The sequence below is a fragment of the Leucoraja erinacea genome, chromosome 36 (assembly GCF_028641065.1).
Source record: "Leucoraja erinacea ecotype New England chromosome 36, Leri_hhj_1, whole genome shotgun sequence".
Taxonomy (NCBI): domain Eukaryota; kingdom Metazoa; phylum Chordata; class Chondrichthyes; order Rajiformes; family Rajidae; genus Leucoraja; species Leucoraja erinaceus.
The window spans coordinates 4857705-4922704 of NC_073412.1; the positions used below are offsets into that span (position 1 = coordinate 4857705).

The window sequence follows — 65000 nt, forward strand, 5'->3', positions numbered from 1 at the left end:
GAAGCGCTGCGGAATCCCCTGGGCCCCTAGCGGGTCAGGGAAATGGCATTCTCTAATTGAAAGGTTGGCAGGGAAAATCATGATTACACAAGATATGAATCGCAATCAAACGCGGGCGCGGCAAGACTTCTGCGTTCAATCGAGCTGAAATAACAGCAATTCATGTAGGGGCACACCCTAGCTGGGTCGATAGAGCTGAATATTACACGGATGGTGCGGCTCGCTGCTTCGCGGTTACACACTCATGAGAGGCCGATATAGTTCCCCCGGTCCCCGAGATAACAGATACACACAAAGACATGCTCCGCCGAAGACAAACATGATCCTGCACACAAAACCACGCACTTGCACAGAGACCACATCAGTACCTGCGCATATATAACAGCACACCACACACTCACAAGCACAGCCCACACACACTCACCCTGACAACAAACACATACTGTCCATTGAATCCCTGAACACACACAAACGCAGAAAAACATACATTCATAGAAAACATAGAAAAGAATCAGTTTCAGCTGTAGAGGCCCCAATCGGGTCCCTTTCGAGCCAGCACCGCCATCTTTAATATCATGGATGATCATTTGTAAATCATCAGTCATACCCCGTTCCTGCTTTTTCCCCCATATATCCCGTGATTCATTTAACCCTAACAGTCTAAATCTAACTCACTCTAAATCTAAACTCACTCTAAATCTACTCACTCTAAATCTCAACTCACTCTAAATCTAACTCACTCTAATCTAACTCACTCTAATCTAACCTCACTCTAAATCTAAACTCTACTCGAAATCACTCATAACTCCTCTAAATCGTACCTCACTCTAACATCTAATACTCTCTCTAAATCTATAATCCACTCTAACTCCGCGCACCGGGGCGGTCTAGTCTGTCTGAAGCGGAGAACTCACCGCGTACATCTAACTAACACCAAAAGCCAGTGGCATGGTAATCCCGCTGCCGTTGGTCCAGAGCCACTGCCACAAGGATTCAACAACTCTACACTCTCAGGTGAAAATGTTTTTCCCCTCATCTCAGTCCTACAATTATTGAATAAAGGGAGGCCCAATAGGGTCTCTTGGTAAGAGCGCAGGGGAAGTGGAGTTAGTGGGAGGGATAGATCCAGCCCACTGGATTGACCATGGCGGTTACGTGAGAACCTTGAAGGGGCCGACTCTTTCCGAATGGCCAAAATGGGCTGTCCCACTGTACGAGGTAATTTCAGAGCTCTCCTCCCGCGTTAAAAAATAATCAAACTCGTGTGTAAGTACGTTAGAATGTCGCCGGCGGCGGGACGTCTATTAGCGGCTCGCAACGCTAACGGCAGGTACTCGGGAAACGCGGGAAGACTCGTGAAGATTTTTCAACATGTTGAAAAACGTCCACGAGAGCCCCGAGTACCCACGTGCGGCCATTACCGTAAATCTCCGAGTTCGAATCCCGATGAAACTCGGGAGAACTCTTGAATTAACTCGGACAGTGGGACAGCCCCTTAATTCTGCTCCCGTCACACGAACTTATGGCAGAAGAGGCATGAGAGCAAAATAGCGGGATAACGAACAGCATAAGATCTGGCTGCATGGAACACACAACAACATGAATGAATGGTGGAGTAGACTTGATGGGCCGAATGGCCTAAATCTGCTGCTTGAACTCATGAGCCTGTGAACTGATCACCACAACCGAGCAGCAAGTGGTGCTCCCCTCTGCAGTGTTTCAATTCCACAGTTGGGGCTGTGCTATGCCTTGTGCGGCCATTTGGAGGAGCTAGTAGACTTCTGTTGCATGAAACAATGCAGCCATGGGAGCTCGCTGCACCGTCACTCAGTCACTGCCGTTCGGACGAGACACCACACCCTCCCTGTGACTGCAGGTCCCGTCCCCTCACTGTGGGACGCTCGTTAACATGTGCCCATATCGACCCAATGTAAATGCAAATGCCATCATAATGGGCACACTTTGCCCTGTTACAGTCAACAGACAATAGGTGCAGGAGTAGGCCATTCGGCCCTTCGAGCCAGCACCGCCTTTCAATATGATCATGGCTGATCATCCCCAATCAGTACCCCATTCCTGCCTTCTCCCTTGACTCCGCTATCTTTAACAGCCCGATCTAGCTCTCTCTTGAAAGTATCCAGAGAACCTGCCTCCACCGCCCTCTGAGGCAGAGAATTCCACAGTCACCACTCTCTGTGAGAAAAAGTGTTTCCTCATCTCCGTTCTAAATGGCTTACCCCTTATTCTGAAACGCCCCGTGTGTGGCCCCTGGTTCTGGACTCCCCCAACATCGGGAACGTGTTTCCTGCCTCTAGCGTGTCCAAACCCTTCGATGATCGCCTTCAGATTTTCATGTGTTGGAACGAACTGCAGATCCTGGTTTACATCGAAGGTAGTAGACATAAAACGCTGGGCTAACTCGGCAGGACAGGCGGCAACTCTGGAGGGAATGAATGGGCGACATTTCGGGTCGAGACCCTTTTTCAGACCTTCTTTTGTTTTGCAGAAGGGTCTCGACCCGAAACGGCGCCCATTCTGTCTCTCCGGAGATGCTGCCTTTAGATATTCGTGGTTGATGAGGAATAGGGTGCAGCAGAAGAGAGGTTGTGTCACTGGACTGGTGGTACAGGGAGCAGGACTAAAGGTGTACAACAGAAGATCAAGCCTCGTCACAGAAGCTGGCAAAGGCACAATGAAAAGCTTGTGTCAGTACGATAGTTTTGTTTTAGAGATACAGCGTTGAAACAGGCCCTTCGGCCCACCGAGTCCGCACCTACCGCATTCACCCGTATACTAGCTCTCCCCTACGCACCAAGGACAATATATGGAGGTCAATTAACCGAGGAACCTGGACGTTTTGGAATGTAGGAGGTAACCTGAGCACCTGGAGTAAACCCACGAGGTCACAGGGAGAACGTACAAGCTCCCACAATGAAACCGGATGAGAGCCAGGCCTCTGGTGCTGTAAGGTGGTTCTACCATCACACCACTGGGTCACCCTTTACATGTTGACCATGAAATAAAACATATTTCACCATTTCAAAGGAAAATGGAAGTGGTGAGTGCAAGGAACGAGCTGCCGGAGGAGGTAGTTGAGTTGGCTGCATGAGACTCGGACGCAAGGAACTACAGGTGCTGCTTTACCAAGAAGGACACAAATTGTTGGAATAACTGGGTGGGTCAAGCAGTATCTGTGGAGAACATGGATAAGTTGACGTTTTGGGTCGGGACTCTCCTTCAGACTGAAACATCATCCATCACCTTTACAGGTGAGGCAGAGGTTCACCTGCACCTCCTCCAACCTCATCTACTGTATCCGCTGGTCATAGAAGCATAGACATAGAAAGTAGTTGCAGGTGTAGGCCATTCGGCCCTTCGAGCCAACACCGCCATTCAATATGATCACGGCTGATCATCCAGAATCAGTAACCCGGTTCCTGCTTTTTCCCCATATCCCTTGATTCCGTTAGCCCCAAGAGCTATATCTAACTCTCTCTTGAATGCAGGTACGGAATGCTACATATCAGCAAGACCAAGTGGAGGCTCGGCGATCGTTTTGCCGAACACCTCCGCTCAGTCCGCCTAAATCTACCTGATCTCCCGGTTGCTAAACACTTTAACTCCCCCTCCCCATTCCCACATTGACCTTTCTGTCCTGGGCCTCCTCCACTGTCAGAGTGAGGCCCAGCGCAAATTGGAGGAACAGCACCTCATATTTCATTCGGGCAGCTTAGTTTAGTTTAGAGATACAGCGTGGAAACAGGCCCTTCGGCCCAGCGAGTCTGTGCCAACCACGATCACCCCGTACACAAGCACTATCCTACACACTAGGGGCAATTTGCAATTTTACCAAAACCAATCACAACAACTAACTGCCCCCTTATCTAGTACTAGTTACACCTACTAAACCTCTGGTAGATTAGTTAAACACAATTTTCTTTTCAGAAATGCATGTTAACTCTGCACAGTTCACTGTGTTGGAAGGGACAGCAGATGCCTGTTTAATAACAATAATAATAATATATTTTATTTGTATAGTGCTTTTCAAGGACTCAATGTCACTTTACATGGTGACTCAAGAACAAAACACAATGGAGCAGTGAGATGCAAAGGGGAGGGGGACGTGGGGGTAAGGGTATGCAGAGGTGAAGAGATGGGTCTTGAGGCGGGACTGGAAGATGGTGAGGGACTCAGAAGTTCGGATCAATTGTGGGAGGGAGTTCCAGAGCCTGGGAGCTGCCCTGGAGAAGGCTCTGTCCCCAAATGTGCAGAGGTTAGATTTCAGAATGGAGAGGAGACCGGCTGAAATGGATCTGAGGGACCGTGAGGGTTGGTAGGGGGAGAGGAGGTCAGTGAGATAAGGGGGGGGCAGATAGTGGAGGGCTTTGTAGGTGAGGACCAGGATTTTGTAGATGATCCGGTGGGAGATGGGAAGCCAGTGAAGTTGTTTGAGGACTGGAGTGATGTGATGCCAGGATTTGGTGTGGGTGATGAGTTGGGGCGGCTGCGTTCTGGACCAGTTGGAGTCGGTTGATGTTGAACAAAGTGCTGGAGGAACTCGGCGGGACCGGCAGCATCTCTGGATGACGTTTCGGGTCGAGACCCTGCATCTGAAACATCACCCGTTCCTTCTCTCCAAAGATGCTGCCTGTCCGGCTGAATTGCTCCAGCGTTTTGTGCCTCTCTGCACAAGGCGATGACCATTTTCTAACTTTCTCAGTGATGGATTCTAACACTTTCCATTCTTCTAACATCAGGCTATTCCCTGGCTTCTACCAGAGAGACCATTGATGGACATAGAAACAGAAACATAGAAATTAGGTGCAGGAGTAGGCCATTCGGCCCTTCGAGCCTGCACCGCCATTCAATATGATCATGGCTGATCATCCAACTCAGTATCCCGTACCTGCCTTCTCTCCATACCCCCTGATCCCCTTAGCCACAAGGGCCACATCTAACTCCCTCTTAAATATAGCCAATGAACTGGCCCTCAACTACCCTCTGTGGCAGAGAGTTCCAGAGATTCACCACTCTCTGTGTGAAAAAAGTTCTTCTCATCTCGGTTTTAAAGGATTTCCCCTTTATCCTTAAGCTGTGACCCCTTGTCCTGGACTTCCCCAAACATCGGGAACAATCTTCCTGCATCTAGCCTGTCCAACCCCTTAAGAATTTTGTAAGTTTCTATAAGATCCCCTCTCACGGACTTCGGCAGGTTGATGGCAGTGAATCCAGTCCCTAAATGGCCCTTATTTCCCATCCACGCAGGGATTGTGTGCAAGGTGATTTTAAGAGCACGTGCTCTAAACCCACCGAAAAGGCCATAAGCAACACCACGGGAGAATATCCGGCTTCAAACAAAACTAGACAGGACAACCTTGTCCCTGGTGATTATCTCAAAATGAATTATGAGTTGATGATCTAATCAAGGCGCTCAAATGACAGCATAAATCATCAAAGGCAGTCTCCTTTGGTTTACCAATATCATCATAACTCTGAGATTGGATTAGGACATTAAATTCACTTAAGGCTCTCCGTCCTCGTTACATTATGCGCGGGCTCTTTGTTCCCGATGTCCGAGCAGTCCATCAGTTAGTCTCAGCTGCCACGCATGAAGAGGAGGTGATGCGATGCGATGCTCGGTCTGCATTCAATTATCTGGTATCAGGAGTGAAGATCAGTCGGGTGAGCACAAGAGCACAGATGGAGGTCTGGGTCTTTGGTGGAGATACGCTCTCGCTCGGACCCGGGACCGCCGGCGCGGTGGGAACGTCACGGGGGCTGGAAATTACGAGAAGTGCAAGCAGTGGAAAACTGAAATTAAAAAATGGGAAAGACAGGTCTCTGGGAAGAGGAGAAGAGTAATGCCCCTGTCCCACTTAGGAGACCTAAACAGCAACCTCTGGTGACTTTGCCCACCACCCAAAAAAAAATCCAGGTCGAGGTGACCTGCAACCTCCTACCACCTCCCACACACATGTTGAAAACCTTCCTCAACTGTGAAGAAAACCGGGTTCGACGAGGCCTGCAAGTAACAAATGATCGATTTTTAAAACGGCAACCTATTTTTAGTCGAGGCCGGTGATGAAAAAATAGCAGCAACCTAGATGAAGCCTCGACCCACGCGGAAACCACTTTCAACCATTAGGGAGAGTGCCCAAAACCTCCTGAGACCTCATGGAAACCTTGGGTGGCGGGCAAGGTCTCCAGAGGTTGCTGTACAGGTCTCCTAAGTGGGACAGGGGCTTTAATGGAGTCGAGGTACGTTGAAATGGTTTCAGTGAGGCTGGAATAATAAAATTAAGCTGTCAGCTTGTCATAAAACTGCGTGAATTGCCGAGAACACAGACATCAGAGCAGGAAATGAGGTACATGATATTATCACACATCATTGCCATATCAACGTCTCTCTCCACCTGTACAACAGGCAGCTGCTTATGTACACAACTGCAACACTGAGCTAATGAACGGAAGACTAAATGTCCCTCGGGAATGTATCCCGCAGGTTGTATACATTGGAGGATGGATTTACATCGACACTACCCCTCTGCGATTTGAAAGCCTTTGAGCTTAGAGGCAGGAAACATGTTCCCGGTGTTTAAGAAGGAACTGCAGATGCTGGAGAATCGAAGGTTACACAAAAAAGCTGGAGAAACTCAGCGGGTGCAGCAGCATCTATGGAGCGAAGGAGATAGGCAACGTTTCGGGCCGAAACCCTTCTTCCCGGTGTTGGGGAAGTCCAGGACCAGGGGCCACACACAGTTTAAGAATAAGGGGTAAGCCATTTAGAACGGAGACGAGGAAACACTTTTTCTCACACAGAGAGCGGTTAGTCTGCGGAATTCTCTGCCTCAGAGGGCGGTGGAGGCAGGTTCTCTGGATGCTTCCAAGAGCAAGCTAGATAGGGCTCTTAAAAATAGCGGAGTCAGGGGATATGGGGAGAAGGCAGGAACGGGGGTACACAAAAATGCTGGAGAAACTCAACGGGTGCAGCAGCATCTATGGAGCGAAGGAGATAGGCAACGTTTCGGGCCGAAACGCTTCTTCAGAACAGGGTACTGATTGGGGATGATCAGCCATGATCACATTGAATGGCGGTGCTGGCTCGATGGGCCAAATGGCCTACTCCTGCACCTATTTTCTATTAAGCTCTTTACAATCTTATGGGTCGCAAAACCTCGGAGTAGTTCGGAGTACACAAGTAACTGCAGGTGCTGGTTTGCAGAAAACAGCACAGAGTGCTGGAGTAACACATAGGGGGCCTGACGGCATCACCAGAGAACGGGGAAAGATGACGTTTCGGGACGGGACCCTTCTTCAGTTGAGCAGCACAGTGGCACAGCGGTAGAGTTGCTGCCTTACAGCACTAGCGACCCAGGTTCGATCCCGACTACGGGCGCTGTCTGTGCGGAGTTTGCACGTTCTCCCCGTGACCTGCGTGGGTTTTCTCCGAGATCTTCGGTTTCCTCCAACACTCCATAGACCCACAGGGTTGTGGGTTATTTGGCTTGGTGTAAATGTAAATTGTCCCTAGTGTGTGTAGGATAGTATTAATGTGCGGGATCATGGACTCGGTGGGCCGAAGGGCCTGTTTCCGCGCTGTATCTCTTGAACTAAACCAAAATGATGTCCTGAACAACCTTTTTCTGATATTTGTACAACATACAATATATACGTATATGAGCAGGGAGGTTCTACTGCAGTTGTACAGGGTCTTGGTGAGACCACACCTGGAGTATTGCGTACAGTTTTGGTCTCCAAATCTGAGGAAAGACATTATTGCCATAGAGGGAGTACAGAGAAGGTTCACCAGACTGATTCCTGGGATGTCAGGTCTTTCATATGAAGAAAGACTGGATAGACTCGACTTGTTCTCGCTAGAATTTAGGAGATTGAGAGGGGATCTTATAGAAACTTACAAAATTCTTAAGCAGTTGGACAGGCTAGATGCAGGAAGATTGCTCCCGATGTTGGGGAAGTCCAGGACAAAGGGGTCACAGCTTAAGGATAAGGGGGAAATCCTTTAAAACCGAGATGAGAAGAACTTTTTTCACACAGAGAGTGGTGAATCTCTGGAACTCTCTGCCACAGAGGGTAGTCGAGGCCACAGTTAATTGGCTATATTTAAGAGAGAGTTAGATGTGGCCCTTGTGGCCAAGGGGATCAGAGGGTATGGAGAGAAGGCAGGTACAGGATACTGAGCTAGATGCAGGAAGATTGCTCTGAGTCTGAAGAAGGGTTTTCGACCCGAAACGTTGCCTATTTCCTTCGCTCCATAGATGCTGCTGCACCCGCTGAGTTTCTCCAGCTTTTTTGTGTAACCTACGGGATAGTGAGTTGGATGATCAGCCATGATCATATTGAATGGCGGTGCAGGCTCGAAGGGCCGAATGGCCTACTCCTGCACCTAATTTCTATGTTTCTATGTTTCTATACAACAAAAAAATATATATAGAACATTATATATGTACAACTAATAGATCAAATTATAGGTTAATGGAATATCCTGTCAATTTTGCTTAATATCCCATGTGTTATCTCCAGCCTTTTATGCTGTTCACCAACCACTCTAAGAGGGTTAAATGAGCATAGTGCTCTATTAAAGAACCCCCTAAGTGCATGTTCAGCTATTAATTCCCATGATTGGCAATCAAATTAAGTTTACATTGATATTAATGAATTGAACTAATTAAACCAATTCTCTGGGACAGAATAGAGATAAATCTTGTACCTCGTTTACTCTGAGAGAACGGGGTGGGTAAGGGTTCGACATTTGCAGAGAGAGTGTCTCTTTCCCTCACAGTGTCAGCTGCCTGGAGCTGCCCGCTGTAACAGGAGGAGGTTTCAAATGGTCACAGTCGGGTTGTTTCACTTAGTTTAGTGATACAGTGGGGGGAAAAAGACCCTTTGGCCCACCGAGTCCGCATCGACCAGCGATCCCAGCACATTAACACCATCCTACACACCCTAGGGACAGTTTTACACTTACACCAAGCCAATTAACCTACAAACCTGCACGTCTATGGCGTGTGGGAGGAAACCGAAGATCTCGGACGAAAACCCACGCAGGTCACGGGGAGAACGTGCAAACTCCGTGCAGGCAGCACCCGTAATCGGGATCGAACCCTGGAATTCTCTGCCACAGAATGTAGTTGAGGCCACAGTTCATTGGCTATATTTAAGAGGGAGTTAGATGTGGCCCTTGTGGCTAAAGGGATCAGGGGGTATGGAGAGAAGGCAGGGATGGGATACTGAGTTGGATGATCAGCCATGATCATATTGAATGGCGGTGCAGGCTGGAAGGGCCGAATGGCCTACTCCTGCACCTATTTTCTATGTTTCTATGAACCCTTGTCTCTGGCGCTGAAGGCACTAAGGCAGCATCTCCTCCGCTGTGCCATCGTGCCACACTCTGAGTTTAAATCTATGCCATTTAATTCTTGAATCACCTACCTTGTGAATGACAAGGTACCTGTATTCAACCTATCTGTGCCCCTCTTGATTCTATACACCTCCATAAAATCATCGAAGAGAGAGAGAAAATGCTGGAGTAACTCAGCGGGACAGGCAGCATCTCTGGATAGAAGGAATGGGTGATGTTTCGGGTCGAGACCCTTCTTCAGACTGCAGCATTTTGTGACTATCTTTGGTGTAAACCCGCATAGACACATAGAAAATAGGTGCAGGAGTAGGCCATTCGGCCCTTCGAGCCAGCACTGCCATTCAATATGATCATAGAAACATAGAAAATAGGTGCAGGAGTAGGCCATTCGGCCCTTCGAGCCGGCACTGCCATTCAATATGATCATAGAAACATAGAAAACAGGTGCAGGAGGAGGCCATTCGGCCCATCAAGCCAGCACTGCCATTCAATATGATCATAGAAACATAGAAAACAGGTGCAGGAGGAGGCCATTCGGCCCTTCAAGCCTGCACCGCCATTCAATATGATCATGGCTGATCATCCAACTCAGTATCCCAAACCTGCCTTCTCTCCATACCCCCTGATCCCTTTAGCCACAAGGGCCACAACCAACTCCCTCTTAAATATAGCCAATGAACTGTGGCCTCAACTACCTTCTGTGGCAGAGAAGTCCACAGATTCACCACTCTCTGTGTGAAAAATGATCATGGCCGATCATTCAGAATCAGTACCCAGTTTCTGCTTCCTCCCCATATCCCTTGGTTCCGTTAGCCGTAAGACCTGTACATAACTCTCTCTGCATCTGCAGTTCCTCCGTAAAGCCATCCCTCAGCATGTTACATTCCATAGAATAAAATCCTAGCTCATTCAACCTCACCCTATGTCAGTCCCTTGAATAGTGGAAGTATCTTGTGAGCTTTTTTCTGCACTCTCTCCAGCTCAATGCTATCTTCCCTACAGAGGGGATGACCTTGCGCAGGCACACTCACCTGGCCTTCGTGGTGAACGACTTCATTGTTTCCAACGTTGTCCTCAGTCACGGCCACCCTGCAGAACAAGAAAGAGATTCAAATCTCGGAACTGCTTTGAGTCAAGTCTGTAGCAACCCCTTCTTTCCAATGGCAACACGATCAAGGACAGGTGCGGCCAAGGTTCGCCAGCGTTCCCACTCGCAAATAAGGGACAAAAAGTCAAAATTCGTTGACCGACTCGGCCGTGGCTGGGTGGGTGAATGATGAGTTGGCCCCGGGTGCTGGTCTGCACACACATAGTCCAGCCGGCGGGACAGCTGAGGAGTTCTGGACATCGCGCGCTAAGTCCGGCGCCCCGTCCAACTCATAATAATAATAATAATAATAATTTTATTTATAGAGCACTTTAAAAACAAACATAGCTGCAACAAAGTGCTGTACATCACTAATCATTGACAAAAAAAGTTAATACATACCAAAAATAACAATCAAAAGAAATAGTAGGAAAAGACATGTAAAATAAAGAAACATCAAAAACACCACAAACAGAAGCAAAGCCTCAGGCATGGTCAAAAGCCAGGGAGTACAAATGTGTTTTAACACTGGATTTGTTGATCGGCCGTGAGAAGGAGTAATTAGTGGTGGTGGTGTGGGCGTAATAGCGAAGGTCCGAAGATCGGACAGCTGGCAGGGCTGCCGAACGACCGACGGGGCCACGGGCGAGACGCTGCTGCTGCTGGTGCTGCACTCCATGGGCTGCACTACTTCGACCCGACAGTCCCCTCGACCCGAGTAGCAGCGGTCAAATACGGGACAAGGGCGGTCCTGTACGGGACAAACCAGTTTAGCCCAATATACGGGATGTCCCGGCTAATACGGAACAGTTGGCAACCCTGGATGAAGCAGATCCCACCACCGGGTGGAAGGAACTCAGAGAGAGGAACAGGAGCCTGGATTATACCGATGAAGGCATCTCCCAATATGGCCAACATATGATGCAATACACTGGAAGATTCTCCACCAAACCTTGTAGGTGATCAGACTACAAAGATGGAGTTTTTTTTAATCACAGTGGTCAAATAACCTACAAACCTGCACGTCTTTGGGATGTCGGAAGAAACCGGGGCACCTGGAGGAAACCCACGCGGTCACAGGGAGAACATGCAAACTCCACATAGACAGCACCCGTGGTCAGGATCGAACCCGGGTCTACCAGCTGCACCACCATGCCGCCATGGACCCGCGCGCACTGGACATGCGTTGGACAACCCTGCCGTTGCACATCAGACAGGCCCCCTCATTGTCCATCTTCAAATCCAGTGTTAAAACACATTTGTACTCCCTGGCTTTTGACCATGCCTGAGGCTTTGCTTCTGTTTGTGGTGTTTTTGATGTTTCTTTATTTTACATGTCTTTTCCTACTATTTCTTTTGATTGTTATTTTTGGTGTGTATTAACTTTTTTGTCAATGACTAGTGATGTACAGCATTTTGTTGCAGCTATGTTTGCTTTTAAAGTGCTCTATAAATACAATTATTATTATTATTATTATTAAAACCCCACCTTTTCGGAGAGAACAAAACAGGGTCTTGGGTCTGAAGTGGTTCAGGAGCTCTGACTGGTGACTGGTGGCTCCTCGTTGCCATCTTCGGACTTTCCTTTGGACTTGTGGCACGGAAGAGGTAGTCATATTCTGGGAGTACTTGTGCCAGCGCATCATAAGGCGGAAAATTCACTCTCTCCTTCAGAAGCTGGAAAAGAAACGGGAAAGTCGGTCAGACAAAATGAAGCATTTACCTCTGAAAAGTAATCGGTATAGTGGACATGAAATACTCGATTGTTATAAAACCCCTTTAGTTTCCTTACAGTATGTCTTACCATCGGGAGGGATATGGACCAAACGCAGGCCGGTGGGACTAGTGTGACAGAAACATAGTTGGAGTAGGCCATTCGGCCCTTCACCACCATTCAATATGATCATGGCTGATCATCCAGAATCAGTACCCCGTTCCTGCTTGTTCCCCATATCGCTTGATCCTGTTAATCCGAAGACCTATATCTAATGCCCCTGTCCCACATAGGAATCCTGATCGGAAACCTCTGGAGACTCTGCGCCCCACCCAAGGTTTCCGTGCGGTTCCCGGAGGTTTTTGTCAGTCTCCCTACCTGCTTCCACTACATGCAACCTCCGGCAACCAACCTGCAACCTCCGGGAACCGCACGGAAACCTTGGGTGGGGCGCAAAGTCTCCAGAGGTTTCTGTTCAGGTTTCCTAAGTAGGAAAGGGGCGTAACTCTATCTTGAATACAATACCTTTACAGGTTATTCATAATGAAGGACTATAATGGAACATGGAGTTGCTAATCATGAATGGTTTAGAAAACATAGAAACATAGAAAATAGGCGCAGGAGGAGGCCATTCGGCCCTTCGAGCCAGCACCGCCATTCATTGTGATCATGGCTGATCGTCCCCTTATCAATAACCCGCGCCTGCCTTCTCCCCATATCCCTAGACTCCACTAGCCCCCTAGAGCTCTATCTAACTCTCTCTTAAATCCATCCAGTGACTTGGCCTCCACTGCCCTCTGTGGCAGGGAATTCCACAAACTCACAACTCAAAAGTTTTTTTCTCACCTCAGTCTTAGATGACCTAAGTTATTCTGGATAAGTTATCTCCAAGTTCACTGAAACATTTTGCAAGGCAATGGATATCCGAGCCGAAGAGGACACAGTCCATGTGGACCCATATACTCACATTCGCTGTGTGGGGTCGGTAGTAAGCAGCCATTTGGCGCCTTATGAGTCAAAACCAGCTTGCTCCTAAAGCTAAACGTCCAACGCCAGCCAGCTGGTCACAAAGCCCGTCCCTCTCACGAAATGCACAGCAAACAACCGGCTTGTATTCTCTTGTCTATTCGTCTGAAAGGTTGCCAAGTTGCTTTCACGTGGTTACTGCTGCGATCAACAACTGTGTTCCCAATAGCAACAGTCGGCATTCTGGAGTTGCCTACACAAAGCCGAGAGTCCACTAACCCAACCGCATCTCAAGGCCTCTATGCTTTGGGAAATGTTGGTGTCGGAAAATCGATGGCAAATTGACTCCTCAGTGCACCGGGCTGCCTTGCCCAGCCGTGCTGTACCAGGCAGTCCGCTGCTCTCCAGAGCACTGGGCTGCCTTCCATGCTTGTGGCGATCATCTCACCCCACAACAATGCCTTTATTCTCTTCACCTCAGTCAGTCACTACAACACAACCTCTGCTTAGCAACGCCTGATGCAACAGCAGTGGAGCAGAGCTCAATACAGGACTACAGTTAACTAGGGCCTTTACAAAAGTCCAGAGAGTCAAGTGTTTTATTATCATATGTCCCAGGTAGAACAATTAAATCCTTACTTGCAGCAGCACAACAGAATATGTAAACTGTTACAATATGGTAAATGAGTTGTGTGTGTGTGTGTGTGTGTGTGTGTGTGTGTGTGTGTGTGTGTGTGTGTGTGTGTGTGTGTGTGTGTGTGTGTGTGTGTGTGTGTGTGTGTGTGTGTGTGTGTGTGAGTGTGTGTGTGTGTGTGTGTGTGTGTGTGTGTGTGTGTGTGTGTGTGTGTGTGTGTGTATGTGCGTGGTGTGTGTGTGGGAGTGTGTGTGTGTGTGTGTGTGTGTGTGTGTGTGTGTGTGTGTGTGTGTGTGTGTGTGTGTGTGTGTGTGTGTGTGTGAGTGTGAGTGTGTGAGTGTGTGTGTGTGTGTGTGTGTGTGTGTGTGTGTGTGTGTGTGTGTGTGTGTGGGTGTGTGTGTGGGAGTGTGTGTGTGTGGGGTGAGTGTGTGTGTGTGTGTGGTGTGTGTGGGAGAGTGTGGGAGTGTGTGTGTGTGTGTGTGTGTGTGTGTGTGTGTGTGTGTGTGTGTGTGTGTGTGAGGTGTGAGTGAGTGTGAGTGTGAGTGTGTGTGTGTGTGTGTGTGTGTGTGTGTGTGTGTGTGTGTGTGTGTGTGTGTGTGTGTGTGTGTGTGTGGGGGAGTGTGAGTGTGTGTGTGAGTGTGAGTGTGTGTGTGTGTGTGTGTGTGTGTGTGGGAGTGTGAGTGTGTGTGTGTGTGTGTGTGTGCGTGGTGTGTGTGTGTGTGCGCGTGTGTGTAGGTCTTTATTCTTTGGAGCGCAGAAGGTTAAGGGGGGACTTAATAGAGGTCTTTTAAAATGATGAGAGGGATAGACAGAGTTGACGTGGATAAGCTTTTTCCATTGAGAGTAGGGAAGATTCAAACAAGAGCACATGACTTGAGAATTAAGGGACAAACGTTTAGGGGTAGCATGAGGGGGAACTTCTTTACTCAGAGAGTGGTGGCTGTGTGGAATGAGCTTCCAGAGGAAGCGGTGGAGGCAGGTTCGGTTTTATCATTTAAAAATAAATTGGATAGGTATATGGATGGGAAAGGAATGGAGGGTTATGGTCTGAGCGCAGGTAGATGGGACTAGGGGAAAATAAGTGTTCGGCACGGACTTGAAGGGCCGAGATGGCCTGTTTCCGTGCTGTAATTGTTATATGGTTATATAGTGTGTGTGTGTGTGTGTTTGTGAGTACGTATATACAGAATACACAGTGTTTAAATATGTGTTTTTCTTAAATATGTGTATATATTCCTTGTTTGTGAATACTTGGCCAATAAACTTACTTACTTACTTTACTTACATATATATATATATATATATACCCGTCTCTTCACCTCTGCCTATCCTTAGCCCCACGTCCCCCTCCCTTTTCATCTGTGCTTGAATTGCCTCATATTGTGTTTTGAATTGAATTCTGTCTTTAATTTGTGTACTAGTCATGTCTCTACTATTTATTTCATTCCGCTTACATGTTTTTCCTCTACTTGCTAAATTTTTGTAAGGTGTCCTTGAGACTCTTGAAAGGCGCCCATAAATAAAATTTATTATTATTATTATTATTATTATATATATATATACACACACACACACAGGCACACATACGTACGTATACACACACACAACAACTATAACAGTGCAATAATAACAATAATAGTCTATGTAGTTAATGGGAACAAACATTCACCATGGGAACAAACTTTCCACTGGCATCTCGTTTGATGAGGGCGCCACGCTCCACACACCAGCAGGAATTTTAAAAGCTAATGAATGTTTAATTCAACAACGGACAATTAATGTCAATAGAAGCAAAAGGAGACATTGTTCTTACTGGACGCTTGAGTGAGTAATGCTATGCTCTTGTTGGTCCGACTTGCAGGTGGAATAAGACTGTAAGGTTACATTTTTAGTTTAGAGATACAGCGCGGAAACAGGCCCTCCGGCCCATCGAGTCCGTACTGACCAGCAGTCCCCACACACTAATGCTATCCCACACACAAGATTCAAGATTCAAGAGAGTTTGTTGTCATGTGTCCCAGATAGGACAATGTAATTCTTGCTTTGCTTCAGCACAACAGAATATAGTAGGCATGAATAAATAAATACAGAACAGATCAGTGTGTCCATATACCATTGAATATATATACACACACACATAAATAAACAGGTAAAGTGCAATGGGCTATTCATGATCAGAGTTTTGTTTGAGGTGAGTTTAATAGCCTGATGGCTGTGGGGAAGTAGCTATTCCTGAACCTGGACGTTGCAGTCTTCAGGCTCCTGTACCTTCTACCTGAAGGTAGCGGGGAGATGAGTGAGTGGCCAGGATGGTGTGGGTCCTTGATGATGCTGCCAGCCTTTTTGAGGCACTAGGGACAGTGTGGATCGCTGGTCAGTGCGGACTCGGTGGGCCTGTTTCCATGCTGTATCTCTAAACTACACTAGCCATGATCATATTGAATGGCGGTGCTGGCTTGAAGCGCCGAATGGCCTACGCCTTCGCTTATTTTCTATGTTTCTAAATGAAACTAAACAAAGTTAACAGATCACTTCTAAAAGCACCCGTTGTGACTGCCAGATGTAAAGGTGCAATAAAACATTAAGTAAGTTATTTGTTTCCAACATTGAGAGGTGTAACCCTTGCTTCTCCTCTCTCTCCATCACTCCCCCACTCTAGTCATCGTACTAGTTTCACTGTCGTCCTGCTGGGCTTCACTGTCCCTATAACTCATTATCACCTGGCCCACGGCCAACAATGGACCATTGTGGGCTCCACCTTGATTATCCTTGCTTTTTTGCATATCTTTCATCCATGTGTCCAATGTCCCATGTATATATCTCTCATTTCCCTTTCTCCCGACTCTCAATTTGCGCTGGGCCTCACTCTGACAATGGAGGGTCAAGATGAACTAATCTCATCTGCCTGCGCCTGATCCATATCCATTTATCCCCATTGTGTTGTGCTGTTCGGAGCCATTCACTGCATGGAAAGATTTTTCCTCCATTGTACAAAGCTTCTCACTGTATCCCAGACCACTTGATACTAATAACCCAGCACCAATAATAGACACAAAATGCTGGAGTAACTCAGGCAGTATCTCTGGAGAGAAGGAATGGATGATGTTTCAGGTCGAGACCCTTATTACCAATAGCTCTTTTGCCCCAGATGTGCCCCATGTGCCCCTGACTCCTTGATCCACTCACTAATGGAAATGGGCCCCCTCTGTGTATCCTGTCTCAACCTGTCATGGTTGTAATTAAAATAATCTCATCAGGTTTTTACAAAAGTGTGGAAAACATTATTGCTCATTGCTACAGGGAGCAAAGTTCAGAAGTGGGTGAAACATTAAGACCAGGGTCTGGACTTGAACTCACGACCTTCCACGTCAAAGGTGAAAGTGCTGACAACAAGGCTACATCACGGAGCGCTGCCCTGGTGGACTGAGTTGCATGTATCATTCCTGCAGCCTGGAGCTGGGGAAAGACAGATCAATCTTGCTTGTGACATAGAAACATAGAAAATAGGTGCAGGAGGATCCATTTGGCCCGGCACCGCCATTCGTCGCGATCATGGCTGATCGTCCCCTATCAATAACCCGTGCCTGCCTTCTCCCCATATCCCTTGACTCCACTATCCCCTAGAGCTCTATCTAAATCTCTCTTAAATCCATCCAGTGACTTGGCCTCCACTGCCCTCTGTGGCAGGGAATTCCACAAATTCACAACTCTCTGGGTGAAAAGGTTTTTTCTCACCTCAGTGTAGGTCGGAACTGCAGATGCTGGTTCAAACAAAAGACACAAAATGCTGAAGTAACTCATATTTTGCTTGGGCAGCTTACAATGACCATTGATGACTCTAATTTCAAATAATCCCTGCATTCCCCCTCTCTCCATCCCTCCACGTACCCAAGTTGCACCAGCTTCTCGTTCTCACCTAGCAAACAGCAAACAACGGCCTGTTTCTTTTTCTTTTTTGCATATCTTTCATTCATTTGTTCTATATCTCTCTACATTACTGTCTATGTCTCTCGTTTTCCTTTCCTGAAGAAGGGTGTCGACCCAGAAACGTCACCCATTCCTTCTCTCCAGAGATGCTGCCTGTCCCGCTGAGTTACTCCAGCATTCTGTGCCTACATCAGGTCAACCCTGCTGATGATATCATACTGATACTGGTTTCTCTTTCCTGAGAAAGGCATCTGCTACCTCCAGTCACTCAGCTATACTCGCAAGCATCACAAAAAAACCCAGTACACCTGCTTCATACATATGTTCATTCTCAAAGCTGCCCGCTTTCTAAATCGGGAAGAAACTAGATTCATTTTGTTTTGCTTTTAATCTTAAACAGGCCCTTCGGCCCAACTTGCCCACACCGGTCACCATGTCCCAGCTACACTAGTCCCACCTGCTAACATTTGCTCCATATTCCTCCTGTCCTATCCATGTACCTGTCTAACAGTTTCGTAAATGTTGGGATAGTCCCAGCCTCAACTACCTCCTCTGGCAGCTTGTTCCATGCACCCACCACCCTTTGTGTGAAAGATTCCAATTCAATCTTTTCCCTTTCACCTTAAACCTCTGGTCCAAACCTATGTCCTCTGGTCCTCGATTCACCTACTCTGGGCAAGAGACTCTGTCCATTCCTTTTGAATGCCATCGACGATTTGTATTGAGAATTCCCAGCTGGGATGAGGTCTCGGAAACGCAGGGACACCGATGGCCTGCAGTTCTATCATGGAAATGAAGGGTTGGGATATTGAAGGACAAGATGGAGAGGGAGAGAAGGAGAGAGGAGGAGAGGGGGAAAGGGAGGGAGGGAGGGGAGAGAGAGGGGGAGGGGGGGGAGGGGAGGGAGGGGGACAGGGAGAGGGAGGGGGGAGGGGGAGAGAGGGGGGAGGAGGGAGGGAGAGGGAGAGACAGAGGAGGGAGAGAGAGAGGGAGGGAGGGAGAGAGGAGGGGGAGAGATGGGGGGAGTGGGGGGGAGGGGGGGGAGAGGGAGAGGGGGGAGAGGGGGGAGAGGGAGAGGGAGAGAGAGAGGTAGAGGTAGAGGGAGAGGGGGAGGGAGAGGTAGAGGGTGAGGGTGGAGGGGAGAGGAGAGGGGGAGGAGGGGAGGGAGGGAGGGAGAAGGGGAGATGGGGGAGAGGAGAGGGGGGAGAAAGGGGAGAAAGGGGGGGAGAAAGGGGAGGAGAAAGGGGGGAGAAAGGGGGGGGGGGAGAAAGGAGGGGGAGGGGGGAGGGGGGGGAAGAGAGGGGGAGGGAGAGGGAGAGGGAGAGAGGGAGAGGGAGAGGGAGAGAGGGGGAGATAGATAGATAGATAGATAGATAGATAGATAGATAGATAGATAGATAGATAGATAGATAGATAGATAGATAGATAGATAGATAGATAGATAGATAGATAGCTAGATAGATAGATAGATAGATAGATAGATAGATAGATAGATAGATAGATAGATATAATACAATGGAAGTGTTTGGGACCATAAGGCTGCATGACCTATTGGTGGAACATATGTTAGCCCAGCAGGTTAGCCTGAACATAGACTATTCTTAACCCTGAAGGTATATCAGGTAGGATGAAGCATTGTTGGGTAAAGAGAGTCTTGTGTTTATATGGGGCCTTGTACATCCCCTGCAGGTGTCGATCATAATTGTATTAAGTGTACAAGTGGGTCATGCATAGGAAGGGACTGCAGGCACTGGTTTAAACCGAAGATAGACACAGAGAGCTGGAGTAACTCAGCGGGTGAGACAGCATGTGCGGGGAGATGGAATGGGTGACGTTTCGGGTCGAGACCCACCCTCAGTGTGTCATGCATTCGTACATGCGCCAGAGATGGGCGTCACGGTGGCACAGCGGTAGAGTTGCTGCCTTATAGCACTTGCAGCGCCTGAGGCGAGACCCGGGTTCGATCCCAACTACGGGCGCTGTCTATACGGAGTTTGTACGTTCTTCCCGTGGGTTTTCTCCGAGATCTTTGGTTTCCTCCCGCACTCCAAAGACGTACAGGTTTGTTGGTTAATTGGCTTGGTGTAAATGTGAATTGTCCCTGGCGTGTGTGGGATAGTATTAATGTGCGGGGATCGCTGGTCAGAGCGGACTCGGTCGGCCTGTTTCCGCGCTGTATCTCTAAACTAAACGAAACAAAACATACAATGGAAGATTGCGGGAGGCTCTGTGCCCTTGGCAGACAGGCAGCGAATTGTGGGTAAATCCCCTCCATACCGCTGACATAGTTTAATTAAGATCCAGCTTTGACCAGACGGTTCTCTTTGGGGAGTCTCGTGATTGTATTAGGATGAATCACCACATCGATGTTTCCTGGAGACTTGAAGGACACAAATTCATTTAAAAGGACTTTATTATATTTAAGCTTAATTTAAACTTATGAACATTTCAATGCAGACCGATTTGCTGCAATTGCCATGAACCCGTGTAGTAATATTTGTCATTCATAAAACCCTTCTGAAATAAGCTGAAAGATTACAAGTGACAGACTGCGTATTAACGAAAATTGGCAGGAACCACGTTCCCACATTTCCTCACAAGCTTTTATTAAATGTCAGGCAAGGTTTCAAATCACCAGAAGACATTGAATAAAATAACACCCTGCAAATACTGTTTCAATACAAGGAACTCAAACATTGATTTGCGACATTAGTCTGAAGAAGGGTCTCGGCCCGAAACGTCGCCTATTTCCTTCGCTCCGTAGATGCTGCCTCACCCGCTGAGTTTCTCCAGCATTTTTTGTCTACCTTTGATTTGACTGGGATCGCTCACCCTGGTTGAAAACGTATATGTTACTTTATTGTGAAGGTAGACAAAAATGCTGGAGAAACTCAGCGGGTGAGGCAGCATCTATGGAGCGAAGGAATAGGGTGATTTCACGAAAGGTCACTGGAGCGTAGATCCGCACCCACGTGACCGAAAATCTGAAGTGGAGTACATGCTATACATCCGGTACATGTTAGTGAATGGGAAAACACGCACTTTCACACCCGTTAAAAACATCGAAAACGGCCAGTTTTTGAGCTGCAATTTACTGTGCCAGTCGGGGTGACCGTGAGGCACAGCTACCTACATTTACAGTCCAAAAGAAAGATAGAAACTAAGGTAAATTCAAGAGGGAGCTGAAGGTGCAAATCCAGCGGAAGTGAACAGCGGACATTTGCCGTGGTGATTTAAAGATCCAAAATATCGGGAATTATCGCGTTTGCTCGCTGCATTTCATCACAAGTATGGCATTATTTACTTTTTTTCATCTTTATTCATTTGTTATATGAAAAGTTTTAAAAGTGAAAAATCCTTCAGTAAAATTGCAAAATCGCCCATGGTTCTCAGGTGGGTTTTAACATGCAAAATGAAAACGCTTCTGTAGCTACATTTACCATTTAAATAATCGTAAACTATCAATGCGTTTTGAAATAAATTTGAAATCACCCTATAGGTGACGTTTCGGGTCGAGACCCTTCTACAGACTTTATTGTGACTTTATTTTTTCATTCATTTCTGATAATTTTAAGATGTATATCCCTCTTAATATTTTGAGTTTCATTAGTGCCTTCCCACACAGTGGGAAACTTTGGTTCTGCTGTGTGGGGATGTTTTGTGTTGAATTCTATGGTGTGTTGAGTCCTGTTTATTTATATTGTATGGCTGTATGGGAATTCATTTCACTGTGCCATCTGGCACACGTGACAATTAAATTTATCTTGTATCTTGTATCTTGTATTATTTAGGCAAAATGTATGTAAAGAACAGTTTTCAGCTTTTGAACTGGAGAATACTATTTATTTTAAATAATTCAAAGGTCTTTGGTAGCCGTGGGTTGTCTAAAGACTGTCAGGGCATTTAGAGTTTAGAGTTCCAGCATGGAAACAGTCCCTGTGGCCCACTGAGTCTGCACTGATCATTGAGCACCTGTATAATAGTTCTATGTTATCCCACTTTTGCACCTTACACATAGGAACAGTTTTACAGAAGCCAATTAGCCTACAAACCTGCGGATCTTTGGAATGTGGTTGAAACCCTCGGTACAAGAACTGTTCCAGAGCCGCTGTCTGAAGAAAGCAGAGAATTGCCAAGGACAAACTGCACCCCCTCCACACACACCTGGATCTCCTGCCATCAGGCAAGAGATATCGAAGCATCAAAGCCCGGACTACGAGGCTGCTAAACAGCTTCCTACCACAGGCTGTGAGGCTGCTAAACAGTCACTCTGCACCCACAGTCACTTGACTTGACTCTGCGGCTGGCACGGCCACTTTAATAACTGGCACTGGCCACTCAAATCAGCGGCCCCGGACATTTTTTATGATTGGTTTATTGTATTTTAACATTGTGTTTTACCTGCTTTTAACTATTTATACTGTTCCATCAGGGACTGGATTGTTTTTAGTGTTATTATGTGTGAAGTGTTTAAATTTCATGTGTGATGCTCCGCTATTCACTGGGAAACGTCTTTTCATTTTGCACTGTACAACTGTTGCTTGCAAGATGACAATAAAGGTTGATTGATTGATTGATTGATTGAAAATCCGGAGCATCCGGAAAGGGCGGAACGGTGGTGCAGCAGTAGAGTTGCTGCCTCACAGCACCAGAGACCCGGGTTCGATCCTGACAACTGGTGCAGGTACAGGTGCTTGTACGTTCTCCCCGCGACCTGCGTGGGGTTTCTCCGAGATCTTCGCTGTCCTCCCGCACTCCAAAGACGTGCAGGTTTGTAGGTTGATTGTCTTGGTGTAAATGTAAATTGCCCCTGGTGTGTGAAGAGTGGCATCAATGTGCGGGGTTTGCCGGGCAGACTCCGTGGGCTGTTCCCGTGCTGTATCTCCATAACTAAACTAAATCCCACATGGTCACAGGGAGAAAATATAAACTGCACACAGACATCAGCCGAGATCAGGATCGAACCTGGGTCCCTGGTGCAGTGAGGCAGGAGCTCTCTACAGCTGAGCCACCTTGCCGCAGTCTGGCGTCCAGCATTGCAACGTGACCTCTCGGGTGCGGAGATCAGTTCGGTGGGGCCTCTATATCCACAAGAGTGTTGTGCGGTAAAGACAAGCGCTGTCTGGGGCAGATCAAGGCAGTATGTAAGGGCCACCATGATCGTAAAGCGGATATCTAACCCCAAAATGTTCTGGCTAAGATTTAAGGGGGACCAGTGAGGCAAGAGATGTTGGTCAGGAGGGCAGCACAGTGGCACAGCAGTATAGTTGCTGCCTCACAGCGCCAGTGACCCGGGTTCGATCCTGACTACAGATGCTGCCGGTGTGGAGTTTGCCCGTTCTCCCTGTGACCACGTGGGTTTTCTCCAGGTGCTTCGGTTTCCTCCCACATTCCAAACACGTGTAGGCTGATTGGCTTCTGTAAAGTTTCCCCCCCCCCCCCCCCCCGTGCATAGGATGGCAAAGTGGGATAGCATAGAACTAGTGTACGGTTGATCGATGGTCGGGGTGGAGTCGATGGGCCGAAGGGCCTGCTCCCACACCGTATTTTAAACCCTGGTCTCAGCTGCTGTCCGTGTGGAGTCCGGCTAAATGGAAATTAGCTGGAGAACTCTGCGGCATTCCAATCGAGAGTTCATCGGGCTGTAAGGAATTGGAGTTTGCAAATTGTGTGCATGATCTAACAGTTCTGTAGACCACAGGGGCAGCGTAGGGCTTGCAACTGGACATCCACTTCCATTAGCAATTAAAACCGACGCTGTTCTCGGAAGGAACACAAAAACAAACAACAATCATCTAGAGAAAAAAAAATGAAAGTATAATCTCTCTCCGACAGCAAAGACAAAGTGAAGTCCATCCCCTCTCTCTCATCAGCTGCTAGTCGCTCACAACATGGGGTGGCTTTGAAAGGGATCGAACAGGCTGTGCTTTCAGTCATTTCAGATAAACATTCCTGTACAGGTATCTCTTCCAATCATAAAGGGGGAAAAGATATCCCCCTTTAAAAAATATTTAAAGGGGGATATCCTTTAAAACTGAGATGAGGATAACGTTTTTCACACACATAGTGGTGAATCTCTGGAACTCTGCCACAGAGGGTAGTTGAGGCCACAGTTCATTGGCTATATTTAAGAGGGAGTTAGATGTGGCCCTTGTGGCTAAGGGGATCAGAGGGTATGGAGAGAAGGCAGGTACGGGGATACTGAGTTGGATGATCAGCCATGATCATATTGAATGGCAGTGCAGGCTCGAAGGGCCGAATGGCCTCTACTCCTGCACCTAATTTCTATGTTTCTATGTTTCTATAAATATCGTTCGGACGGCAAGGTCTGAATGACAATAAAGGCTACTTTGACTTTGACTTTGACTTTGGAGTGGAAAGAGGCCCTTTGGCCCACTGAGTCCATGCCGACCATCCATAACCATTCATGTTAATCCTGTGTTATCCCACTTTCGTATCCACTCCGTGTACACCGGGCTCCATGTCTTTGGGAACGTGGCACCCAGACAGGAAACTTGTTCAAGTTTCAAGGGCTGTAGAGTCTCCAGTGTTTTTTTGCTCTAGTGTACAGTGAGTTTCATAACATCTTAAAATGCCTCAAAATCAATGAAGAGTTATTTGAAGTGCAGTCATAGGGGCAATGTCCAAAATTTCAATCACCATATTTCACGTTGACCGAGTGATTTGAGGCCTCTCTGCAAGATGTGATACGACCTTACGTAATATCATGTGAAATATCCCCAAAAGATTGGATAATTCAAATCCCCCTGTGAATAGATCTTATCGTTAAGTCAAACAACGTTGTATCATTAATATCTAAATTGGTGCTATTATGCTCTTATCTTAAGGAAACAGAAAGAGAGAAACATTGACTAAGCCCTATAAAACCTGCTAAATAATATGTAATTCTGATGTACTCTTTGTTAATCGGGGTCTCGTGAATTTTCAATTGAACATCTGTATCAGTGAGGAACAGCTGGGCTCCAGGCAGTTCACCAACAAACCTCAATGGATATTAGTTGCTGATCCCATTCTACAATTGTGCAGAGTCTTTTTCAACCAAGATTACCCGTTCCTCTATCAACTATTGAAGGGAGTAATTAAATAGTCCATAAGCCGTCACTGAGCCTAGAGAGCTGCTCTACATCCCTGCAGCTGAACATGACCAAAACGCCTCTTTATGTCCTGCACCTCGTCTACATTAGAAAGTTATTTAATATGGGGCAAGATTGGTGGCCTTGTGTTTGCAGATTTAACATGGAATATTTAATGGAGGGGGCAGTTTTACATTGGTGTTTGAGATACAGCATGGAAACAGGCCCTTCGGCCCACTGAGCTTGTGCCAACCAAACGCTGGCTTTAGTGTTCAAGAAGGAACTGCAGATGCTGGAAGATCGAAGGTACACAAAATTGCTGGAGAAACTCAGCGGGTGCAGCAGCATCTATGGAACGAAGAAAATAGGCAACGTTTCAGGCCGAAACCCTTCTTCAGACACTGGCTTTAGTTTAGTTTAGTTTAGTTTAGAGGTACAGCATGAAACAGGCCCTTTGGCCCAACAAGTCCGCACTGACCAATAGACCCAAGTCTTGACATTACTAAGGTGACTGGTCCTGATCATAACTCCCTGGGGTCTAGAGGAATTGTTCACTCTGAGAGGGACACAGAATAGGCAGACCAACAACTTTCCTTTCAACCAGTGTCACCAGATGGTGTAGAAACAAGGAACAGCAGATGCTGGTTTGCAGAAAATGACACAATGTGCTGGAGTAACTCAGCGGGTCAGGCAGCATCTCTGGAGAAGATGGATAGATGACATTTTGGGTCTGAAGGAGGGTCCCGCCCCTATCCATTTTCTCCAGCGATGCTGCCTGACCCGCTGAGTTACTCCAGCACATTTTGTCTTTTTGTGAGATGTTGAATCAAAGAATCATTACATTTTATAAAGTTGTTCACCCCAAGAGAACATGGAACAAACAGAGAATGCCTGTGGAGGCCGGTTCTCTGGATGCTTTCAAGAGAGAGCTAGATAGGGCTCTTAACAATAGCGGAGTCGGGGGATATGGGGAGAAGGCAGGAACGGGGTACTGATTGGGGATGATCAGCCATGATCACATTGAATGGCGGTGCTGGCTCAAAGGGCCGAATGGCCTTCTCCTGCACCTATTGTCTATTGTCTATTGTCTATCTAGAAGATGGTAGCCTTACCAATAACCACTGCACTTCCCCAATGTTTAACATGCCACACAGAAATCTTTCCTCCTGTAAACTTGTTGATGGTTGCCTCTGAAACACAGTTGTCTGTACCTCATACGTACCAGAACGTGCACGCACACAATCATACACGTAAATATACACACACACACAAGCACACATATAAACACAGAAACGCGCGCACACATACACTCATACACGCACCTCAAACGCACGCACATACTCATAACACACACACACACTCAATCATACATGTAAATATACACACACAAACACGCGCACCCGTACACGCACCTACAAATGCATGCACATACACACACACACACACAAATACACACTCAGACATACACTCACTCACACACACATATACTCACACATTAACACATGCACTCATACAAACACACACACACACTCTGACACACACACACACACACACACACTCTGCCACACACACCCACACACACACTCACACACACACACACCACACACACACACACACACACACACACACTCACCCACACACACACACACTCTGCCACACACACACACACACACACACACACACACACTCTGACACTGACACTATCACACACACACACTCTGACACAACACACACACACACTCTGACACACACACTTTAACACAAACAAAACACCCATTCACACGCACGCACAAATATGCTCATTCTCACACTAATGCATACGCACAGAACTCCAAGACACACACAAGCACACACTTACACACACATGAACACACTCACATCTGTGCACACACAAATACACACTCACATAAACACATGAGCTTGGTGCAGTTGCTGAGCAACATTAACATCTGCAGGCGGCACTCTATTTACTTCAGATGCTTCCTGACCCCGCTTTAAAGTCCAGCATCCCCTGTCTCTTGTGTCGCCAATATAAACAATTTGCTTCCTCATTATCAAGAAGCCTAATCTGAGTTTTGCATGTGGAAAAATGCTTATTGGAAAGGCTTTGTAAAACAGTCCAGGAAGTTAATGAAAGTGGAGCTAAGGTTATCTCCCCAACACTGCACCTGTGGTGTCCGTGACTGTTCGATCACGCAAGCATTTGGAAACTCCATTTCCCCGAAAAACCGACGATCTCTCCGATCTCTCTGCTGCAGAATTATCCAGATAATTTTTTGTAACACTAGTTTCGTAAAGCTTCAAGTAGCTTTAGGACACAGAACAGTGCAGCACAAGAACAGGACCTCTTTCCACCATGTCTGTCATGACCCATGAGCTAGATAGGGCTCTTATAAATAGCGGAGGCAGGGGATATGGGGAGAAGGCAGGAACGGGGTACTGATTGGGGATGATCAGCCATGATCACATTGAATGGCGGTGCTGGCTCGAAGGGCCGAATGGCCTCTACTCCTGCACCTATTGTCTATTGTCTATTGTCACGAGAGGCATAGATAGGATAAACAGCCAGAACCTTTGTCCCAGGATGGAAAAACCCCCCAAATATCCAAGGGCATAGCGTGAAGGTGAGAGGGGAAAGGTTTGAAAGGATGTTTCCGGTAATGGGAGAGTCTAGGAACAGAGGGCACAGCCTCAGAGTAAAAGGATGTATCTTCGAAATGGAGATGAGGAGGAATTTCTTTAGCTAAAGGGTTGTGAATCTGTGGAATCCATTGCCACAGGCGGCTGTGGAGGCCAAGTCCTTGGGTATTTTTAAGGCAGAGATTGAAAGGTTCTTAATTAGGAATGGTATCAAAGGTTACGGGGAGTAGACAGGAGAATGGGGTTGAGAATGAATAAGAATATTGCGTACAGTTTTGGTCTCCAAATCTGAGGAAGGACTTTATTGCCATAGAGGGAGTGCAGAGAAGGTTCACCAGACTGATTCCTGGGATGTCAGGTCTTTCATACGAAGAAAGACTGGATAGACTTGGTTTGTACTCACTAGAATTTAGGAGATTGAGGGGGGATCTTATAGAAACGAACAAAATTCTTAAGGGGTTGGACAGGCTAGATGCAGGAAGATTGTTCCCGATGTTGGGGAAGTCCAGGACAAGGGGTCACAGCTTAAGGATAAGGGGGAAATCCTTTAAGACCGAGATGAGAAAAACATTTTTCACACCGAGAGTGGTGAATCTCTGGAACTCTCTGCCACAGAGGGTAGTTGAGGCCACAGTTCATTGGCTATATTTAAGAGGGAGTTAGATGTGGCCCTTGTGGCTAGAGGGATCATGGGGTATGGAGAGAAGGCAGGTACAGGATACTGAGTTGGATGATCAGCCATGATCATATTGAATGGCGGTGCAGGCTCGAAGGGCCGAATGGCCTACTCCTGCACCTATTTTCTATGTATCTATGTATCTAAGAGATCCGCCATTATTAAATGGCGGAGTCGAAACGATGGGCTGAATGGCCTAATTTTGCTCCTATCTCTCATGGTCATGATCAAATATTGAAATATTAATTGAAATATTTCTCATTTACCATTATTTGATGATTAGGCTTGGTTGTGTTACACAGCCCATTCCAGCTATTTAGCTCTGCATCAAAGGAAACTGAAGCCAATTTCCTCGATTAAATCAGTTCCTCTTTTCTCTAAATAATTGCTCGAAATGGTTCACAGCTGTTTGCTGCTCCTCTGCACAGAATGGTCTCCGCTCGTATATTGCTAATCAGGGTTGCCATGGCATTTATATTCCTTTTAGACCATTACAAAGAAATAATATAAATGTGCTTTTGAAAAAGCCGTGTGGAGTCTATCCTGCAGATTTTACTAATGCTGTTGCTTTGATCTTTTAAATGCTGTGTAGTACATGCCTGTGATTCTGGGATAAAACTATCAGTTCATAATTCGTGGCAATCTAATGTATAGTCTATACAAAACGTTTAAAAGAGGAGATAAGTTATGCCCCTGTCCCACTTAGGAAACCTGAACGGAAACCTCTGGAGATTTTGCGCCCCACCCAAGGTTTCCGTGCGATCCCCGGAGGTTTTTGTCAGTCTCCCTACCTGCTTCCACTACCTGCAACCTCCGGCAACCACCTGCAACCTCCGGGAACCGCACGGAAACCTTGGGTGGGGCGCAAAGTCTCCAGAGGTTTCCTAAGTGGGACAGGGGCAGAAGCGTTCGAATCTGCAACGTTTTCGAACAGGGAGATCAGGTGAATGTGGTCGGCGAGACCAAACGTAGACTGGGCGATCGTTTCGCTGAACACCTTTGCTCAGTCTGCCTGGACCTACCTGATCTAACGGTTGCCAAACACTTTAACCCCCCCTCACTGACCTTTCTATCCAGGGCATCCTCCATTGCCAGTGGGGCAGATCGCTAATTGGAGGAACAGCTATCTCATATTTCGCTTGGGCAGCTTACAAGCCAGTGGTATGGCTCTCGATCTCTCGAACTTCACGTAAACCCTGCATTCCCTTTCTCTCCATCCCTCTCACAGTGGGCCAGTGTAGATGGGGCACCTTGGTGTGTAGGTTTGGCTAAAGGGCCTGATTGTGGGCAGTATGGCTCTCCAGCTCCACACCATTGCCACTTGCAAATATTTATGTATTTGCGCTCAAAGGTTTATTCGTTCCAGCGCTCCCACCAGAACTGTGCAATTTATTCAATGTTCACTCTCCTTGCGATGGTAATATACCTTCCTTTTTCCGGGGGGTATTTTATCATCTGCTATTTTTATACCACGAGCTGCTAACACAACAATCACATTTTAGGACCGAGATGAGAAAAACATACCAGACTGATTCCTGGGATGTCATATGAAGGACTTTCATATGAAGAACGACTGGATAGACTTGGCTTGTACTCGCTAGAATTTAGAAGATCGAGGAGGAATCTTATATAAACTTACTTTTTTCACACAGAGAGTGGTGAATCTCTGGAATTCTCTGCCACAGAATGTAGTTGAGGCCACAGTTCATTGGCTATATTTAAGAAGGAGTTAGATGTGGCCCTTGTGGCTAAAGGGATCAGGGGGGTATGGAGAGAAGGCAGGTATGGGATACTGAGTTGGATGATCAGCCATGATCATATTGAATGGCGGTGCAGGCTCGAAGGGCCGAATGGCCTACTCTATTGTCTGCATCTATCTGTCTATGTTTTCTATCTCTCTCACATCACCATCTATATCTCTCATTTCCCTTCCCCCCCGACTCAGTCTGAAGTTTCTAATGATGCTGCCGGTCCCGCTGAGTTACTCCAGCATTTTGTGTCTGACTTCCCATTTTGACACTGCAGCCATCAAGTGCTCTGGAGACGGAGCTTCAAGCGACTTCACCAACCATTGATGCATGCAGACCCCCAGCATGCACCCTCCCCCTCTCCCCGCTACAATTCAGGCCACTTTCAATTATTTTTCTTTGTTCTCTGACAAGCCGAGGGGAGGTGTGAAATGCCGTGGGCGTTTTTTTAATACTTTTCCTTTCTGTATTGCAACAGAGATACCAAAAGATCAAGAGCCTGAACTGGAATGGAGAGAATCTTAATAACCACTGCTGTAGCCCACAGGCAGCCGAGCAAACAATATCAGAAATATAACGGGCGTTCTCAGTCTCTAAGCGACAGCAAGGACTTTAATATCTGACTGACGTTTTACACCTCGATTGTTCCACAAAGCTGCTTCCAGTTTGGGTGCCATCGTTCATCCCATTGAAGGCCATAGATGTAGACACAAGGAACTGCAGATGGTTTACCAACATAGACACAGGTTGCTGGATCACTCAGCAGGTTACAGGACATCAGCATGGGCAGCACGGAGGCGCAGCGGTGGAGCTGCTGCCTTACTGCGCTGGAGAAGCAGGTTCGGTCCCAACCACGGGTGCTGTCTGTACGGAGTTTGCACGCACGTACTCCCCGTATTGCCACTTTTCATTTCACTGCACATCTCGTATGTATACGTGACGAATTGACTTGACTTGACACATGCACACACATACGCAAGGACACACAGGAACACGCATAGGCACACGCACACACATGCAAAGACACACATGCACACTCACACACGTACACACATACGCAAGGAAAACACAGGAACACGCATAGGCACACGCACACACATGCAAAGACACACATGCACACTCACACACGTACACACACACACGCAAGGACACACAGGAACACGCATAGGCACACGCAAACACATGCAAAGACACACATGCACACTCACACACGTACACACACACGCAAGGACACACACGAACACGCACAGGCACACGCACACACATGCAGGAACACACACGCACACTCACACACATGCACACTCGCACACACACACGCAAGGACACACAGGAACACGCACAGGCACACGCAAACACAAGCAAATGCCCACACGCACACATACACACACACGCACACACACAAACACACACACAAACACACACACACACACACACACACACACACACACACACACACACACACACACACAAACACACACACACACACACACACAAGTTTGAGAGCAGGCCAAATTCAGCAAATAAGATGAACAGATTCTCTCCCCAGAGGCGAGCGACACAGTTTGTGCAAATTTCCATCCATTTTAAAAGGATATTTAGAATCTTTTGACCTACCTTGGCCTGTGGTGCTGGGGCTATATCTGACGCCTGGTCCTGGATTGCAGATAGCGTCCACTCTGCCGTGGTGGTTTGGCCTGGCCCTGAGGAGGGATCAGGGCTGCCAACAGCCAGTGCCCTCTGTGTGTCTGGCTGGTGCTTTAATCCCAGGGCATCCCTGGGGGTTACTGCTCCCACACTGGCCACGAGGGATGGATAGGTCACGGCAAGTATCGAATCAGGGCGCTGAAACAGCGAAAGAAAATGTTGGTTAGGAAGGAACTGCAGATGCTGGTTTACACCGAGGATAGACACAAAATGCTGGGGCAACTCAGCGGGACAGGCTGCATCTCTGGATGGACGTCTAAGGTCGAGACCCTTCCTCAGACTGAGAGGCGGGGGAGAGGTTTAGAGTGAGATGTGGAGAGATACAAAACAAATGAATGAGAGATGTGCGAAAAAGGCCATTGTCAGCTGTGGCCGTGGTGAAAACCAGTCACAGACAATGAGACTCAACAGGCTTGTGTGATTTTTAGTGACTATCTTTGGCTTCCACCCAAGTTATATATTTAGTTTAACAACCTGTGCCTGTGGTCAGAGTGAAACTTGTAAGAACTGAATGATTTTAATTGCACTTCCTCTGAGAGGCAGACAGGGACTGAGTTAGCCGGCATGTTAATAAGATTTAGCTACATCGTCTCCTGCTAAAGTGGTGGCTCCAGTATTTCGACTGGTCTATAATCGGATTGCTAACAGACTGAGGTTAATCAACTAGCCATGCAATACATTCTACTCTCTTAAAATGGAACTTGGCTGTAACTATGGGAATGAGCGGGTGGATAGCCCTGTCCCACATTGCAGGAAGATTGTTCCCGATGTTAGGGAAGTCCAGGACAAGGGGTCACAGCTTAAGGATAAGGGGGAAATCCTTTAAAACCGAGATGAGAAGAACTTTTTTCACACAGAGAGTGGTGAATCTCTGGAACTCTCTGCCACAGAGGGTAGTTGAGGCCACAGTTCATTGGCTATATTTAAGAGGGAGTTTGATATGGCCCTTGTGGCTAAGGGGATCAGGGGGTATGGAGAGAAGGCAGGTACGGGATACTGAGTTGGATGATCAGCCATGATCATATTGAATGGCGGTGCAGGCTCGAAGGGCCGAATGGCCTCTACACCTGCACCTAATTTCTATGTTTCTATGTTTCATTCCAAGAGCTCCCCCAAGTTTAAAACAAATCAAACTCGCGGTAAGCACGGAGAATGAACGTAGCGGGTACGTCGGAGCTCGGGGACGTCTCTTAGCGATAACGTCAGGCAGTCGGGAAGACTCGCTAACGGCAGGTAAGCACGGGAAGACTCGTGAAGATTTTTCAACACGTTGGAAAAATGTCCACGAGAGCCCCGAGTACCGACGAGCGGCCATTACCGTAAATCTCCGCGTTCGAATGAAGGCAAACTCGGGATGAACTCGCACCATGGGACAGGGGCTATAACTTATCGTGAGCATTTGACGTCACTGGGTCTGTACTTGCTGGAGTTTAGAAGAATGAAGGGGGGGCCTCATTGAAACATACCTAATAGTGAAAGGCTTGGATAGAGTGGATGTGGAGAGGATGTTTCCACTAGTGGGAGAAGCCAGGAAGGAGATGCGAAGAGTTTATCTTTTGTCAGAGGGTGGTGAATCTGTGGCTGTGGAGGCCAAATCGATGGATATTGTTAAGGCAGATGTTCTTGTTTAGTGCCAAGGGTTATTGGGAGAAGGCAGGAGAATGGGGTTGGGAGGGAGAGATAGATCAGCCATGATTCAAAGACGGGACAGACTTGATGGGCCGAAAGACCTCATTCTACTCCCATCCCTTATGACCTTATAACTACAAACACATCAGCGCTCACCCGCAGCTCCAGGCAAATAAATAGAGGGGTAAAGGAGGGGAAAGGACACAAAGTGCTGGAGTAACTCAGTGGGTCAGGCAGCATCTGTGGAGAACGTGGATTCAAGATTCAAGAGAGTTTATTGTCATGTAAGATAAGATAAGATAAGATACATTTATTGTCATTTGGACCCCTTGAGGTCCAAACGAAATGCCGTTTCTGCAGCCATACACTACAAACACATAGACCCAAGACACAACATAATTTACATAAACATCCATCACATTGCTGTGATGGAAGGCCAAATAAACTTATTTCTCCACTGCACTCTCCCCCCCCCCCCCCCGATGTCAGAGTCAAAGTCAAAGCCCCCGGCTGGCGATGGCGATTGTCCCGCGGCCATTAAAGCCACGCCGGGTGGTGCGAGGTCGCACACCGGGTCTTGGTGTTAGAGCCCCCGGCATGCGCTCACAGAGTCCCGCGGCCATTCCAAGCCGCGCGGGGCAGTGATGTAAGGCCCCGCTCCAGGAGCTCTTCGACCCCGCAACTCGGGCGGGGGAAGTCGCCGTTGCGGGAGCCCTGAAAAGCGGTCTCCCTCCAGGGACCCGTGGGCTCCCGGTGCCGCGTGCATGGTCGCAGCATGGTCGTCACGAGGTCGTAGGGAGCTCGTAGGTAGGTCGTGATGCTGGTCGTTGGTACTCGTGGCATCAAGTAGGTCGGGGCGTTTTTGATGAAAAATGTCCATGATTAAAAAGGGTCATGTATTAGGTCGTGAAAGTGGGACAGGCCCTTAAGTCATTCTCCCCCCCCCCCCCCCACCTCTCACCGGGGCAGCAGATACAAAAACCTGGCAGCTTTCAACACCACATTCAGGAACAGCTTTTTTCCCAATGTAATCAAACTTTTGAACGGACCTCTCACTTGCTGGGGGTGAATTCCCCTGAATCTTCCAACCTATTTAGTTGTAGCCCTTGCGTTTTTTTTAAATCTTCACCTTCTCTTCAGCTGTAACACTCTCCATTCTGCGCTCTGTTTATTTTCTCGTTTGCACGCGCTGATGTGCTTACGCCTGGTATGGTTCGCCTGGATAACTCGGTACACGTGACAATGAAGCAATTTCAATAACAAGTCCCTCGAGGAGCTCTGTACATTTCAGTGGGATCACCATCATTAAGTTTAACGCGTGATTAGACTGCATCAGGGAAAATGTCGAGTGTGGCCGTGTTGAGCCTCTCCCATGTCTTTTGTTCCACTCCCTCTCCTCTGTCCACAGCTTTAAGTCACTGACCTTCACCCACCCCCTTGTTAATGCAATCGGAAAGCATCCTGCATTTCATCAGTGAAGTCCACTGTGTGATATGGGTCTACAGTCAGGCTTAGTTGCATCTGAAGAAGGGTTTCGGCCCGTAACGTTGCCTATTTCCTTCGCTGCTGCACCTGCTGAGTTTCTCCAGCATTTTTGTGTACCTTAGTTGCATCTATACCAAGGCACAGTGAAAAGCTTTCTTTTGCCCTCTGTGCAGACAGATCAGATAATACCACACATACATACAATCAAATACAAGTCAAACTCAAGTACAACAGACAGAGCAAAGGGTGCAGAGAATTAAACAGAGTGCAGAATATAGTTCTCAGCATAATCGTCTGAAGAAGGGTCTCAACCTTAATCGTCACCTATTCCTTCCTCTCCAGAGATGCTGCCTGTCCCGCTGAGTTACTCCAGCTTTTTGTGTCTATCTTCAGGTGCCAACCAGCATCTGCAGTTCCTTCCTACTCATTGTAGTGCATTGGTTTAATTGACAAAGTTCAACGTCTGCAATGGGATAGAGGCGAGTGGGACAGCAGCCCGGCATATGGAAGGCTTAAAGCTTCACGAATTGTGTTGGATGCTGGTTTAAGCCGAAGATAGACACAAGAGGCTGGAGTAACTCACCTCGCCCACAGCTAACAATGGCCTGTTTTCTTCACCATTTTCATATTCATATTCCTATCTTTCACTCATTTGTTCTATATCTCTCGAAGTCACCGTCTCTATATCTCTCGTGAGTTTGGTCCGACGAGTTACTGTTGGCCCATTGCGTCTCTCCAGAGCTGCCGCCCGTCCTGATGAGTTGCTCCAGTGTTTTGTGTCTGTCTTCACTACATATCGTAGCTGGGCCGAGTACAATTGCAAGCCAGCGCACTGCGCCCAGAATCCCAGATCATGTAAAATGCAACAGTTTATGAGCGGCCTGTGACTATATAGGGGGACACTGCAGCTGCTGTCCATGGTGCTGAATGTGACTGTCTCTCTGCTGTCTTTGTCATGCACGTGCCTGCCCACAAACTCCCCCCCCCCACACTTTTATTCAATTAGCGCTTGTCCAGGAGGAGTCCTGTGGGAATGTGCGCTCGTGAGGATGGCTGACACATTCTCTTCAACAAAGACATTAATTTTCCCTACGCCTCCATGTATCCAACTCATTAGACATTTAACCAACTGCACAGAACCTGTAACCTTACGGCACCCACTAATGCGATGCTTGTGGTGATGATAAATGCTGCAAGCACCAGCTCCCCTGTTCACCGTGACTACAACAAACATGGGCTTGGAATTAGTTTAGCTTGGTTTATGAAGAAAGACTGGATAGACTTGGTTTATACTCTCTAGAATTTAGGAGATTGAGAGGGGATCTTATAAAAACTTACAGAATTCTTAAGGGGTTGGACAGGCTAGATGCAGGAAGATTGTTCCCGATGTTAGGGAAATCCAGGACAAGGGGTCACAGCTTAAGGATAAGGGGGAAATCCTTTAAAACCGAGATGAGAAGAACTTTTTTCACACAGAGAGTGGTGAATCTCTGGAACTCTCTGCCACAGAGGGTAGTTGAGGCCACAGTTCATTGGCTATATTTAAGAGGGAGTTAGATGTGGCCTTGTGGCTAAGGGGGATCAGGGGGTATGGAGAGAAGGCAGGTACAGGATACTGAGTTGGATGATCAGCCATGATCATATTGAATGGCGGTGCAGGCTCGAAGGGCTGAATGGCCTACTCCTGCATCTAATTTCTATGTTTCTATGTTTAGAGATACAGTGTGGAAACAGGCCCTTCGGCCCACCGAGTCTGCGCAGACCAGCGATCCCCGCACATTAACACTGCCCCTACACACACTAGGGACAATTGACATTTATATCAAAGCCAATTAACCTACAAACCTGTACATCTATGGAGTGTGGGAGGAAACCGGAGATACGAAGGGCCGAATGGCCTACAATTGCACCTATTTTCTATGTTTCTATACCGGGGGGAAACCCTACGCAGTCACGGGGAGAACGTGCAAACTCCGTACAGACAGCATCCGTAGTCAGGATCGAACCGGGGTCTCTGGCGCTGTGAGTGTTTAGAAGACCCCTCCTCATTCTCTTAACTCCAGCGAGTACAGGCCCAAAGCTGTCAAAGGCTCACAGTACATTAACCCAACCATCCCCGGGATAATTCTCGTAAATCTCCTCTGGGAAGTCTACAAAACCAACACATCCCTCCTCAGATATGGGGCCCAAAACGACTTACAATACTGTAAATGTGATCTAACCTGTGCCCTGTAAAGCCTCAGCATTTACCCCCCCACCCCCCAGCTTTTATACTCTAGTCCTCTCAAAATTAATATGAACATTGCATTTGTCTTCCTTATCTCCTGATCCAACCTGCAAATGAACCTTTTGGGGATACCAGCAGCTTAGACCATCCACGCGATCACATTTATTTGCTGTTCGTCTGAGGGGAAAAGGTAAGCTTGCTGCCTAGTTGTTTCTTTAAAAAGTCAGAACTTTGCAAGCTTTAGGAAATTCTGGGAGGAGATTGAACTGACACTGGGAGAGAGAGATGACTTTCTCAGGAGCAGGAGCTCTGCATAACAACACCCCCCCCTCTGCACACTGGCCATCAACTCCCCCAATCAAACATCAAGGCTCAAAGTCATAAATGTGGATGGATCCCTAACCATTAGCTCAGATCCTTCCCCTTGGGAACCGCTTTGAAACGCTGCCTCAAAACAGATGACTCTGGGGTGTTATTATTGAAGTTCCACAGCTTTGACCTTGATTGTTATTCAGGCAACGTCCTCGAAACCGCCTACTGACGAGATCCCCAACAGCTCGGGACAAAGAAGGCACCCCCCCCCCCCCCCCCCCCCAAACCCCCCCAATCCTTCCCTCCCCGATGCCCCAAACTGGGACAGAACAGGGAGTGGCCAGTCCAGTTCTTATCCTTCGCTTAGCGTAGAGATACAGCATGGAAACAGGCCCTTCAGCCCGCCGAGCCCATGCCGACCATCGATCACGGACAAGGGGTCACAGCTTAAGGATAAGGGGGAAATCCTTTAAAACCGAGATGAGAAGAACTTTTTTCACACAGAGAGTGGTGAATCTCTGGAACTCTCTGCCACAGAGGGTAGTTGAGGCCACAGTTCGTTGGCTATATTTAAGAGGGAGTTAGATGTGGCCCTTGTGGCTAAGGGGATTAGGGGGTATGGATAGAAGGCAGGTACGGGATACTGAGTTGGATGATCAGCCATGATCATATTGAATGGCGGTGCAGGCTCGAAGGGCCGAATGGCCTACTCCTGCACCTAATTTCTATGTTTCTATGATCACCCTTTAACATTATGTTATCTCACTTTCGCATCCACTCCCTACACACGAGGAACAGTTTAAGGCAGATTAACCTACAAATCCGCACGTCTTTGAGATGTTGCTGGGGAACCAGAGCTCCCGGTCGGAGGCAACCAGTTCAGGTTAGTTTATTGCCACGTGTGTACCGAGGTACAGTGAAAAGCTTTTGTTGCGTGCTAACCAGTCAGCGGAAAGACAATCAATTAATTTACAGTGTATAGATACACGATAAGGGAATAACGTTTAGTGCAAGGTAAAGCCAGCAAAGTCCGATCAAGGAGAGTCCGAGGGTCATCAAAGAGGTACATAGTTGTGGTAGGATGATTCAGTTGCCTGATAACAGCTGGGAAGAGACTGTAGATAGACACAAAATGCTGGAGTAACTCAGCGGGACAGGCAGCATCTCTGGATGGAAGGAATGGGTGACATTTCGGGTCGAGACCCTTCGTCGGACCGAGAGCCTTTTGCGTACAGTTTTGGCCTCTTAATCTGAGGATAACCATTCTTGCTATAGAGGGAGTACAGAGAAGGTTCACCAGACTGATTCCTGGGATGTCAGGACTTTCATATGAAGAAAGACTGGATAGACTCAGCTTGTACTCGCTAGAATTTAGAAGATTGAGGGGGGATCTTATAAAAGCTCACAAAATTCTTAAGGGGTTGGACAGGCTAGATGCAGGAAGATTGTTCCAGATGTTGTGGAAGTCCAGAACAAGGGGTCACACAGTTTAAGGATAAGGGGGAAATCTTTTAGGACCGAGATGAGAAAAACATTTTGAGTGGTGAATCTCTGGAATTCTCTGTCACAGAAGGTAGTTGAGGCCACAGTTCATTGGCTATATTTAAGAGGGAGTTAGATTTGGCTAAAGGGATCAAGGGGTATGGAGAGAAGGCAGGGATGGGATACTGAGTTGGATGATCAGCCATGATCATATTGAATGGCGGTGCAGGCTCGAAGGGCCGAATGGCCTCTACTCCTGCACCTATTGTCTATGTTTCTATGTTTCTATGACCTTGTGCCTGAAGGAGCGGTGCGGAGAACAGCCAGGTTAGACTGAAGAACCCGAAACGTCACCCATTCCTTCTCTCCAGAGATGCTGCCCGGCCCGCTGAGTTGCTCCAGCTTTTTGTGTCTATCTGCGGTTGAAACCGGCATCGGCAGTTCCTTCCTGCACATTACCCTAATGTTATGCAGGACCTGCTGGGGGACAGCCATGTCGATGAGCTTGGGATTTAATAAGGAATTTCAGAAAAACACTGACCATTGCAAACATCAAATTACACGCATGAAAAGCTGATCGTAAAAGTTACAAATGACTGTCGGACAAAAACGCGTCTGTATTAAAATAAATACCATGCTTGTTTAGTGCTTGGCTGGAGCTGTTAATTTAGTTTGGCAAGCAATGGTAATAAAAAGGAATTAATTCAAGGCTAAGTTGGGCCCTTGTGAATAATACATCACACACACACACACACAGTCTCTCATTCGACCCATGGGCAATTACTTGTAAGTACCACCAATGTGGACTCCTCAGCAACCAACTCTCTAGGCACCAACAGAATATCAATAAAATCACCATATCATTATGCTTCAGTCTGCTCACATCAAGCCTCCCCTTTAACTTTGCCACCAGGGCACCCTAAGATGGAAAGGGAGTTCTAGCCGAAGAACGGCGTTTCTTCTTGGAAAATGAAATGACTCTGCGATCAAGATGACACATTGCGCGCTACGTGTGACAGCGTTTCCGTGGCCGTCCAGCTTACAGGCTTCTCTCAAGGAAGATGGGGAAGGGATTTTAGATAATCGCTCCAACCAGTACAGTACCCCCTGCACCATCATTCCAGGCACATGGTTCCCAAAATATTCAATTGTTGACCACTTAGGTTATTCTGAGAACTTGGCTTTAAAATTCTCATCCTTGCTGTCAAACCCCACCAGAGACTCAACCCTTACGACCTCCGCCTCTTCTATAATCATAGCACATCGAACACAGAGCAGTACAGTATAGGAACAGGCCATTCGGCCCATATCTATGCTGTACATAATGTCAAAATAGACTCCTTCATCTTCTGAAGAAGGGTTTCGGCCCGAAACTTTGCCTATTTCCTTCACTCCATGGATGCTGCCTCACCCGCTGAGTTTCTCCAGCATTTTTGTCTACCTTTGATCTTCCAGCATCTTGAACATGCCTCATCTTCATCCCTTCTCTCCAGAGATGCTGCCTGTCCCGCTGAGTTACTCCAGCATTTTGCGTTTACCTTCGGTTTAAACCAGCATCTGCGGTTCCTTCCTAAACGTTCCTCTTCTCCCTGTTCCTGATCCATATACCTCCATTCCCTGCAAATCCATTTGCCTTTCCAGAGGCACCCACAGACCTCTTGAACACCTCTAGGAACAGGCCATTCGGCCCATATCTATGCTGAACATAATGTCAAAATAGACTCCTTCATCTTCTGAAGAAGGGTCTCGACCCGAAACGTCGCCTATTTCTTTTGCTCCATAGATGCTGCCTCACCCGCTGAGTTTCTCCAGCACTTTATACTGCCTCCACCACCATCCCTGGAAGCACATTTCAGCCTCTCTGTGTGGAAATTCCTCTCACCTTACAGCTATGCACGCTAGTATTAGATATTTCCATCTTGGGGAAAAAGGTTCTGACTGTCTACCCTATCTATGCCTCGCATCATTTTATATAGCTCTACCAAATCTCCCTTAAGTCTCTGGCATTCGAGAGAAAGCAACCCAAGTCTAAGGCCTGGATAGAGTGGATGTGGAGAGGATGTTTCCCAGGAGTGAGAGAGTCTAGGGCCAGAGGGCACAGCTTCAGAATGAAAGGACGAACATTTGGAATGGGGATGAGAATTGCAGGAAAAATGCCCCCTATGTTGGGGGAGTCCAGAAGCAGGGGTCACAGTTTGAGAAGAAAGGGTTGGCCATTTAGGATTGAGATGAGGGAAAACTTTTTCAGCCCGAGAGTCGTGATTCTGTGGAATTCTCTGCCACGGAAGGTAGTGGAAGCTAATTCACTGGATGTATTCAAGAGAGAGTTAAGGGCCTGTGAAACTTGGACATCATTTAAGCGTTACGACGCACGCTTTGTGACGTGTACGTGATGCGTGCATGGTGCGTGGTGACATGGGCGGTTGCGCACGGCGCCCCAGGATTTGGAATGTACAAAATCTTTGCGCGCCATCTTCGTGACGTGCAAATGTCACCCAAGTGGGACAGGCCCTTTAGATTTAGCTCTTAGGGGGTAATGGAATCAAAGGATATGGGGGAAAAGCAGGAACAGGGTACTGATTCTGGATGATCAGCCATGATCATATTGAATGGCGGTGCTGGCTCGAAGGGCCGAATGGCCTACTCCTGCACCTACTTTCGATGTTTCTATGAGAATCATATTAGCCATATACATTTATGCCTTTGTCAGAGGTGGGTTGCAAGGAACTCTTGCAAGAAGGCATTCCTAAAGAGGATGAGGCTGCAAGGCTTACAGTCCATGCATCTGAAGGAATGAGCGATGTTGGAGTGCATAAAATTGGAGATGGAACCAAACATAATCTTCTGTCAACCAAGCATCGTCCAATCTTACCTCGGAGCCGATGAGCCTGAGGATGAGCCCCACAGTTGGTGTGGTTCCGGATGTTGTTCTCAGACTGGTCCCCTGCGGAGAGAGCAAATAGACAGCGATTGCCTGGACTGTGAGAGAGGATAATCCGACAAAACAGACCAGATACATCGGCAAATCTTGGAAAAGGAAGATAGACACAACAAGCTGGAGTTACTCAGCTGTGGATGACTTCCCACACGTTTAATTAACAATGTTTTGATAATATTTAATGTTTTATGTGTCATTCCTAACTGTCACTGTATGTCATGTTGTCACTTGCGGGCAGAGCACCAAGGCAAATTCCTTCTTCACATTAGGCACAGCTTGAGATTTGACATTAGAGCAGACAAAAAGTGTGGGAAGGAACTGCAGATGCTGGTTTACGCCAATAGACTATAGGTGCAGGAGTAGGCCATTCGGCCCTTCGAGCCAGCACCGCCATTCAATGTGATCATGGCTGATCATCCCCAATCAGTATCCCGTTCTTGCCATCTCCCCATATCCCCTATTTTTAAGAGACCTATCTAGCTCTCTCTTGAAAGCATCCAGAGAACCGGCCTCCACCGCCCTCTGAGGCAGAGAATTCCACAGACTCACAACTCTCTGAGAAAAAGTGTTTCCTCGTCTCCTTTCTAAAAGGCTTACCCCTTATTCTTAAACTGCGTGTGGCCCCTGGTTCTGGACTCCTGCAACATCTGGAACATGTTTCCTGCCTCTAGCGTGTCCAAGCCCTTAACAATCTTATATGTTTCAATAAGATATCCTCTCATCCTTCTAAACTCCACAGAGTGTACAAGCCCAGCCGCTCCATTCTCTCAGCATATGACAGTCCCGCCATCCCGGGAATTAACCTTGTGAACCTACGCTGCACTCCCTCAATAGCAAGAATGTCCTTCCTTAAAATTAGGGGACCAAAACTGCACACAATATTCCAGGTGTGGTCTCACTAGGGCCCTGTACAACTGCAGAAGGACCTCTTTGCTCCTCTACTTGACTCCTCTTGTTATAAAACTCGACTGCTCTTGTTATAAAGGCTGAAGATAGACTGTATCTCTGGGGTCTAACATGGCACAGTTTAGACGCCTGAGGTTTTGGAAGGAGCAGGATAGCTTTCATTGCAAAAGGATTTGAGTATAGGAGCAGAGAGGTTCTACTGCAGTTGTACAGGGTCTTGGTGAGACCACACCTGGAGTATTGCGTACAGTTTTGGTCTCCAAATCTGAGGAAGGACATTATTGCCATAGAGGGAGTGCAGAGACGGTTCACCAGACTGATTCCTGGGATGTCAGGACTGTCTTATGAAGAAAGACTGGATAGATTTGGTTTATACTCTCTAGAATTTAGAAGATTGAGAGGGGATCTTATAGAAACTTACAAAATTCTTAAGGGGTTGGACAGGCTAGATGCAGGAAGATTGTTCCCGATGTTAGGGAAGTCCAGGACAAGGGGTCACAGCTTAAGGATAAAGGGGAAATCCTTTAAAACCGAGATGAGAAGAACTTTTTTCACGCAGAGAGTGGTGAATCTCTGGAACTCTCTGCCACAGAGGGTAGTTGAGGCCAGTTCATTGGCTATATTTAAGAGGGAGTTAGATGTGGCCCTTGTGGCTAAGGGGATCAGGGGGTATGGAAAGAAGGCAGGTACGGGATACTGAGTTGGATGATCAGCCATGATCATATTGAATGGCGGTGCAGGCTCGAAGGGCCGAATGGCCTACTCCTGCACCTAATTTCTATGTTTCTATGTTTCTATGTTTAAGATGGGAGGGAGCTCACCTGAACTTGTAGGCTGTCCACCTTCAGTCCACGGCCTCCGTTCTCCGCCATCAGCTTGTGGTAGACGTCCTGGCTCAGGGGCACTCCAGAGAAGCCCAAGGGACTACGTCCAAACCAGCTGACGGTGTTCATCACTGCCGGGGAGAGATGTATTGGTCACACAGTAACCACAGCATGTGGCCTCTCAGGACATTCACCACAGAAGATAGACACAAAACGCTGCAGTAACTCAGCGGGTCAGGCAGCATCTCAGGAGGAAAGGATTCGACAATGGGAGTAGGCCATTCGGCCCTTCGAGCCAGCACCGCCATTCAATGTGATCATGGCTGATCATCCCCAATCAGTACCCCGTTCCTGCCTTCTCCCCATATCCCCCGACTCTGCTATCTTTAAGAGGTCTATCTAACTCTCTCTCGAAAGCTTGGCCACCCTTGCCTTCTGAGGCAGGGAATTCCACACCCTCTGTGTGAAAATGTTTTTCTTCCACCCCGTTCTAAATGGCCAACCCCTTATTCTTAAACTGTGGCCCCTGGTTCTGGACTCCCCCAAATAACAGCGATGTTTTGGGGTCGAGACCCTTCTTCAGGCTGAGAGTTAGGGGGAAAGGGAGGCGGGAGATATGGAGGGTGATACAGAGAGGGGTCACCATTATCTGAATGCGAACTGCCTGAGGTCCTTGGCTGGAAATCCCTCTGTACAATCTCCCGTCTTGCCCCTGGTGTGCCCGGGAGACATGGTCACGTACCAGAGGAGACGCAGTAGTACTCGAGGATAAGTGCTGCTCCCGCGGTGAAGATGGTGGCACTATCCCGCCCCTGGAAAAGGAAGGAATGATCCCAAACCGGCTGCTCCGGAGGTAAGGCTGCAGGGGACACCTGGGGGAGAGAGAACAAGATCAGTGAAGATAGATGGTCTTGACCCGAAACATCACCCATTCCTTCGCTCCAGAGATGCTGCCTGTCCCGCTGAGTTGCTCCAGCATCTTCGATTTAAACCAGCATCTGCAGTTCCTTCCAAAACAAGAGCTTCAGTGAAACGTTTCTCCATAAACACCAGCAAACACAGCCTTTTTTACAGTGAAAGCATTTTATTTTGCATGCTATCCAGGCAGGTCATGCTGCACGTGAGTATTTTAGTTTAGTTTAGTTTAGAGATACAGTGTGGAAGCCACTGAGTCCACGCCGACCAGCGATCCCCGCACATTAACACTGCCCTACACACACACACTAGGGGACAATTTACACTTGTACCAAGCCAATTTACCTACATACATACATACAAGATACAAGATACAATTTAATTGTCATTTGGACCCCTTGAGGTCCAAACGAAATGCCGTTTCTGCAGCCATACATTACAAACAAATAGACCCAAGACACAACATAATTTACATAAACATCCATCACATCGCTGTGATGGAAGGCCGAAAAAACTTATCTCTCCACTGCACTCTCCTCCCCCCCCCGAGAGTCAAAGTCAAAGCCCCCGGCTGGCGATGGCGATTGTCCCGCGGCCATTAAAGCCACGCCGGGTGGTACGAGGTCGCACACCGGGTCTTGATGTTAGAGCCCCCGGCGTGCGCTCGCAGAGTCCCGCGGCCATTCCAAGCCGCGCGGGGCGGTGACGTTAGGCCCCGCTCCAGGAGCTCCATACATACTTGTGTGGGAGGAAACCAAAGATCTCAGAGAAAACCCACGCGGTCACAGGGTGAACGTGCAAACTCCGCGCCGCCAGCAGCAGCAGCCAGGATCGAACCCGGGTCTCGGGCGCTGCAAGTGCTGTAAGCCAACAACTCCCCCGCCGCGCTACCATGCCGACTAAAGAAATTCTTCCTCATCTTCTTTGAACTTTTATTCGGAGTCTACGGCCTCTGGTCCTAGACTCTCCCATGAGTGGAAGCATCCTCTCCACATCCACCCTATCCAGGCAAGTTATCCTCAGGACGATAGGTTGGATGTTTCACCGCCCACATTGTGCGCTGGTTACAATAACTGGGCTTAAAATTAAATGCTGAATAATTCCTGTTCATTTTCATCTTCCTCTACCAAAGGTATTATTAAACGCAAATGTCACAGCAATGCCTAAAATTAAAGGCTATCTTATTTCCTGCATCCCCCACACAGGCACCAGAGATATGATAATATTCAGTCTTAAACTGGCCCGCAAGCAATGAGTGGAAGCAACAAAAACTAGTAAACACTGCCCAGTCCATCATCGGCTCTGACCTCCCTTCCATCGAGGGGATCTATCGCAGTCGCTGCCTCAAAAAGGCTGGCAGCATCATCAAGGACCCACACCATCCTGGCCACACACTCATCTCCCCACTACCTTCAGGTAGAAGGTACAGGAGCCTGAAGACTGCAACGTCCAGGTTCAGGAATAGCTACATCCCCACAGCCATCAGGCTATTAAACCCAACTCAAACAAAACTCTGAACATTAATAGCCCATTGCACTTTATCTGTTTATTTATGTGTGTGTGTGTGTGTGTGTATATTCAATGGTATATGGACACACTGATCTGTTCTGTATTCATGCCTACTATATTCTGTTGTGCTGAAGCAAAGCAAGAATTTTGTTGTCCTATCTGGGACCCATGACAATAAACTCTCTTGACTTGACCTGACGCTATATTTAAGAGGGAGTTAGATGTGGCCCTTGTAGCTAAGGGGATCAGAGGGTATGGAGAGAAGGCAGGTACGGGATACTGAGTTGGATGATCAGCCATGATCATATTGAATGGCGGTGCAGGCTCGAGGGGCCGAATGGCACCTTATACTCCTGCACCTATTTTCTATGCTTCTATGTTTCTATGACAGAAACCTTTGGGATTAACGTGTGTAACATTTATTATACAGAAGGGTTGAAATGTGATTGCCACGTGGGGCAGCGATAGAGTTGCTGCCTCACAGCGCCAGAGACCCGTGTTCGATCCTGACTATCGGTGCTGTCTTGTACGTTCTCCCAGGGTTTTTTATCCGTGCTCCAGTTTGCTACCACATTCCAACGACGTGCAGGTTTGTAGGTTAATTGCTTTCTGTACATTGCCCCAAGTGTGTGGGCTGCAAAATTGGGATAACATGGGACTAGTATAAGGGTGATCGTTGGTTGGAGTGGACTCTGTGAGCCGAAGAGGGCCTGTTTACACACCGTAGATTTTAAATACCGGATTATTACATTTCAATTTAATGTTATACCATTTTTCGAAATTAGTTCATTCAATTAGCATCTGATTGGTCACTAAGATTAGGGCAGCGCGGAGGCGCAGCGGTAGAGTTGCTGCCTCACCGCGCCCGAGACCCGTGTTCGATCCTGACTACAGGTGCTGTCTGTGCGGTGTTTGCACGTGCCCCCTGTGACTGCGTGGGTTTTCTCTGGGTGCTACGGTTTCCTCCCACACTCGGGGTTTGTCGGTTAAATGCCTTTTGTAAATTGGCCCGAGTGTTTAGTTTAGTTTAGAGATACAGCGCGGAAACAGGCCCTTCAGCCCACCGGGTCCGCGCCGACCAGCGATCTCCGCACACTAACACTATCCTAAGCCCGCTAGTGACAATTTTTACATTTACCCAGTCAATTAACCTGCAAACCTGGACGTCTTTGGAGTGTGGGAGGAAACTGAAGATCTCGGAGAAAACCCACGCGGGTCACAGTGAGAGCGTGCAAACTCCGTACAGGCAGCACCCGTGGTCGGGATCGAACCCGGGTCTCCGGCGCTGCATTCGACGTAAGGCAGCGATTCTACCGCTGCGCCACCGTGACCAATAGTGTGTAGGATAAACTAGTGTACAGGTTATAGTTGGTTAGCACGGACTCGATGGGCTGAAGGGCCCGTTTCCGCCCTGGGTCTGAAAACTAAAACTAAAACGCAGTGCGGGAGGTAAACAGTCCTTTAAAGAGGGGGGAGCTCTGTCACTGGCCAGTGGGATGCCTGAGGGAGGGGAGACTGCATGAGTAGCTGTCAGTTGACTCAGCCACAACGAGCCCCAGGACAGGGATATCTGCTCAGTGTTTCCCTGTGGCTCCATTTATCATCCTTATACTGCACCCAGAGCACAAATCACACACGCTGCACTGATGAATGTATGCCGCTTCTCTCTCTCAAGCATCATCAAAGTCAATTTGTTTTGTCAATTTGCTCGAGTCTTTATCATAGTCCCCAGGAGTGTGTCGGCATGGACATCCAGCATTCGTAAGTGATAGGAGCAGAATTAGGCCATTCGGCCCGTCAAGTCTACTCCGCCATTCGATCACGGCTGATCTATCTCTCCCTCCTAACCCCATTCTCCTGCCTTCTCCCCATAACCTCTGACACCCGTACTAATCAAGAATCTGCCAATCTTTGCTTTAAAGACATCCACTGACTTGACCTCCACAGCCTGTGCCGACCAGTAGGAGCGCAGCCTCACAGCGCCAGAGTGGCCGGTTCGATCCTGACCATTTCTATGCAGAGTTTGTGCGTTCTCTCTTTGACCAGGTGGGTTTCTCCAGGTGCTCCGGTTTCCTCCGACATTGCAAAGACGTGCAGGTTTGCAAGTTAAGTGGCTAGTGGAAATTGCCTTTAGCGTAGAGAGTGGATGAGAAAGTGGGATAACATGGTACTAGTGTGGGAGTAGGGAATAGGTCCATTAGCTTCATAGCATTGCCTGTAGCGTGTAGGGAGTGTTTAGTTTAGTTTAGTTTAGAGATACAGCGCAGAAACAGGCCCTTCGGCCCACCGAGTCCAGCCCCGCACATTAAAACAACTCTGCACGCACTAGGGACAATTTTGCATTTACACCAAGATAATTAACCGACAAACCTGTACGTCTTTGGAGCGCGGGAGGAAACCGAAGATCTCGGAGAAACCCCATACGGTCACGGGGAGAACGTGCAAACTCTGTACAGACAGCACCAGTAGTCGGGATCGAACCCGGGTCTCTGGCGCTGTAAAGGGCCTGTCCCACTTGGCCGTCATTTGCGTGCCATTTATGTGACGTGGCAGCGTGTGGATAGCGCGGGACGGGCGCATGGAGTGACGCGTGGAGTTGCCAGCGGTCTCGAGCAGCGCTCCCGGATTTCGTTCTGCACGAAATCCTCGCGCGCCACCGGCCTGTCGCGTAACTGACGACCACATGGGACACCGTGGCGCGGCGTAACGTCTCACCTCCAATAGCAGCAGAAGCACGCAAACCATCGCCGAGCTCGGCCTCGGGCTCACGGCCGTTGCGTATCCAAATCCGGTTCCGCCCCCACTCCTACTCCTAGACGATTAGATAAGACACAAAATGCTGGAGTAACTCAGCGGTGACCGGCAGCATCTCTGGAGAGAAGCAATGTGTCGAGACCCTTCGTCAGACTGAAGAAGGGTCTCGACCTGAAACGTCACCCATTCCTTCTCTCCAGAGATGCTGCCTGTCCCGCTGAGTTACTCCAGCATTTTGTGTCTATCTTCAAATGACGTCACGCGCTCCAGACGGCTGTGCGGGCGCATGATGACGCACGCGACCATCGTGTGTCAGTCACTACCGGCCTGTTGTGTAAATGACGGCCAAGTGGGACAGGCCCTTAAGGCAGCAACTTTGACTTTGACTCTGACATCGGGGGGGGGGGAGAGTGCAGTGGAGAGATAAGTTTTTTTGGCCTTCCATCACAGCTATGTGATGGATGTTTATGTAAAATGTAATTATGTTGTGTCTGGGGTCTATTTGTGTGTAATGTATGGCTGCAGAAACGGCATTTCGTTTGGACCTCAAGGGGTCCAAATGACAATTAAATTGACTCTTGACTCTCTTGACTCTTGACTCAACCACTGCGCCACCGTGCCTCTCCGATGAGAAAGTGGGATAACATAGAACTAAGGTGACCAATGGTTGGTGTGGACTCGATGGGCCGAAGTGCCTGTTTCCCTGCTGTATCTCCACACTAAAACACTAAAAACTCTGAACAAATTGAGCTGAAGGGTCTGCTTCCCTGACGCCTGACTCTTGTGACTCTATTTCCCAGACGGATACACACAGTGGTGCGGGAAAATCAATTTATCGAGCGGCTCAGCTCCCCTGCCCGACACGTTCATCTCATGACATTTGGTAAATAATGAGCGGAGCCCAGATTAATGATTACAATCTGCATAAAATCTTTTCGGAAAGGAAATCAGGCATCGTCAGTCTTTCGGAGAAACGACAGCGAAAAGGCACGACTAAAGCACCAGAAAATCAATCTTGTCCTAATAATTACTGTGCAGTGTTGACCTCTGGAGCAGCGGGTGTATTTCACTGGAGTATAAATGCTGACTCGGGGTGCAGTAAAACAGGAATCATTCCCAATAAAAGAGGCTTAACCGTGTTGTTCCTTTGATAAATTGTTTGTTTGTGGGTGTCCCGTGACTTTTTCTTTCCGTTTGTTTTAATCACCTCTCCTTGCAGTGACTGGAGGCGATCCTGAGGCTACTGGGTCCAACATGGTCGCAGCGAGATGCTCATCAATCGGAACGACCAAGGAGGTCACGGTGGCGCAGCGGTAGACTTGTGCCTACGAGCCACTCCAGTAAACCAACTGCCCGTCCTTGCTGGCATCGGCCCAGCCAACATCAGACGAGAAGCAGCCATGCTGGCCCTCTCTCGAAAGGCACAGACTAGTGAATCCCACCACCTCCATCAGATCATCACAGAGACACCACTACGAGTGCATCTTAAGTCACGGCACCCCTTTGCCACGCAAGCCCAAGAGCTACACTGCACAACACCCCATCTCTTTGTCTCTCTGTATTGTAGTTGACGTTTCGGGATGAGATACTTCTTCAGACAGAAGAGTCCTCTGAAGGTTTCAACCCGAAATATCATCTATCCGTGTTTTCCTGAGATGCTGCCTGACCCTCTGAGTTTCGTTTAGTTTAGTTTAAGAGAGACAGCGCAGAAACAGGCTATTCAGCCCTCCAGGTTTCTTGGTTTCTTGGTTACCACGGTCCTCCAAAATATTCCGAATGGAATTTAAACTGGAGGTGGTCCCCACACGCTAACACAATCCTACACACTAGGGACAATTTACAATATTTTACCAGAACCAATTAACCTACAAACCTGCACGTCGTTCGATTGTGGGAGGAAACCGAAGCACCCGGGGAAAACCCACGAGGTCACGGGGAGAACGTACAAACTCTGTACAAACAGGACCTGTAGTCCGATTCAGATTCAGATTCAATTTTAATTGTCATTGTCAGTGTACAGTACAGAGACAACGAAATACATTACAGAGACAACGAAATTGTCAGGATTGAACCCGGGTCTTTGAGGCTGTAAATGAGCCAGTCCCACTTGGGCGATATTTTCGGCGACAGAGGTTGTTGCGGCCAGGTCAGGGCGTGTCGCGGCGAGGTCGGGTCGGGGCGTGACGCGGGGTGACGCATGTAGTGACGTGCGGGGTCTCCCAGCCGCCCCTGGATTTTGGAATGTTCAAAATCTCCAGGCGACATCTGGGTGTCTCATCGTGTCGTGCGCCCTGTCACGCGCTGACGTGCGCTGCCCTGCAGGTGGCGCCCGGTGACGCGGGCATATAAAGCGCCGACCCATCCATTAAAAAGTAACTGGCCCTTAGTCGTTCAACTTGACGGTGTTTAGGGCGTGAGTCACTGGTGATCTCAGTCGCCAAAAAAATCGCAAAGTGGGACAGGCCCTTAAGGCAGCAACTCTACCGCTGTGCCATCCTGCCATACAGTTACCCCATCCGCTTTTATCCGATATGGGTGTTACACGTGGAATTAACAGCGGGCAGGACTCCGGAGAGAAACACTGAAGGCTGCTAATGGACGTGGTCGGCGCTGCCTCTGCTGCAGCCCGCCATCACTCTGCTCCTTGGGAAAGACGCACGGGACAGTAACCGGGTACGACAGGATAAACCTTTAATCCCCAGCGCACGCTGAGCGGGGACCAGCACGGAGAAGGCTCTCGCAAGTGGAGAGAGTGCGAGAGAGGGGAGAGAGTGCGAGAGAATAATCAGGAGCATCTGTGTTCAGATTAGGCAGCTGCAACACTAAGACTAACTGGGGTGAGAGGCTGCCTGCAGTTCGTACTAATTAAGACTTCTGGTCCAAGGACCAGGCAAATGGTGGAATGGTAAACCTTCCCAGAGCTATAATAGCAGTGGTTCATGTGCGCGAACCACTTTTCATAGAGTCATAGAGTGTGGAATCAGGCTTGCCCACACCAGCCAACATGTCCCACCTACACTAGTCCCATCTGCTTGCGTTTGGTCCATATCCCTCCAAACCTGCCCTATCCATGTACCTGTCTAACTGTTTCTTAAATTTGGGGACAGTCCCAGCCTCAACTACCTCCTCTAGCAGCTTGTTCCATACACCCACCACCCTCTGTGTGTAAAAGATACCGCTCAGATTCTTATAAAATCTTTTCCCCTTCACCTTAAATCTATGTCCTCTGGTCCTCGATTCACCAACTCTGGGCAACAGACTTAGAAACATAGAAATTAGGTGCAGGAGTAGGCCATTCGGCCCTTCGAGCCTGCACCGCCATTCAATATGATCATGGCTGATCATCCAACTCAGTATCCCGTACCTGCCTTCTCTCCATACCCTCTGATCCCCTTGGCCACAAGGGCCACATCTAACTCCCTCTTAAATATAGCCAATGAACTGGCCTCAACTACCCTCTGTGGCAGAGAGTTCCAGAGATTCACCACTCTCTGTGTGAAAAAAGTTCTCCTCATCTCGGTTTTAAAGGATTTCCCCCTTATCCTTAAGCTGTGACCCCTTGTCCTGGACTTCCTCAACATCGGGAACAATCTTCCTGCATCTAGCCTGTCCAACCCCTTAAGGTACAGGAGCCTGAAAATTGCTTTCTCCTGACTTGTCCAGAAAGAGCCGCGAATAATGGTGAACTTGAGCAAAACACAACCTCAGCTGGTCAGGCAGCATCTGGGAAGGGAATAGATGGGCAACGTTTCGGATTGGGGCCTCTCCTCAGACTGGTGGTGAAAGGGCTGTGCAGAGTGGGTGTGGAGAGGATGTTTCCACTCGCGGGAGAGTCTGGGACCAGAGGGCATAGCCTTAGAATTAAAGGATGTTCCTTTAGGAAGGAGATGAGGAGGAACTTTGTCAGTCAGAGAGTGGTGTATCTGTGGAATTCATTGCCACAGAAGGCGGTGGAGGCCAAATCAATGGATATTTATAAGGCAGAGATAGATAGATAGATTCTTGATTAGTGCGGGTGTCGGAGGTTATGGGGAGAAGGCAGGAGAATGGGGTTAGGAGGGAGAGATAGATCAGCCATGATTGAATGGCGGAGTAGACGTGATGGGCCGAATGGCCTATTTCTGCTCCTATCACTTATGAATTTGTGGAACTCTGCTGAACCTTCTGATTGTATTGTAGTCGGCTGGGCAGCGCTCTGCTTATCGCCAAGTGGGACAATTTTACATTTTTATCAAGCCAATTAATCAAGCCAATATACCTACAAACCTGAAGGTACAAAAAAAAGCTGGAGAATCTCAGCGGGTGCAGCAGCATCTATGGAGCGAAGGAAATAGGCAACGTTTCGTCCCGAAACCCTTCGGGTTTCGACCCGAAACGTTGCCTATTTCCTTTGGGTTTCGACCCGAAACGTTGCCTATTTCCTCTGGGTTTCGTCCCGAAACGTTGCCTATTTCCTTCGCTCCATAGATGCTGCTGCACCCGCTGAGTTTCTCCAGCTTTTTTGTGTACCTTCGATTTTCCACCACCTGCAGTCCCTTCTTAAACAACCTACAAACCTGCACGTCTTTGGAGTGCGGGAGGAAACCGAAGATCTCGGAGAAATCCCACGCAGGTCACGGGGAGAACGCACAAACTCCTTACAGACAGCGCCCATAGTCGGGATCGAACCCGGGTCTCTGGCGCTGCATTTTGCTGTAAGGCAGCGACTCTGGAGCAACTTCAGGTTCCTGGGAGTCAACATCTCCGATGACCTCTCTTGGACCCACAATACCTCTACTCTGATCAAGAAGGCTCATCAGCGTCTCTTCTTCCTGAGGAGACTGAAGAAGGTCCATCTGTCTCCTCAGATCCTGGTGAACTTCTACCGCTGCACCATCGAGAGCATCCTTACCAACTGCATCACAGTATGGTATGGCAACTGCTCTGTCTCCGACCGGAAGGCATTGCAGAGGATGGTGAAAATTGCCCAACGCATCACCGGTTCCTCGCTCCCCTCCATTGAGTCTGTCCAAAGCAAGCGCTGTCTGCGGAGGGCGCTCAGCATCGCCAAGGACTGCTCTCATCCCAACCATGGACTGTTTACCCTCCTACCATCCGGGAGGCGCTACAGGTCTCTCCGTTGCCGAACCAGCAGGTCGAGGAACAGCTTCTTCCCGGCGGCTGTCACTCTACTCAACAACGTACCTCGGTGACTGCCAATCACCACCCCCCCCCCGACACTTATTATTATTTATTCAAATCATTTGCTATGTCGCTCTTCAAGGGAGATGCTAAATGCATTTCGTTGTCTCTGTACTGTACACTGACAATGACAATTAAAATTCTGAATCTGAATCTGAATCTGAATCTGAATCTGAATCTGAATCTGAATCTGAATCTACCGCTGCCCCACCGTGACTGCCATAGAGTTGGATATTTTGTTCGACGTGTATTGTGCTGACAAGGGCGGTCTGTGCTAGTTCGTTGTTCCCTTGTCAGGTACATATGACAATTAAACACTCGTGACTTGAAACCTACCTGTGGATGCCCCTGGCTGGTGTGATGGGGGGCATTGAAGGAAGACGGCAGTGGGTCTGGGTACTTCACTGTGGTGACATTAATGCCGGCCAGTCTGGGGGTTTTCATCAACATTGTGGACCTGTATGGAGAGTATACGTCAATACCCGTGCAGCTGTAACTGTGTGCCAGTCCTGTTGCATCCTCCCTGCACCCTGCACGGTTCCCCGACCAATCTACCACCCACCATGGAGTGCCTAAAGAGCCTGTCCCACTTGCCGATGTTTTTTCGGCGACTGCCGGCATCGTTTATTGACGTATCAGGTCACCGAAACATACGCGGCGTGATTCCGTGTAACCTGCGGAGAGATCGGTCCTTATTTCCAAAGATCGACACAAAATGCTGGAGTAACTCAGCGGGCCAGGCTGCATCTCTGGACCGAAGGAAGGGGTGACATTTCGGGTCGAGTCCCATCTTCAAACTCAGGGGAGAGGGAGAAACAGAGATATGGAAGGGGAAGGTGTGAAACCCAGACATCAAAGGGGATGAAGATCAAGGAGAGTGTTGAATAGATCATCGGTCGCTGGGGGAAGGTGACAACGAAGCACACAGAGGTAAAATGTAATCGGGGGGCAGTCAGACTGGTCGGAGAACTAGGTTGGGGGAGTGTTGGAGACAGAGGGTTACTTGAAGTTAGAGAAGTCAATATTCATCGGAAGATAGACACTGGAGTGACTCAGCGGGACAGGCAGCATCTCTGGATAGAAGGAATGGGTGACGTTTCGGGTCGAGACCCTTCTTCAGACTGCTAAAAAATGTTTTGAGGAAGTGGGAGGAGTCGAAGGAGAAGTTGTTAAGACTAAAGGGGCTGTCCCACTTGGCCGTCATTTACACGTGATGGGCGCATGGCGCGTGGTGACGTAGGCAGTGACGCGCGACTGCGCGCGGCGTCGCAGGATTTTGTGATGTACAGAATCTTTGCGTCTGCGTGACACACAAATTACACCCAAGTGGGACAGGCCCTGGGGACCAGGTAAAGGGAAAGTTAAAAAAAATCAAATACCAACTGCAGAATCAGCCAAGTTCCCCCTTACCAACACTCTCCTCCGCCTAGAGGAGCTGGTCCTTATTCTTAACAGCTTCTCCATTGACTCCTCCCATTTCTTCCAAAAAATAATGTAAATAGCAGTCTGAGGAAGGGTCTCGACCCGAAACGTCACCCATTCCTTCTATCCAGAGAGGCTGCCTGTCCCGCTGAGTTAGTCCAGCATTTTGTGTCTATCTTCGGAGTAAACCAGCATGTGCCGTTAACTTTCCTACTCAATATTTCATACCGCTGTGTTGTAATGGGCCTGTCCCACTTGGAAGTATTTTAGGCAACTGCCGGTGACTGTCACAGTCGTAGCGGGTCGTAGAAAAAACGGCGACAACCTACGTCATCCTGGCGACAACCAACGACAGCGACAAGTCAAGCTACGCTCATTGGCGTCAAACTCACTCTCAGCGAAAATCTTTGAACATGTTGAAAATTTGGCGGAGACCAGAAAGACGTTACGACTTTTTTGCGCAATTAAGGAAACTATTCCCGGCGAACATGTGGTGACTAACTAGTCGCCTGCAGTTGCCTAAAAATATCACCTCAGTGGGACAGGGCCATAAGTTCCACTTAGGTACCCTGCCTCCAATTTCCCTTCAACTCGCGTTCAACCAAGACTTCACAGCCACACTTGGTTCTTGGTTCTTGGTCCTCCTCCAAAATATTCCAAATGGAATTTAAACTGGAGGTGGCGGAGAGTGGACTTAAGCAAATGGGTGGTCTTTGGAGATGAAGAGCTACTTTAAATGTAGTTGTGTCTGGTTGGGTAACTATGGTAGGGTTAAGACTACTCCATGCTGTAATTGTGCGGGGGAAGAATGCTGTACACATCTGTCTTGGTAGCTGGTATCTCAAATTGGATTGAATGGGATAGACTCTTCCAGGCAGAACTGCCTTTTTGATCACGGACGCTCCCCTGCCGGGTACATGGACCAGGGCCTCATCCATTGTCAGAGTGAGGCCCAGCGCAAATTGGAGGAACAGCACCTCATATTTCGCCTGGGCAGCTTACACACCCCAGTCAAGAGTCAAGACTCCCCCTAGTAAAACTTGACCACTGTAGTTCAATGTTTGTGTAGGGAAAAACTGCAGATGCTGGCTTAAAGCAAAGATAGACGCAAAAGGCCGGAGTAACTCAGCGGGTCGGGCAGCGTATCCGGATAAAAGGAATAGGTGACACTTGGGGAGGAGGGGTATTAGCTCTGACCCTTCAGCAAACCTCCCCAATTAATTGGCTCCAATCCTCAGGACTTTGTTATAAATGTATAATGGCATTCCACCAACAAAGCTACAATGCCTGCATTGATGTTAATTGAGGAAGCGACGATCGCTGAAGAACATCAAAGGTTGTGTGCAGTAATAAAGAACAAGGGGCAGCGTTAATAATTAATAGTGGAGCACCTGCCCAGACCTCACCTCCCAGTAGGGCTCCCAATCTAAGCACAGCCATCAAGGTACACGGGGATAGAGAGATGTGTGGGAAGGAACTGCAGATGCTGGTTTAAACCGAAGACAGACACAAAATGCTGGGTCGAGACTCTTCTTCAGGAATGCCCCCCATTCCTTCTCTCCAGAGATTCTGCCTGTCCCACTGAAATATCTGGGAGTCCGCATCTCTGAGGATATGACATGGGCATCACATGCCTCAGCACTCGTGAGTAAGGCAAGGCAGCGCCTTTACCACCTCAGGCAATTGAGGAAATTCAGAGTGTCTCCGAGGATCCTACAGTGCTTCTACGCAGCGGCGGTGGAAAGCATCTTGTCCGGAAACATTACCATCTGGTTCGGGAATTGCTCTGCCAAGGACAAGAAGGCTCTGCAGAGAGTAGTGCGTTCAGCCGAACGCACTATGGGAACTTCACTCACCCCCCTGCAGGAACTATACAACAGGAGGTGCAACTCCAGAGCAAATAAAATCATGGGAGACCCCTTCCACCCCTGCAACGGACTGTTCCAGCTGCTACGGTCAGGCAAACGCCTCTGTTGCCATGCAGTGAGAACGGAGAGGTTGAGAAGGAGTTTCTTTCCAGAGGCAATTCGGACTGTAAACGCCTTTCTCACCAGGGACTAACTGTACAGAACGTTTTTCCTTCTATTATTTATTATGTAAAAGAATATGTGTGTTATGATTGTGTTTATAATTTGTTTGGTTGTTTTGTTGTTTGTCTGCACAAAAGTCCGCGAGCATTGCCACTTTCATTTCACTGCACATCTCGTATGTGTATGTGACAAATAAACTTGACTTGACTTGACTTGACTTGACTTGAGTTAAGGGCCTGTCCCATTTGCGCGCCGTTTACGTGACATCATTCACGCGTCACGACGCACGACACGACCTTCGGTGTGCGTTGAGCTGCTGCCCTGCCCCAGATGCTACAGATTATTTCACATTTGAGCGTTGAAGAAAGAACTGCAGATGCTGGAAAAATCGAAGGTGGACAGAAACGCTGGAGAAACTCAGCGGGTGAGGCAGCGTCTATGGAGCGAAGGAATAGGCGACGTTTCGGGTTAACCCGAAACGTCGCCTATTCCTTCGTTCCATAGACGCTGCCTCCCCTGCTGAGTTTCTCCAGCATTTTTGTCTCCCTTCACATTTGAGTGTTGGTCAGATTGATCAGTGGAGGTTATGTGAATTTCTAGACGACTCTAATGGCAATTTAATTTATGAACCCGTTGAAAAATTGTAGCCGCTCAGCCACTTACTTGTAGGATTGATAGTCAGGGACTATCCTTGCGACTGCTAGGAGTGGGCCTGAAGGGTTCTGCAGTGGGTGCTCCAAAGCTCGGAGCAGAACCTGGAGAGCAACATGCATCAGGTTAGTCACTGGATGTGGATTAAGGTTACCAAGTTAAACAAAGGTGGAGGCTAGGATGGCCAACTGTCCTGTATTAGCCGGGACATCCCGTATATTGGGCTAAATTGGTTTATCCCCCACGGGACCTCCCTTGTCCCATATTTGGCTGCTACTATTGGTCGCCCAATTATAGGAAGGATGTCAACAAAATAGAGAGAGTACAGAGGAGATTTACTAGAATGTTGCCTGGGTTTCAACAACTAAGTTACAGAGATAGGTTGAATAAGTTAGGTCTTTATTCTCTGGAGCGCAGAAGGTTAAGGGGGGGACCTGATAGAGGTCTTTAAAATGATGAGAGGGATAGACAGAGTTGATGTGGACAAGCTTTTCCCTTTGAGAATAGGGAAGATTCAAACAAGAGGACATGACTTCAGAATTAAAGGACAGAAGTTTAGGGGTAATATGAGGGGGAACTTCTTTACTCGGAGAGTGGTAGCGGTGTGGAATGAGCTTCCAGTGGAAGTGGTGGAGGCAGGTTCATTGGTATCATTTAAAAATAAATTGGATAGGCATATGGATGAGAAGGGAATGGAGGGTTATGGTATGAGTGCAGGCAGGTGGGACTAAGGGGAAAAAAAAAATTGTTCGGCATGGACTTGTAGGGCCGAGATGGCCTGTTTCCGTGCTGTAATTGTTATATGGTTATATGGTTACTACTTTTAGGTCGAGACCGGGTTATTGATTGGGGACGATCAGCCATGATCGCAATGAATGGCGGTGCTGGCTCGAAGGGCCGAATGGCCTCCTCCTGCACCTATTTTCCATGTCTATGTCCATGGCCCTTCTTCATCTGTAAAAGGGTCTGGATCCGAAACGTCATTTGATCCTTTTCTCCAGAGATGCTGTCTGACCCGCTGAGTTACTCCAGCGTTTTGTGTCTATCACCATTCAACCTTCTTGACTCTCTTGACAAGGGCGGCCAGTTTGGGAATGTCAAAGTGGTCAACGGTGATGAGATCTGAAACAAACCCGAGGGACTAGCCTTCCCGATGCCCCAAATCCAACGAGGGCCCCGACGAAAAAAAGATACAGAGTAACACAGCGGGTCCGGCAGCATCTACGGAGAACATGGATAAGTAACGTTTCGGGTCGGGACCTTTCTTCAGACAGATTGAAGGGTTGTGGGGGTGAGGAAGAAAGCTTGAGGACAGATTCCCATCACCGTTAGTCAGTGGAATGATACCATTCGGCGCCTCCATTTTGGAGGGTTAGATTTAGGGTTAGGGTTAGCATTCAGGACTGCTTTTCGTGAGGGATGTCCGATGGGGGGTATTTAACATTTTTGAAAGTTCATCAAAATTTACTGACATGCATTTCATTTAATATGATTCATATTCACTCTACAGCAGGCTCTTGAATTTAGTTTGTCATATGTATTTAGTGTTAGCGCTGGCATAAGACTGTTCTAATGTGCCATAGGGAAGGAAAGAGGAGAGATAAGTTTTTAAGTTTTTTTGGCCTTCCACCACAGCGATGTGATGGATGTTTATGTAAATTGTGTTGTGTCTTGGGTCTATTTGTTTGTAATGTACGGCTGCAGAAACGTCATTTCGTTTGGACCTCAAGGGGTCCAAATGACCAATAAATTGAATCTTGAATCTTGAATCTTGAAATAAGTAGAAAACTTAAAGCAGATTGTTTCCTTTGCAGCGGCGAAAAGTACCCGACCCAACCCTAACCCTCCGAAACGGAGGCGCTGAAACCCGATCCTTGGTCGGGGCAAGCCAGCAATGCTACGTGAGGCGGGCTCTTTCAGGATCACCAGGAGAGTGCAGTTATCAGCTGAATCCATAATGCATCAAATGCAGAGGATACCATGGCAACAGGCAAGCTGGGGTGGGGGAGAAGATGGCGGAGGGGGGGGGGGGGGGGGGGGGGGGGATGGTTTCGAGACCAGAAATGTTAATGCATTTGTCTGATTCCAGATAAAAACCATCGCTGAACTAAACGGTTCACAACCAACACTATGTAAAGACCAGGCTACAACAACCCAAAGTGTATTCTCAGAATCAGAGCAATTAGGCATTTTTGTTGCATTGAAAAACGCAACATTTGCATTCATTAATATTAATACCCCTTTGAGTGGCAGGTGCTCTTTTCAGCCTCCAATATACACACTTAGGGTCATTATATCTGTAAGTAAGGTCGATTTTCAACATGAGTGCTATTATACAGCAGTGGTGAAATGTTCGTAACCGCAGGGGTTCCCCGAGATTGAGATCAGAATTTGTGCCCCCCGCCAAAGTGCACATTTTTTTTCGGCCTACCTCGAATCCGGTGAAAGCAAAGCCTTCCTGTCGTGGAATAACGCTGCCCTTTCGAACGACAGTGACATATAATCGAACGCCAGATGGGATGCTGGAGTGGGGCTGGGAGTCGGGGGAGGTGGTGGGGTGGGGGGGGGGGGAGAAGGAGGAAAGAGACAAACACAGGCAGAAAGGTCAACATCGTTCAGATGCCCATAAACAGGGGAATTGATCCCTCCACCGGCTATAACAGGTCGGCCCCACAGAGACAATACAGGATGGATGGGTCTCAAAGGACATTTATACCATCGTGTCTTCATCGGGATCACCGTGAGGATTAGCCACATGAATGCATTTAAGGGGAAAGGCAGACTTTGTAGATAAAAGGAACTGCTTTACAAAAAGTGCTGGAGTAACTCGGCGGGTCAGGCAGCACCTCGGGACCACATCACCCCGATCCTGGCCTCTCTCCACTGGCTCCCTGTGCGGTTTCCGTATACACTTCAAGATCCTCCTCCATGTCTGCAATGCCCTCAATGGGCTTGCCCCCTCCTACATTAAAAGTCTTCTCACCCACCACTCCACCTCCAGGTCCCTCAGATCGGCCGACTTGTGGCTGCTGAATATCCCGCGGTCTAGGCATAAGCTCAGGGGCAACCGCACCTTTGCGGTTGCAGCCCCTAGACTGTGGGACAGCAGCATCCCCCTTCCCCTCAGAAGGAACAACCCCCTCCATCGACTCCTTTAAGCCAAGACTAAAAACTTATCTATACTCCCAAGCCTTTCCTGACGTCCACTGAGTGAGGGCTACATGTATATATGTATGTAGTCTGTTTGTTTAAATTATTCTTATAACAAATGAAAAGCACTTTGGCCAACGAGAGTTGTTTTTTAAATGTGCTTTATAAATAAATGTGACTGACTTGACCTCTGGCGAACACGGAGAGGTCACGGTCAATTTTCCTCCCAGGAAAAATAAAGTTCTATCGTATCGTAGGTGGCGTTCCGGGTCAGGAGTCTTCCCTCTCGTGCCGGGACTGAGGGGAGGATGTTTGGGATTTAGAATCGGATGGCAATGAAGGAATGTCGAGGCGTTTCTGAGTTGGGACGATGGTGTGTGTGCCTGGGAGGGGATCCAGCAGGTGGTGGTGCTTCCCTTGTACCTTGTTCCTTGTACCTGTGGTACCAGTGGAATGTAGTAACTCGGCAAAGGTTATTTCTTCTGTAAATCATAAACTGCACAAACGGTACACGGAACAATAGAGGAAACAGATCTCAACTGACTAGATGTCCTTAGGGGCCCCAGCCCTCTGGCTTGGCTGAAGGGAAAGGCTTCACGCCGGGGAGGGTGAGAGAGAGGGATTGCAACTGAAGGAGGGAGTAGCATGTACAGGATAATAATAATAATAATAAATTTTATTTATGGGCGCCTTTCAAGAGTCTCAAGGACCCCTTACAAAAATTTAGCAAGTAGAGGAAAAACATGTAAGGGGAATGAAATAAATAGTAGAGACATGACTAGTACACAAAGTAAAGACAGAATTCAATACAAAACACAATATGAGGCAATTAATGCACAGATGAAAAGGGACGACACGTGGGGCTAAGGATAGGCAGAGGTGAAGAGATGGGTCTTGAGGCGGGACTGGAAGATGGTGAGGGACACGGAATTGCGGATCAGTTGGGGGAGGGAGTTCCAGAGCCTGGGAGCTGCCCTGGAGAAGGCTCTGTCCCCAAAACTGCAGATGTTGGACTTGTGGATGGAGAGGAGACCGGCTGATGTGGATCTGAGGGACCGTGAGGGTTGGTAGGGGGAGAGGAGGTCAGTGAGATATGGGGGGGGGCAGATGGTGGAGGGCTTTGTAGATGAGGACCAGGATTTTGTAGGTGATCCGGTGGGAGATGGGAAGCCAGTGAAGTTGTTTGAGGACTGGAGTGATGTGATGCCAGGATTTGGTGTGGGTGATGAGTCGGGCGGCTGCGTTCTGGACCAGTTGGATGTCAGAGCTGCTGCAGGAGGGAGTGCATTGGGATAGAGGGGGCCTCTGGTGCAGCACTGGCAGACTCAACACATGAGCAGCGTAGTCAAGAGTAGCCTGACCCTGAGTCCTTCTTGTATTGTAGGGGTGCAGAACCCCACACTGCCGCCCACAACAAATGCATTCAAGGGGAAAGGCGGACTTCCATGTGGTTTAGAAACATAGAAACATAGAAATTAGGTGCAGGGGTAGGCCATTCGGCCCTTCGAGCCTGCACCGCCATTCAATATGATCATGGCTGATCATCCAACTCAGTATCCCGTACCTGCCTTCTCTCCATACCCCCTGATCCCCTTAGCCACAAGGGCCACATCTAACTCCCTCTTAAATATAGCCAATGAACTGTGGCCTCAACTACCCTCTGTGGCAGAGAGTTGCAGAGATTCACCACTCTCTGTGTGAAAAAAGTTCTTCTCATCTCAGTTTTAAAGGATTCCCCCCTTATCCTTAAGCTGTGACCCCTTGTCCTGGACTTCCCCAACATCGGGAGCAATCTTCCTGCATCTAGCCTGTCCAACCCCTTAAGAATTTTGTAAGTTTCTATAAGATTCCCTCTCAATCTCATAAATTCTAGAGAGTATAAACCAAGTCTATCCAGTCTTTCTTCATAAGACAGTCCTGACATCCCAGGAATCAGTCTGGGTGAACCTTCTCTGTACTCCCTCTATGGCAATAATATCCATCCTCAGATTTGGAGACCAAAACTTTACGCAATACTCCAATTTAGTTCGGAGATACAGCGTCCACCGGGTCTGCACTGACCAGCGATACCCGCAAATTAACACAAACCCTACACACACTGGGGGCTATTTTTTTTTACATTTACCAAGCCAATTAGCCTACAAACCTGTACGTCTTTGGAGTGTGGGAGGAAACCGAAGATCTCAGAGAAAATCCACGCAGGTCACGGTGAGAACGTACAAACTCCACACAGACAGCACCCGTAGTCGGGATCGAACCCGGGTCGAACCCAGGGTTTCTGACACTCTGCCACTGCGCCAAGGTGCCACCCAGTCTATGGATGAAAGGAACTGCAGGTGCTGGTTTACAGAAACGCTGGAGTAACTCAGCGGGGCAGGTGGTTGAGTTGTTGGCTGAGATCCGGGTTCGATCCAGTATCTCTACACTAAACCATGCCAGATCCACGAGTCTCAGGGTTAGTACCTGGCCGGGTCTCCCGTGGCTCCTCCCCACTCACCTGTATCAACTCGAGGTGGTAATGGTGGAACATCTGCAGGTAGGAGACAGGTAGGCAGTAGCTTGCCAACAGCTCCTTGCTTCTGCTGTCTGCAATGCTCAGGATCACCACTGCAGAGAGATAGAGTCATCATCAGAGCCATTCAGCACGGAAGCAGGCCCTTCAGCCCATCGAGTCCACAATCAATCATATACTAGCTCTGTCCTCGACACTGGGCACAATTTACAGAAGCCAATTCACCTACAAGCCTGCACGGTTTTTGGGATGTGGGCGGAAACCATATCCATACAGACCCTTCTTCAGATTGACGTTCAGCAAAAAGGGAAACGAGAGATATAATAGACATTAGCCAATAGACAATAGGTGCAGGAGTAGGCCATTCGGCCCTTCGAGCCAGCAGCGCCATTCAATGCGATCATGGCTGATCATCCCCAATCAGTACCTCGTTCCTGCCTTCTCCCCATATCCCCTGTCTCCACTATCTTTAAGAGATCTATCCAGCTCTCTCTTGAAAGTATCCAGAGAACCGGCCTCCACCGCCCTCTGAGGCAGAGAATTCCACAGACTCACCACTCTCTGTGAGAAAAAATGTTTCCTCGTCTCGGTTCTAAATGGCTTACTCCTTATTCTGAAACTGTGTGTGGCCCCTGGTTCTGGACTCCCCCAACATCGGGAACATGTTTCCTGCCTCTAGCGTGTCCAAGCCCTTAACAATCGTATATGTTTCAATGAGATACCCTCTCATCCTTCTAAACTCCAGAGTGTACAAGCCCACAGCCGCTCCATTCTCTCAGCATATGACAGCCCCGCCATCCCGGGAATTAACCTTGTGAACCTACGCTGCACTCCCTCAATAGCAAGACTGTCCTTCCTCAAATGAGGGGACCAAAACTGCACACAATACTCCAGAGAGAGAGGGAATGCAGGGGTTACTCGAATTTTGGGAAATCAATATTCATACCACTGGGTTGGAAGCTGCACAAGCAAAAATACGAGATGCTGATGTTCAAATTTGCAACCAGAGGATAATGGGGAACAGTTGAGTCCTTTAAATAATGGTGAGCAGTTGTTTAAGGCTGTGTGAACTCTGCACCTTTAGCCTATACTGTAATTATATGTAGGTGCCCACATGTACCCAATCTGAAGAAATTCCATCACAAAACCAGTGTGACACTTGATACGGTTTTAGGCCCTAGAGTTTTGATGACTCATCAAAAAATATTCCTGCTGTTCAGAAAATGGAAAGTAGATGGTATAAATCTAAGTGTGGCAACATAAAGCACCCAAGAGCAGGTTTTACGGGGTAATGCAGTGTCCTTGTGAGTCCAGAGTGGCTTTTAAATAGTAATTGGATTTAGAAGATTAAATAAAAATAAAGATGTATTGGATGCCGTAAGTGGTATGTGATCTCATCGTTCATAGTTTGTGTGTGTGTGTGTGTGCGCGTGTGTGTGTGTGCGCGTGTGTGTGTTTGTGCGCGTGTGTGTGTGTGCGTGTGTGCGTGTGTGCGTGTGCGTGT

General features: G+C 48.1%; 1 protein-coding gene across 1 annotated transcript; it reads right to left on the minus strand.

Annotated features, from left to right (window-relative positions):
• Positions 1-6297: 6297 nt before the first annotated feature.
• On the minus strand, positions 6298-59000 carry LOC129713599 (coiled-coil domain-containing protein 33-like). Its single transcript, XM_055662787.1, has 9 exons — positions 57847-59000; positions 54068-54188; positions 44115-44244; positions 43370-43503; positions 41577-41648; positions 31480-31707; positions 11956-12143; positions 10411-10468; positions 6298-6321 (listed from the first exon to the last, which is right to left on the minus strand). Exons 1-9 carry the CDS (start codon positions 57954-57956, stop codon positions 6298-6300), a joined length of 1065 nt encoding a protein of 354 aa, XP_055518762.1. The 5' UTR covers positions 57957-59000.
• Between the last annotated feature and the right edge of the window lie 6000 nt (positions 59001-65000).

What these genes read in the sequence shown, in the direction of transcription:
- LOC129713599 (XM_055662787.1), bottom strand. Translation starts at nt 57,956, where the DNA reads ATGCATGTTGCTCTCCAGGTTCTGCTCCGAGCTTTGGAGCACCCACTG. An exon ending in GTACTACTGCGTCTCCTCTG is followed by an intron (nt 43,504 to 44,114) that starts GTACGTGACCAT and finishes TCTCCCCGGCAG; the next exon opens with TGATGAACACCGTCAGCTGG. An exon ending in TCGTTCACCACGAAGGCCAG is followed by an intron (nt 6,322 to 10,410) that starts GTGAGTGTGCCT and finishes CAATTCACGCAG; the next exon opens with TTTTATGACAAGCTGACAGC.